Genomic DNA, 72,089 nt, shown 5'->3' on the forward strand with positions numbered 1-72,089 from the left:
AAAAAGTTCAACATTCGGACAAACACTCAATTCACCCCCCTCTTGAGTGTCTCTTGCACTTACAATTGGTATCAGAGCCTAACTTCTTGAAAGGGTAACACCTAGAGAAGGAGGACATAATGACTACTCAAGAAATGACCAGTGGACCCGGAGGATCAAGATTGCCAAAGTTCAATGGAACCAACTATCCTTGGTGGAAAATTGCATGAGAAATCTGATCATTGGCACAGACTATGAGTGCTGGATGATCATCAAGAATGGACCAAAGAAGGTGGCTAACAATTCAGATGGAACAGAGAAGAAGGAGAGTGAGTACACTACTACAGATCTGAAGACTCTTGAGAAGAATGCAAAGGCCATGTCTCTACTTCAACAAGGTATTGCTGATAATGAGGTAAGTCGTATCTTAGCATGCTCTACTACTAAGGAAATATGGGAAACCTAGAATTAGCCTATGAAGGCACTGTGAAGTCAGGAGATCTAAAGTTGATATGCTTATGTCTAAATATGAAACTTTTGATATGAACCGAGATGAAAATATAAGAGATATGTTTACTCGTTTCATGACAATTATCAATGAACTTAAATCTCTTGGAAAGAACTTTACTAATGAAGATTTGGTGAGAAAGATCTTGAGAAGTTTGACAGGTAAATGGCTGCCCAAGGTGACTGCTATTCAGGAGGCTAAGGATCTAACGACCTTGTCCATAGAACAACTTATTGGGTCATTAATGACTCATGAGATGTTGGTGGATTCAAAGGAGGAAAGCACAACCAAAAGTCGTGGGTTAGCTTTGAAGGGTGAGGAAAATGATGAAGATCTCGATGAGATTGGCTCATGGCTAAGAGGTTTGAGAGGAGTCTCAGAACGCAGTTCAAGGGGAAGTCTTGGAAGAACAAGGGCAACTTGAAGAAGACCAGTTCAGCACTGGTTGCTTCAAATGTGGAGAAACTGGACACATGATCAAGGATTGTCCAGCATGGAAGAATGATAAAGGAGGACAGAGAGAGAAGAAAATGACTAAGAGGGCTATGCTAGCCGTTTGGGGTGATTCTGATTCAGGTGGTGAAAGCGAGGAAGATGAAGCCCTAATCTGTGTGACTGCCTGATTGGAGACATAGACCAGAAGCAGACCAGTTTAGGAAAGAAAGGACACATGTGTCTCATGGCAGGAAGCAGCTCTTCCGACGAAGAACAGGTAACTATTTCTAATATGCAAGAACAAATGAGATATTGTGATAGAGATGAGTTACTAGATTTTATTGATTCTGCTATTGAACAAAATGTTAAAGGTAATGCTGCTTATAAAGCTAACAAAAAGAAGTTGAGAGAGTAACTCGAAACTTAGACCTAAGTGAAAGCCGTTCTGCTGAACTTGAACTTATTTGTACAGAACTGAAAGAAAAAATTTCAGAGCTTGAAATAAGTTTGGATCAGAAGAACATTGAGCTTGAGATGCTAAGACCTCAATCAGATTTTTCAAAAACTGATTTTTATCAAAATAATGATAGAGGATTTAGTAAACTCAAGGAGGCTGAAGTTGAAGGTATAAATTTCGAGTTACTCAAAAGAAAAGCCTTACTTTAGAACATTCTGATTTAATTTTGGCTCATAATTATCTGATTGATGATGTGGAAGAATTGTTCAATGAGTATGTGGATTTGAAAGCTTCTTTTGCTAGCACAAGTGGTCCTAGTGTTAATGTGAAGACTTATGTTTGGAATATGAGGGTAAGATCTGTGATCTTCAATCCGAATTATACGAACTAAGAAAAGGCAAGAACATTGCGACCACTTCTGAAACAGATCCAGAACTGGTTTCAAAACTTAAGGATGAGCTTCATAAGGCAAAGTTGGATCTTGCCATTGCTGCAGAATTTAATGAAGCTCAACTTAAGAAACTTGAAACCAAGGAACAGGATTTGAGTGACTGCTTGAGACAGATGAAAGGTTGCTCGATGCTCAGAGTACTTTAAACATTCTGACCTCACAACCTGGTAATCCTCAGAGGTTTGGATTAGGGTATTCTGGAACCAGTTCCCAACAGCCACCAAAGTTGGGAAGAGATGAGACTTGGATTTCTGAATTCAAGAGAGGTAAGTACGTGTTTGCAAAGGACATGCACGTATGTACCTACTGTGGTAAGAATGGTCATGTTATTAATACTTGTTGGACTAAGCAAAAACATGATAAAAGAAATCAGTCTCATGTTCACAATGCCTTTATCAGAAGGGTCACACACACAATTGGTCTAACAATGGAAAACATGATAAAACAAAGAAGACCAATGTAAAACAAATCTGGGTTAGAAAGGACAGAGTCAAACCAGTTTCCAAGGACAAGGAACCCAAGAAATCTGGGTTCCTAAAACTAAACCTTGATTTGTTTGTGCAGGTTAGAGTGAGAGCAAAACCATACTGGTATTTGGACAGTGGTTGCTCAAGACACATGTCAGGAGATAAAAGTCAATTTCTCTCACTCGTAGCCTATGAAGGAGGAAGTGTCACCTTTGGAGACAATAGCAAAGGTTTGATTAAAGGTATAGGTAAAGTTGGTAAGACACTTTCTCAAGCTATTAATGATGTTTACTTTGTAGAAGGTTTGAAACATAACCTCTTGAGCATTTCTCAACTATGTGACAAAGGAAACCATGTTGAATTTGAAACCAATCTTTGTCATATAGTCAACACTGAAACAAGGGAACTGGTCTGCAAGGGATTTCGACATAACAATGTTTACATAACATTTTTAAGTCAGATTCCAAAGACCAGTGCCACTTGTCTTAGTGTTATAAAGGATGATCATTGGCTGTGGCATAAGAGACTTGGACATGTAAGTTTTTCTTTGCTAAATAAACTGAGATCTCAAGACTTGGTGACAGGTTTACCTAACATCAAGTTTGCTGCAGATCATATTTGTCATGAATGTGCTAAATGTAAACATGTCAAGTCCTCTTTTCAGCCAAAGAAGTTTGTAAGCACAACTAGACCTTTCGAACTTGTACACATGGACTTGTGTGGGCCCATGCGTGTGCAAAGTCGAAATGGTCATAGTTATGTGTTTGTGTTAGTTGATGATTATTCTCGTTTCACTTGGACAATATTTTTGAAGTTCAAAATGAAACTTTTGAAGAATTTGAAATTCTGGTAAAACAAGTCCAAAACAAGATTAGTCATCAACTGGTCTCTATCCGGTCTGATCATGGTTCTGAATTTGACAATGTCAGCTTCGTAACCTACTGTAATGATCATGGTGTATCTCACAATTTTTCAGCTCCCAGAACTCCACAACAAAATGGAGTGGTTGAAAGGAAAAATCGCACTCTAGAAGAAATGGCAAGAACAATGCTTCTAGAGAGTGGTCTTCCTCGAAACTTCTGGGCTGAGGCTGTGAGTACTGCGTGTTATATTTTGAATAGAGTAATGTTGAGACCTTTACTGAAGAAAACACCTTATGAGCTCCTTAGGGGAAGAAAACCAAACATTATACATTTACGTATTTTTGGGTGCAAATGTTTTGTACACAACAATGGTAAATCAAGTTTGGACAAGTTTGATCCTAGGAGTGATGAGGCTGTTTTCGTTGGATACTCTTCACACAGCAAGGCATACAAAGTTTTCAATAAAAGAACCTTGTGTGTTGAAGAAAGTATCCATGTCTTGTTTGATGAGACTAACATGTTCAGCAAGCATGTGCAGGTTGAAGATGCTGATGAGTTCGAAATTGGTATGCTGAACTTTACAGGAGCTAAGGATGAAGAAGGTGCTAACCAGGCTCACCACACAACTCTCATAGAGAGGAAGAGTCTGGTCCAGCACAGAATCAGGTAGCTCAAGAGGTAAGGGAAGGAGATAGTGACTCAGATGCTCATCCACATGAAGATGATGCAGATGAGACCACTATGGAAACTGGTTCACCTGCTCAAAACAACAATGAGACAGGGGGAACCAGTACAGGAACAGGTTCAACATTAGAAGGCACAAATGCAAACTTTGATATGAACAAATCTTTTAAGTACAAGTCCTCTCACCCCACTGATCTAATCATTAGTGATATTAACAAGGGGGTGCAGACAAGGAACTCTGCAAAACTTTTGTGCATTCTATTCCTTCTTATCAAATGTTGAACCTACTGACTATAAGGTTGCTTTAACGGATCCAGATTGGGTTCTAGCCATGCAAGATGAACTCAATCAGTTTGAGAGAAATCAAGTATGGCATCTTGAACCCAGGACGGAGAACATGTCTGTTATTGGAACTAAATGGGTATTCAGGAATTATAGTCAGAAACAAAGCTAGGCTAGTGGTTCAAGGGTTTAATCAACAAGAAGGAATTGATTATATGAAACCTTTGCTCCAGTAGCCAGGCTTGAAGCTATCAGGATATTAATTGCATTTGCTGCTCAAATGAACTTTAAACTCTTTCAAATGGACGTTAAGACAGCCTTTCTTAATGGTTATTTGAAAGATGTTTATGTAAAGCAACCCCCTGGTTTTGAGGATAGTGACTTGCCAAATCATGTTTTTAAACTCGACAAAGCTCTTTATGGTCTCAAACAAGCTCCTAGAGCTTGGTATGAGAGACTTTCCAGTTTTCTTTTAGAAAATGGCTATAAGAGAGGATCAGTTGACAAGACACTATTCTTGAAAGAAAGGGGAACTGATCTGTAGTGGTCCAAATATATGTTGATGATATTTTGTTTGGAGCTACTAATCCTGATTTGTGTAATGAGTTTGCAGATTTGATGAAGAGCGAATTTGAGATGAGTATGATGGGAGAACTTGGATTCTTCCTTGGCTTCAAATCAAGCAAACCAAAGATGGAATCATGATCCATCAACAGAAATACCTCAAGGAGCTGTGAAGAGGTATGGTCTGCAGATAGCAAGTCCTATGAAACACCTATTCCAACTTCTACAAAATTGAGCCTTGATGAGAAGGGAAAGGATGTTGAGGGAACGCTATACAGAGGTATGATTGGCTCACTGCTTTACTTAACAGCCAGTAGGCCAGATATAGTGTTTTCAGTAGGGTTGTGTGCGAGATTTCAAAGCAACCCTAAAGAATCTCACCTAAAGGCTGTTAAAAGGATTCTTAGATATCTCAATGGTACTGATGATTTGTGTTTGTGGTATCCAAAGGGCAGCAGCATGAGCCTCATTGGATACACAGATGCTGACTTTGCGTGTTTTATTGTGGACAGAAAAAGTACTTCTGGAATGGCCCACTTCTTAGGTTCTTGTCTCATTTCATGGGGATCTAAGAAACAAAATTTGTAGCATTTATCCACAGCTGAGTCTGAGTACATTGCTGCTGCTTGTGTTGTGCTCAACTCTTGTGGATAAAGTCACAACTAAAGGATTTTGGGGTCTGTTTCGGAAGTGTTCCTATTTTATGTGATAACACAAGTGCAATCAATATTTCGAAAAATCCTGTCCAGCATTCTAAAACCAAGCATATTGAGATTAGGCATCATTTTCTAAGGGACAATGTTGAAAAAGGTAATGTTGAGTTGGAGTTTTCAGGTCAGAAGATCAACTAGCTGACATATTTACAAAACCTTTGAGCAGAGAAGTGTTCATCAAGCTTCGTACCTTGTTGGGTATGATTAAGATTAGACAATGAGCTCTTAGGTCTTGACTTGTCCCTTTGGCTAGTCAAATGATGTCAATTTGTGTATATATTTTTTTTCTTTGTACATTTTTTCTTTTTTGCTTTTTAGGGCTTACAAAGTTCTTATGCGATGCTGAACTGATCATCTTAGTACTTGGGTACTTAAGCATAAGTCTTAAAAAGGTAAGTTGGCACAGACCAGTTGCAGACCACTTGGGAACCAGATTCTTGAGGCGGTTATTCTTCTGAATATTTTTCAAATTTCAAATTGGAAAATAAATGAAGTGACGGTTGTAATTAAGGCAACTGCAGTTTGCGAGAGGTTAATTCATTACTTTGCATCTTATATATATTCTTGCATGTGATCATACTTTCCTTATTTCCTTCTTATTCTCTTGATCACATATTTCCTGATTTTTTTTTCTTTTTGTTTATATTTCTCGATCAAACCCTAATTTCTTTCTACTTCTTCTTTCTCGAATTCTTGAAACACAAATTGTTCAAGTTTTCTTTCTGTTCTCAAGTGCTCAAAACAGAGGAATTCAGTCTCATCATGTCAAAAAGAAGAGTACTAGGTTGGTCGAAAAGGAGGTTGAAGAATCTCCGAAATTGAACTAAGAAAGCAAAGGAAGTGGCTGAACCAGTGGAGGATCCGATTGTGAGGAAGAGGTTGAAGATGAGGAAGAAGAACCTTTAATACGAGGAATTCCAAGAAGCCAGTAACCACAAAATCCACCACTACAAAAACAACTGTACCCAAATCCACCACAAAAGCGGTTATTCCAAAATCAACCGCCAAAATCACCAAAACCGCCACTCCCAAAGTTACAAAAACCACCACTCCCAAAAAGCCTGTCACACCAAAATCAAAGGCTCCCTCACCAAAACCGGTTGAGGAGTCTAAGCCAGAGGAGTCGGAGAAGATGGAGGAGTCAGAATCTGAAAAGGAGTCGGAGCCGGTGGGTGAGTCTGAACCGGAAAATCAGGAGATGGAGGAAGAAGAAGTTGAGAAGGAGGATGTTGTAATTGAAAAGGCAAAGAAGGTTGCTGCCAAGAAACCGCCATCAAAAGCGGTTAAGTCTGTTGAGAAGACGGTTACCAAACCCTTATCCCCACAAAACAGCAAATTAAAACCACCAAGCCCAAAATCTCTACCCCTAAATCACACCAAACCAGTGGAGAAATTAAAGAAAAGGAAGGTGCTGATGTTGAGGGGGAAGTTCTAAGAAGGAGGATGTTAAGGCTGTTACTAGCAAGGGCACAAGGATAAAGACGATTGCTAGCAAGGGTGCTGAATCTTCCAAAGGCAAGGAGATTGTGCAGGAACCAGAACCAGAACTGTTCCCAGCCGACAAAAAGAGGAAGTTGCCTGCTATTGCTTGCTGCAGAGGGCTCTAAACCCAAGAAAAGTAAGTCTATCACTCCTAGCCTTTGTATGATTTGAGGGATAGGTCTATTCTGGTTGGTTTTTCGTTGCAAAGAGTTGGGTTAATCAGAAATTCTTGCATGAGGTTAAGGAAGCTTTAGATTTCAGAAATGGTCTGTGTTGTTTGCCAAAGAATTGATGTGTTTATGCCTTTGGTTGAGGAATTTTATGAACACCTGCATACTAAGGACGATGGGTCCTACTTTGCTTTTGTTAAGGGCACTCCCATTAATTTATCTGAGAAGATTTTGGCTGAATTCTCAAAGTCCCAAACAAGGGACTTGATGAGTACTCAAGGGAGAACTGGCCCACAGTTAAAGGCCTCACAGCAGAACAGATCCAGACCAGGTTGTTCACTGGTCCACCTGACCCTAAGCAGGGGTACACCATTGGCCACTTAAGGGAGCCCATCATGAGGATCTTTCATACCATAGCCTCAAAGATTGTGTTTCCCAGAGCACAAGGGCGCATGAGTGTCCGGTTGATGGATAGTGTTCTCATATACTGTCTCATGGAACATATTCCAGTCAACCTCCCTGCTATGATATTGGGTCACATGATCTGCTGTGTGGAGAAGGCTAAGCATGCACTGCCCTATGGAGGATGGCTGACCTTAGTATTCACTCATTGGAAAATTCGTATGGTGGGAGACTATGGCACCATGTCTCACCTTACGAATCAGATTATAGGTCAGAAGGGTATGTCATATGCAAGTGGTGTTCTACAAATGAAAAGTGAAGCAAAGGGTCCTGCTATTGGTGAAGGGACCAGTACGGAATCAGTTCAGGCTACTTATGCCATGGTGAAACAGTTGAGTGACCAGAATCAGATGATGAGAATATGCTGAATAGTGTTACTCAACTTTGCACTGCTCTTCAAGAATCCTACAGGAGAGTTAGGTTCGCCTGACAAAGCTGGTATTCAGGGTAGAGAGGATTCTGAGGCAAAGGAAGAGTCATCCATGCTGCTGGTGATGATGAACTGGTTTCCGAGGAGAAAGAAGAAGAGGAGGAGGAAGAGCAAGAAGAAGAGGAGGAAGAAAACGAAAGAAATGTTTCAAAGAATCTTGAGGAGGAACAAGATGATGGGACTGAAAATGACTCTGGAGCTAATTGATTTCCTCTCTTTTTTTTCTTAGTCTATTTTGCTGCTAACCCCTCTCTTTTATTGAACTTTATATCTGGTTACCCCCTCCCCTTCCCAAATTACAAAAACATTTGATCTTCTGTAATTTGGTCTACTACTGGTCTGTAATAACTATTATTTAGGATTTGTAGCTTTTGGTACTCTGCAGGAACATGGTAGCATCAGCATCCCTAGAATGCTGTTTGAGCTGCCTATTTAGCATGAACTTCATAATTGGTAGTTTTTCTACTGGTTGTGTTTTGTTTTTTGTTCATTTGTTTAGTTCCTTGATCTATTTTGATGATGCCAAAAGGGGGAAGCAGGTGTGAAGTTCACCAACTCTTAAGGGGAAATGTTACAACCTGTGTGTGTTGCAGCAACTAGAACAAGGCTGAGTGCCTTGTTAGAGGTGACAGACCAGAAGTGGTCTCGAAGTGAGTGTATTCAAAGCACTTTACTTCTTTTCACCCTAATGACTTAGAAATAAGTCTGAACAACTACTGATGTTCTTCTTGCGAATGCATGTTTAAGTCTAAGAGCTCTGAGTCTAATTAGTATTTACCTATGGTACTTAGAAACTCTTGGTTAAACTGTTGTCAGTTAGTTGTGAACTGGTGTACTTGTAAATGATGCTTAATCTGCAGGAACAGTACGAGACCAGTGCCTTACATTTTTAATCAAATGCAATACTCTAATGCAACGGTTGACCATAATGCAACACTCTAGTGCAACGACATATGCTAAAGTTACGGGTCTTTGCAACGGTCAAGCCTAACGCAATGCTTATTTGCAACGGTTCTACAACATCGTTGCATTAGTGTGTTAATTACAATGACTCTTAAATCTATTGCAGCAGTTTTGGTAAATCGTTGCAATAGTGTATAGTCCATTTCATTAATTCAATCCAACGGTGGTTTATTTTGCCATAAAGTCATATGCTTGGATAGTTTATTTTCCCCAAAGGCTACAAACCCTAAAAGTTTTTTCTCTGTGATTCTCTCTCATCCCCTACCTCCCTCACCTATCTTTCCCCTGCCAGTTACCCACCTCCTTCGTCGCCTCTTATGCTCGACTAAGTTTCTTCTTACAGCCGCCACTAGTAGAATAAATGCTAATTGCTGCGGTCAAAAAGTGGCTTGTTGTTGCGGTTTTGGCCGCGCAGCAATTAAGGGGGGCAGAAATAGGTAATAATCATATTGCGCGAGCGAGCGACATTGCTGTCTTCTTTATTCCTCTCCTCGAAGTGCAGCGGGCTGTTTATGGATGAATTGTGTTGTTGCGCCCGCACTGCTTTTGGGTGGTGCTGCAACCGCAATCCTGTGTCGTTGTTCCCTACGCTTCTCTTCAGCCATTAGTTGTGATGTTGTGCCGGTGTCAATATTGCTACCGTCGTGGTTTTGAATCTGGTGAAGCTCCTCCTTGTGCTGGTATAACCCCTTTCTAATCTCCCTCACAATTGGATTTTATTTCATTCTTGCTAAGTTTGGAACATAATTAGCAAGTTGATTATAGATGATGGGTTTAATTGAGAGGAGTTGTGTTAGTTGATTGTGAGAATGGGTATTGTTATATTATATTGGGACTTGTTGGTTGAAAGTCTAATGGAGTTTGTTTTTTTGAACTGTGAGTGTGTAGGCTTGGTACATAGTGTAATTGAATGGCGCTGTGTGTTTTGATTCTGTTAATATAGTGCTGTCATTTGTGCTAATTGTTGGTTTGTAAACTCTAATTGAAGTAGCCTTTAAGTGACAATCTTCGTTGTTTTTTTAAAAAAAAAAAACAATTGTGATTCTAAGTTCTTTAATTCGTTTGAAAAAATTATTTCTTTAGTGTGATTTAGTTTCCTTATTAGTAAATATCATTAAGGTATAAAAAATAGTCTAATGACTCATAAATTATATTATTATTATTATTATATTTGAAGTTACATTCCAAATTGAGGTGTTATAATATTTCACTGGATTTAGAATTATGATCAGGAAGTTAAAGTGAAGTTGTGTATAAGCTTTCCTAGTTGTAAACTTGTAACCATAATATTTTAAGAATTTGACTAGATGATGAGATGATATAGGAACAATTTTTTAAGGTCGAGGTGCATTACACAGAACGCTAAGTAAAATCTTAGTACTTTATGGTGTAAGTAATATGGGTTGGCATTTAAACATGACTTTACTATCAAACACAGTAATGTAGGAATGAAATCAAGTTCCTAGTTTTGTTTTTCAATCGGTGGAATAAAGTTATCCATCTTAGGTGGTGAGTTTACATTTAGTAAGGAGTAAGGATCATTAGAATTATGATTTCTTTGTCTGTAAAAGGTATAATAATAGTCTGTCTAAAAAAAATTATAATAATAGTCTAAGTGATAATGTTAATTTGATATCTTATGATAATTTCTAATTTTGACTAGAATGATTTTTTAAAATTGGTGAGGTATAATTCTGAAAAGATGTCTAATTAGATGAAAGTTTATGATATAACATGTAATCCTGAACTAATGGCAATAGTCTATTAAATGTCATTATTATGTTGTTGTGGCATAAGGATAATGTAGATGGAGATGATATTTCGGTATATATACAAAGGACATCAAATATCTCTTGAAGTGTTGTTGGAGTGAATAAGTCCTTAGTATTATGAGAATATGGCAGATTGAATTGTTATGAATGCCTTCATTTATAGAAATTGGATAGAATTATTTAGTGACAATAATCTAATTTCTTTTATGTAGGTACATGAAGAACTGAATAAATTAGGCGATTAGGCATCATAATGCTAACTTTTTCGTTATAGATTTCACTTATAAGTGTAATGTAGTTTTAGAATTACTTGACTAGCTACTTAGTGATTTTATATCGGTCATAATGTTATAGAATTACATGACAAGCTTAATTTTAGTCATGTTCCAGCAAAATATCACGCTAATGAGAAACTAATCAAAATTATTAAAATAAAATAGTCCCCTTTCCTTGAAATTAAAAAAAGAATCATGTTTAGTCTCCCAAAAATAACCATCAGGTTGCATCACTTCTTGATTATGAAATGTATTCTAAAAGAAGGTGATACAAGCTATTAAATTGTTCCAAAAACATAGTGTTATAAATTTATACTTAATTTCATTTTTAGGTGAATACATAACTTTATGCAGCCTTTTGAGAACAACCCTCTCATCTTTCATATATTTTGCCTATATTAGTGAATTATATGCTTTAGGTTTCTAGCATGATTACAATATAACAAACAAACGATTAGATAGAAATTCTTGTTATACTTAAATTTTGCACCTTTATTCTTAAAGAACGATTTATGTGAGATAATCTCCATCTGATTTGGCCCCTTTATGTTGCTTGAAGATTTGATTTTGGTTCTATAATAGGACAACTATGTTTAAAGAAACTTAATCACAAGCGTTTGGTTTTTACTAATTAATTTTATTAAATTTAAATTTGCAGGTCGACATATAAATGAACAAATGGAACGCCACATTCAAGAAAACTAGTTACTTGTAGGAAGGCAGTGAAGCACTTTAGATGGAGAGTGATTTATTGGAGCATTTTACATGTAGAAGTTCTCTTGAAGCGAATTGAGAAACCATAAATTTTATATAGTTTTTTAGTTAATAAACTTTTGTAACAATGTATTTCGTAAATTTGTTCATGGGCTCATGATTATTCTATACACATTTCCTCTTCAGTGTATAAAATTTCAAATTAAATTTATGAATATATAATTTTATGTAGATATCAATGTAAAACTACTAGTCTATTATGGTGTTGGAGTTGCATTAGCTACGGAGGCGTCGCAATAGGTGTCACAATGAGGCATATTATTAGTATTAGAGGTGTTGCAATAGCTATATGATGATGTCGTAATATATATGGAGGCGTTGCATTAGTTGCCAAAATGGGACACACTATGAGTAATAGGGCGTTGCAATACCTATTGGAGGGCGTTGCCATAGGCATAGAGGCGTTGCAATAGGCTCTATAGCTAATGCAACAGATATTTACACCTATTGCAACAGGTTTGTGCTAGCCGTTGCAATAGGCCTAAAAACCGTTGCAATAGGTCTAATGCAACGGCAACAACAGCAACGGTTGTTCAACCGTTGCAATAGCTCTATTGCAACGGTTTTGGACTCTATTGCAACGTTTTTCATGGGTTGTATTAGGTCATTTATGTAGTAGTGTTCTTATAATATCTTAAGAATTCAGTTTGTTTGAAAAAGTTCCTAAAACTAATGATATTATTTGCAGGGGAACTTCAGGGTTTGTCGTCATCAAAAAGGAGGAATTTGTTAAGTTCTCTGTTTTGAGTTTTGAATGATGACAAACCACATTGAACTATTATATTGTATGCATATTTCTGTTTACATGTGTAGGTGCCAAAGTACGAGTTCAATGGATAGAAAGACGAAGCTAGTGAAGCCAAGTCTTGAAGAATTGCATGAAGACCAAGATCAAGTTGTAGCATTTAAGGCTTAAGATGCAATGTAAGTGGTATAAAGGTTTGGATGCACTATAAAGGTTTGAAATAAACTAGAGAGATGAGCTAGTTGTGGATGACAAGAAACCTCGGTTACTTGTCATACATAACTACAAGTAAAACTTGGTCGATTGAAACAGTCTGGGAACAGATTGGAACCAGTCCTCAAGGTTTTACTTCATGCATTCGTATTTTAGGAAAGTTTACTTTCCGCGCAAAATTGATTTTCAAAATACACGGATGCATGGTTTGTTGTGTAAGCAAGATTTCTTAATTATGGTAAGTGTGTTATATGATATTATATTGAGTATATTTTCCTTGGAATAATTTCCATATTTCCGAGGAAAATATACTCTCATAATACCATGTAAACATTTACTTACCAAAGGCTTATTTAAGGAGTTTTGCTAGCACACAAACCTCAAGCTTTTGCACGCATATTTTTCAGAATACTCAAAGCAAAAGCACTTCATCTTTTGAACTCTCAAATCTAAGCATAAACCCGAATACCACATAGATCTTAAATTACTCTCATTCTAAGCGTGTAAGGCTGTTTGTTTTTTGAGAGAAAAACTGGTTGTATTTGAGTATTCTGTGAGTTCGGTTTGCTGGGGAAGTTGATCAGGGATCAACTTTATTTGGACCATCATAGTTGGTGGTTGAGTTGAACTTCCATAGGTGGAAGTTGGGGAATCATCTTGTGCATAGGTGCATAAGTGATTGAGTGTAATTCTTTTGTTATTCTAAGTTGATTAATAAAATAGTGAGTGAGTGGAGGACGTAGACTTATTAGAAGTCGAACCTCGTCAAATTCATTCTTAAAGTGTCCCTTTTACCTCCTCCTCATATAACCTTAAGGCTGTCATCACAAAAACTTTTCAATTCATGGCGTCCACAATAACTAATCATGTGTTGTCAACCCCCTACAAATATTACCATGGGGTCATAAAGTTTTTGTGGATGCTTCCTCTGTAAATATTAAGGTTCCGTCGAGTCTTGCCGGTATTATGATGGATCATGAAGACAACTGAATTGTGGGGCAACAAAAACTTGTGCATGTAGTTGATAGCTTGCATGTAGAAGTCATGACAATTCAATATGGGCTTCAATTGGCTTTAGAGAATGGGGCTACTTGGGTCGGTCTATACTAAGACTGCCAGATTGGACTTAAGTGTTTCCAAGGTAAAAAAAAACGTCGTGGACTTGATGTCTAAACCTATTAATATGTGTAGGGATTTAGGCCATTGTTTCCAGGATCGGCAGCTCGAGTTAATCAGGCAACCACAAATTGAGATGGCGGATCTGCTAGCCAAGAAGGAAAGGAGCTAAGATAGTAGTCGGATGTAACTAAGATTTTTAAATTCCCCCTAGTTATATCAAGAACTTACCCTCTTGTAAGGCATAACACCATTAACACTAATATGTAGGAGTATTCATGGGTGGCTAACCATGCTGAAACAACATTTTGGTTAGGTAAAGGAAAGTTTCGGGTCATTTTTTTGCGAATCGTAACCGTTTAAACCGGTTTTAGAATTGCGGTTTGGGTTATGATTTCAAGCAAATCGCGGTTTGGGTTGGGTTTTAATTTTTGTAAACCAAAACCGCACCGTAAGCCGCAATTTTATATGTTTTTTTTAAAAAATAAACAATAAATACACTTGACAAGGTGGCATACAAGTATAAAATTAAAAAAAGAAGTTTGAGGTAAAGAATTTTAACACTTGATAAATCATTATTTATGTTTAATTATGAAGTCAATTTCATATCTATTTGGACTCTTATTAACAATTCTTTTTAACTCTGAGATTACAAAATTAATATGGCGGAGAATAAAATGGTTAAACCGCAAACCAAATCGAACCAAACCGTTTTGCACGGTTCGGGTTGGGTTGGTTTGGGCAAAAATACGATGCAGTTTGGATTGGAAAAATATCAAACAATATATTTACAGTTTGAGTTTGGTTACATCCCAAACTGCGAACGCTCCTACCTAGTGGTGCAGCGGTGTGTAGCATCCTTAACGCTTTATCGTTTTTTCTATCTTAATGGCTAATGCAATGCCTATTCACAAAAAAAAAAAAAAAAAAAAAAAAAAAAAAAAAAATGAAAAGACCCGTCAAAAAGAACCAAAAAGAGAAAAAAAAAAGTCTCTAACCCTAACCCTCGATTACAATTTACATCTCTCACTCTCAATTCATTTCTATCTCAAAGTTGACGAATTATCACACACAATTTCCGATTTTGTACATCCAATTACCTCCTCCTGATTTGAGGAAACAGATATGAAGAGTAAGAGAATAGGATTGCGCGCATATTGAACATTTTTTCCGACAACAACCGCGAATTTGGATCTTCCCGAAATTTTAAGGTTCGTTTACGAGAGAATTTTTAATACAAATGTTATGATTTATCATATCTATATTACACGTATTTGCGCAACAATTCAGAATCTTTTGGGCTTCAGCTGAACCCTCTTGAATACGCTACTGAACAGTGTTGATTTAGTGTCAGAAATGTGAAAATGTAGTCCGTAAAATTGAACCCTCTATTTTTTAATGATCAAGTAGTTAGGGGAATTTCCCGTATTAAGAAATGTTAGGTGAAAGTAAAGATACCGAATTTGAGGCTATTGTATGATTGCAGGGGGGGTTTGAAGAGATGCCTTTATCAAAGCAATATCGTTGCATTCATTCAGCAAGTTGTGCTTGTACTAAAGGGCATTTAACGGAAGATGTGATCCTCCTTGTTTTCCAACAGTTGAATTGGAACCCGAAGTTGATTGCGGCTTTCTCTTGTGCTTGCAAATGGTTTGATGATTTTGCAAAGAGGGTGTTGTGGAAAGAGTTTTGTAGAACGAGAGCGCCAAAGATGATGATTGATCTGGCGTCTAGTGGTAGTCATAGTGTTGATGGGAGCTGGAGGGCACTTGGCAAATTGCTTATCTATTGTTCGGGGTGTACCAAAGGCGGCTTGTTTAATAACATTCATATCTCTGGTCATTTTGTGTACAGAACCCGGTTCTCCAGAACATCGGGGAAAAGTTTTCTTTTGCCACAATGCAGATCGGATGTTTTGTATGTCTCGGATCCTTGTGAGCATCTTGACCAAGGGGAAGATGGGGACGTTGGGTTTTTTCGTGGCATTTTTAAGTCCTTTTCAATGTCCAAGGTTCGTAAGTTGCTGATCAAAAGAAATGCACAACTTCACCCAACAGAGGCATGCCCTTATTGTAAGGCCAAACTGTGGAGTATGCAGGAAGCAAAAATGATACCGCAGAGTGCCAGTTGTAGGCTGGGAGCTTATGAAGATTGCATTGAGTACTATGTTTGCCTTAACGGTCACATGCTTGGGGTCTGCACTCTTTTGCCCTTGTCTGAATCTGAGGAAGCATCTGAATTAGAGTAACGGTTAATGACATACAGGTACGTTTTGTTATGGAGGCAACAAAATTTGGTGCCATGTCTGCCTTAATAGTATGATTAGCCTCCGTTCCTAATATTCTGTCCATGTTAACTTTCTATAAATATGTAGTGTTAATCAGATGTTATCAATGAGTAACATCTGACCAAAAGTTCATTGTGTGGTGGGAAAAAAGTTGATTGAATAGTATTCTGCTATTAACCAACTTACAATAGGTTTAGTAAAAGGAGAAAGGAGGAGAAACAGTTAGGATGGAGAGTGTATCATTACGTGACATCTTTCTCAAAGTGAGGACCTCGTGTTAATTTCTATATTTTTTTAAGGTTGTGGATGCATCATCCATAATTCCAAAGTCTGAACAAACTTAGCGTTAGTTCTTTCATTGCAAACCCCGGATTTCAATGTTTTGGTTACTTGAACTTGTAGTTGTAAAATGAACTTGTTTTAAACCTATCTAGACTATTTTGAACTTATCTAAGCAAATTTTCTTTCAAATAAGATGAAAGACCTAGGTGTGGAGGGATTTGTATGTTTGCCGTTGTTTTTTATGTGAATTGACATCACTATTGGTGCCATAGGCTTTTATTTCCTTGAATGTACTTAAACATGGAAATTCTTTTGATATATGTTGTGAATTTCTATTATTTTTAGCTAACTTGTTGAGAAATACATTGACTAGATTTTTCCTTTTTCATGCAATTGGGGGGGGGGGGGGTTTGGTCAGTGTCTATCTGAAAACCTATGGCACCAAAATTTGAAGTCTAGAGTGCATGGAATTGGATATCTATACATGTACAAACACAATATGAAGTCTGGAAACGCCTATATAAAATGATGCACATCGATTTGCCAAAATTAATTTTAATTTCTTATACAGAAAGGTAGCTTTTGAAAATTGCACATTCCCACTAAAATTTCACATGTTGGTATTCATTGTTATTTTGATCACTTTTTCTTGAGCGAGGAAGAAATTGAAGAGAGAAAAAGTTTATGCAGTTTATTGGAGATACTAAGCTAGATATTGAGATATGTCAGTGTCTTTTGGCTCTTTTTTTTTATTCAAACATGTCATAGATGATAGTGAATATTTTGAAAATCATAACATTGTCATGCATTAGTGTTGGGCTTATTGAACAAGTATTTGCGAATTATGTCTACATTTTTTTGATAAATTAGAAAATTATGTAAACATGAATTTTAGTGTCTTAGACATCATAAAATGTGTCCTCCATGTGTTGTGTGTGTCAGATACATGGATCCATGTTTGCTCTCTCACTTGTAAACTTTGTGATATTCGGGGTCAGATGGGCTTGAGATTTTGACGTGGAAAAGTTTTCAAATTTCACAAATGCATGCACTCTGTTATGAGTGTCCAAAGATTGGTCCGGACACATGGACAAGGATGCTTTAGTTTGTTATGCATAAGTATATTTAAGTATAAGAAAAAATATGAATATTCACTTTCGCATATAATCAATATTGAAGTGTTCAAAGGTCCTTACATAATTGAAGTTTCAAAGTTTTTGACACTCAAACATGCTTGAATACATTATCTTTCTACCGAAACTTCTCTACCTTATCTATAGTAGTCAATTGAACATACTGCCTCTTGCTAAAGTTACTTTTGCTTGTGAGTTGAACTTATTAGCCTTTATCTAAACTTGGTATGGTACTACACTTATATATCTTTGATTAGTCCATATAAACTTATTATTAGTTGCCATTTCAACATAATTTTCTAACTAATTTTTGCTTTTGAGTTGAACATATTAGCCTATATCAAAATTACATATGGTAATTGGCATTTGGCAAAGTCATTGGGTTCTTTGTACCTAAGCTTTGGAGATATGTGAACTATGTCACTTGTGACCTTTGTGTGCTGCAAAGGACATGCTTGGTGGATAAAGGATAATGCATTAAAGAGTTATGATATTAAAATAATAAAATGAAAATAATTAAAAAGATTTATTTTAAGATAGATTGAAATGAAGAAAATGAACGATGAATTTAGGTCGTAGTAATAAAAATGATGTAGATAATGCAAGGACAGAGATGGAAAAGGGAATATATACCCTTATTTTAGGGGTAGTACATTACCCTAGGGGGTGTGTAACTATTATTATTATCCCAAAGTGAGGTTGATGACCCCTTTCCCCATTAACACAATCAATAGCTCTTGTCATCTACCACAACCTCTAATCACCTTAACAAATTACCCTAATTCAAGCTTGCCATAGATGTAGCATTTATACCTTCTTTTTTTTATATTATTTTTATTAATACTTCCTCATTTGTCTCATAAACAACTTTTTACTGCTATTCTTGTTAGCTAACCCTAAATCATTCTAGGACTAAGGCTTAGGCTTTGTTGCTTGTTTTAGTAATACTCCCTTTCTGTCCTTTTAGTTGCACCAATTTCCCTTATGATATCCCAAAAAGATAGTCTCGTACTAAAATAACTATTGGGGGGGGGGGGGCACCACTTGATCCTCACATGCATGTGTTCCTTTTTATTTATTTAGGTAGGTAAGAGAAAGGGCCTTATGGGGCGGTAACCTCTTACGTGTTAACTCGGCCATGGTTAGCAAGCTAGACACTTCGGGAGTGAAAGGGAAGGGTAAGGGGATCCTCTCTCCCTATGTTCCCCGATTGGAGATTGAATCCGCAACTTCCAACCTTGTGGTTGGAAGGTTCTCTCCGTAGTCCTTTCTACTAGATCAAGTTTAGCTTGGTATGCATGCACTCTTTTTGGTCTCATTTTTTTGTCTTTCATTCAAATGTCGACGACAAATCTTTGCCAGAATATCAACCACAAACAAAGGATGGCCACCCCTGGTTTATTGTTTTTCAAATATATTCCTTTCCATGTTTCTAATATGCTTGAGAATTGCATTTTTGCACTCCGCCCTTTCTTCATCTTGTTTTTTAATTTTTATGCAACAGACACTTGATACGAAGATCTTGGTAAGTTGATCAACTAGAAAAGGAAGACAAAAGTAATAACTTTGCCAGAGTATTGAGTTTGGCAGTTGTGTGTCTTCTCTAGGACTATCCTGGTCGCTGGAGTATAGCAAATACCCCTCCCCCCCCCCCCCCCCCCCAACTGTGAATCTTGAACCCCTTACATTGGCTACAGTCGAATATGGGTTTCCTGCTGATTTGCTTCTCTGCCCTTCTTATTTTATCTTGGCTATTGCTTTGGAGATCCCTTATTGGTTGAGATGAGACATTGTGTAATTACATTGTTCGAATTTGCCCATTCCGTTGTTTCGGTGACATTATTATCTTTTTTTTTTCCTGTTGAATCTCTAGATTTAATCGAATGCATAATGACTGATATTAAGCTCTGTTTTACTGGGAAAGATGCCTGGATTTAGCTATATATTGCTTATGACATGAATGTGTGCATGCAGGCACATGACATTGCTCGAATCCTGAGTTTGTTGGAGACTTGGAAGGAGCTGCTATGCTCATTCTAGGTTGCAAAACCGAGGAATGCTTTAAGACATCTTGGATCTGCGTATCACGGCAATAACTTTGGGGACAGACACAGGAAAGGAGATCCTCCTGCCAATTTACCGGTTCATTTATAACTGACAGAAAGAAAAGCCTTCCATCATAAGAATAGTGTATGAAATTTGTTTGTACATTGTATGGCCCATAATGTATCTCAGATGCCGCAGATATTACCATCTGCATCACTTCTAATTCAGTATTTTTCTTTGTATTCATAGCTGTGTGAATCTTATTTGAAGAATCATTGACGTCGTCATTACATCATAAAATTGCCTCCTGTTGTAAGCAATTCAGTTTACATTTGTACTTTCAGCTTGTGTGTTGCTACTTCTTTCCTCTTGAGCTCCTGCTAGCAACTCCAAATTTAACGAGCAAATACGATTGTTGGTGGTGTTAGCTATTACCACATAATGGGGTAGATGTGGCCCGTTTGGTTAGCAATACTAAATGGTGATAATGTTAATGGTTTCCGGTGTAAATTTGTGAAGGCATTCTCATGTCAATCTTCATGGTAATGTTTTTTTAATCTTTATCTACAAACACTTATTTTCTCCCTAAAATTTCATTACGACTTGGTAAGGTTGCATTGAGTGGAATGGAAATTTGTAAAGGAAAACACATGTTTTGACATCAAGTTCCATTACCATGGATATTAGTATTGGAATGTCTTTACAAACTTACACTTTAAGTATTACCACAACAATTTAGTACAACTAACCAAACATGTTAATGCAGTAATACTACATTAATATAGACAAATAATTAGCATATATGTCACCAATAACTTAGGTCAGGCGTGAAGCGGAATCTAATATTAGGAATAGATGGCAACAACTTTAAGGTGGTGCGTCAAATTATATATCTTTTTTTTTACGGGGAAAACGGAAGTCATTATTATTCCATTAAAGTTCTGTCCGCAACTACAGTTATAAGAATTTCCAAGGAGCAATACTCCATCCAAACTAATTCCTCTCCAAGAGAGAGGGAATACCTAGCCAAAACATGGGCTACTTTATTACAAGACCTCCTACTAAAACCAAAGCAACAAACATCAAAACTACTAACTATAACTCTAATATCATTAACTAAGACTTGGATATAGGAAAGTTGTCTCGATTTAGCCATGACGAGTTCAACAAGATGCAAGTAATCAACTTGTGGTGCCCAACTCTTCTAAAACCCGCATCGAAAGCGAAGCCCAAACAACAGTTTCATTGCTTCAGCTTGACAAGCATTTGTGGTGTCCAACCCATTTCGTCCTGCAGACATAAGAATTTCTCCCATATTATCACACACGGCCATCCCCCAGCCCACCTTCCCTTCCTTTGTGACCGCGACATTTGTGTTGATTTTTGTTAGTTCTTCTGTAGGAGTTTTCCAGCTCACATCCTCGATATAACGCGCAGGAGCATCAAGGGCCTCCTTTTCTCTACCACATGGAGCTTCAAATTTGTTCAGAAGGTGATTGGTCTTTGCACATGCAATGAACAAGTCCATCTTCTTTCTTTCAAGCACCCAAATATTGCAGCATTCCATATTATAATCAACTCCCAAGAGCGTTCAACAGTGCATCTCTTTGTATAACCTTCACACCATTCCACAAAACTCAACTGTCATTCCTCAATATCAACTCTTAAGGGGGAAACACTCCATAGGTGCTTGCTTTATCGACATAGGAGCATCACGTGAGTCATAGTTTCCAAAGCTTCCCCACATCTGGGGCAAGTGCGGTCCACATCCAAATTTCGTCAAACCAAGTTATCTATAGAGGGAAGTCCATTACGAATCGCCCTCCACATGAGATTCATGACTTTTAGAGGCACCTTAGCCTTCCATATCTTCCTTCACAACCACATATTTATGTTTCTAGAGGAGGATCCTACACCCCCTTGCGACGCTGCATCTTAAGATAATAGGCACTTCGGACCGTGAACTCCCCTTTTGAGGAAGGAGCCTAAGATAAGAAGCCTTCTTGGTCACTTAACGCTATCACTCGCTTTTACAGCCTCCATTTCCACTTTAATTAGAACCCCAGCAAGGCCTTGAAGGTTCTAATGGTCACCTTCCATAATACGCTTATCCGCCACCGTACCACCCAATTCTTCTTCATTCGGAGGAGCTAACATAATATGGCCCCCAAGGATCCCTTGAACCCACACATCTTTCCAAAATTGAACCCCCTGCCATTACCAACCACCCATCTAGACCCCTCTTTCAATGAAACTCTTGTCAATAGAATGGATCTCCAAGTATAGCTCGCATTATATGGTATCATAGCCTCCCAAACGTTGAACCATGGGAAGTACTATTTTTCATAACAGTGGCAACAAATAAATCGGGGTTCATTGCTAATCTCTAGCAGCACTGCTTTGATATGCACATCTTCTCCCAACTGATCATTGCTAACTTTCTCTCGTTATCCTTCTGTCTCCACCAAAAGTTTCTGCACATGGATACCATATTGTTTATAATTGCTTCAGGAAGCTTGAAACGCTGCATCGCATACGAGGAAATGGCTTGAACTACTTATTTAATTAGCACTTTTCTTCCCACCCAAGATAGACATCGTTCCTTCCATCCTTTTATCTTCTTCCACACTCGATCAAGAATAGTTTGGGAAACTATTTTCTTTGATCTTCTAACATAAGTTGGAAGTCCAAGATATTTTTCGTGCTGAAGTACAATCGTAAAGTCCAACTTCTATTGATGTCTGTTCTACAAACATTCCGACTAAACGAGACTTGGGATTTCTATTTCCATATTTATTTTTTTAACCTGAAGCTGCTTCATAAGATATGAGAATATCCCGATTAACATCCGCCTCCGTTGTACAAGCTCTAGTGAATAATAATGTGTCATCTGCAAAAAAGAAGGTGAAAAATCGGAGGGACATTTCTTCCAATCTTGACCCCGTGAATCTGCCTCCGAGGTTCAACATATCGAATAAGAGCAGATAATCCCTAAGCACAAATAAGAAACAAAAAAGAATGATATAGGTTCACCCTGTCTGAGGACTCGACCTGGTGTGAACTTGCTAGTAGGAAAACCGTTAAAGAGAATTGAATAAGAAACCGATGAGATGCATTTCATAACTAACTCCACAAAGTTTGCATTGAACCCCAACTTCATCATCATGTTTTGAATAAAAGACCACTCCACTCTGTCATACACCTTACTCATATCTAATTTCACTGCCATGAAGCCCTTCACCCCTTTTTTTTTTTTTCTTCCTGAGGTAATGAAACAACTCATATGCTATTAAAATATTTTCAAAAATCAATCTTCCTGATACAAAGGCACTATGTGACTCACTAATTACATTCGAAAGGATTGATTTTAATCTATTTATACAAATTTAGCAATAAGTTTATATATCTCATAGGGCTTGCACTCGTTGTTGATATCACTAGGCATAAGCATGTGACGATCGAAATGCCACAGTTGTGACTCTAGAACATGTTCTTTGTTTTTCCAATGATGAAATTGCAAAAAGAAAATATTTTTCTTGATACCGTTTGCCTCCATTCCATGTCTAGGGTTCCAGATGCGTTTCATGGTGGTAATTGTGGCATTCAAGTTAACGTGACGCTCAATCCAAATTTTTCCTACCACACCCAAAGAGACTCTATCTTCCTCCCCTCCGCCAACTAGCCAATCGACTTCCTGATCATTATTTTTATCATTTGATCCTTGATGACTCTACTTTGAGATTAAGTTTTGTTGATCCATGGTTAATGCCTATACAAAAAAGAACCAAAGCTTAAATAAATCGAGCAAAACCTTCGAGATCGAAGGAAAAACCCTAGTAGAACACTAGGCGAAAACATCCCCCTCCCAAGAGAAAAAACTGTAGAGGAAAAGTTACAAGTTACAATTTTTCCAATGATATATCATTAAATACTTCATCACACTATCAAATCCTTCCCTTCTACTTATGAGGATTGTTAAACATCGCCCATAAAGTACTTAAAATCGCCTAAACTCTCACATGAATATCCATAATACCCTTATATTTTATGATTTTTTACCCTCTTCTCTCTCATCTCCTCTCTCACTCATTCACTCTCTCATCTTCTTTTTCCCTAAACCACCACCCTTCACATCCTGCCACCACCACCCTTCACATCTACCACCACCACCCTTCACCTCCTGCCACCACCACCCTTCACATCTACCACCACCACCCACCCACTTCATTCCACCACTTCCTTCGTCGCACTCAGCCTCCCAGCCACCACCAACACCTCCACTTCCTTCATCGCACTTAGCTTCCCCAACCACCATACTTCGCGTCACCCCCACCTTCGAAGAGGTGAATTTTTTTTAGAAAAGGCGAACGTCCGGCCAGGACGATCGCCCCATGGCACGAACATCCGGTCAGGACGTTCCGGTCATGGGTGGAACGTCCTGGCCGGACGATCGCCCCATGGCCGGAACGTCTTGGCCAGACGTTCGTGCCATGGGGCCATCGTCCTGGCCGGACGTTCGCCCTTTATATATCAGCTGGAAATAGATTATATCACTCTGACATACTTCTCTTGCATACATTTCAGGGGATCAGGAAGCCATAAAAGGATAGGAGGATTGAGTGATTAAGTATACGCGTTCTGATGCATCAAAGGTTTATATCATTTTTTAGGAGTATTAGTAATGACAACATCAGAAGGGAACCTAAATTGACAAGACTCCCAGTTCACTAACCATGATATTGGGTGCTTACTTCCCCATGTATGTCAATCTTAAAATTAAAAAAAATTTGTTGGTGGTGGGGTGACGCGAAGGTGGTGGTGTTGGGGAGGTAGGGGATGGCAAGGATGGCAGGGGCTAGCCGGGGGTCGCAGGTGGTGGTGGGGATGATGGGTGGTGTGAAGAAAAAAGAAGGGTAAAATTGTCTAAAAAATGATTTTTGAGCGATTTTAAGTAGTTTTGAGGGCGATAAATAGAAGTTGAGCTACTTATCCCCTACCTTATCATTACCAAAAAAGGCAAAAAAGAAAATAGATTTTCCAATAATTGGTGGAATCTATGGTTAGTATTATTGGACTCGGGGTTACCTTATACACCTTAAGTTGGTGGTGCTCCCATACCAAATTAATCAAGTTACTATTTTTCACCTAGACAAAAGTCAAGTAAGTTTTCCATCTTAAAACGCTCATACACGAACAAAGTAAGAATTCTCTGTCTAATGAATGTTGTTGAAAGTCAGTCGAGAATCTCATAATCTGTTCAGTGGACTAACTTACCGACCGAGTTAGGCTAAGTAACTATATCAGAAAACCACTCACTAGCTAAAAATCCCAGTTACCAGGCGTCAACATATAAATCGTCAACGCTTACGCTAATTTAGCAAGGCGAACACGATGCTAATTTAGCAAGGCGAACACGATGCTGATCTAGCAAGGCAATTATCGCTCAGCGTTTACCAATTATTAATAATTCTCAAGGGAGTTGTACGGGCAGATTTTCTCTTGAAGATCTTATATAAGGGGCTTATTGTCTAACATTGATCTCTACAGTCACAAAAAGTTGTTCATTCGAGTTCTGCTGATACAAGTCGGTACCATCACAGAGAACATATAAAACCACTGTTAATCAAACAATTTTGCCATCATAGGGTTTAATGAATTCGCAAATACGAGCAAAACCTTGAATGCGTGCTCCGCGGTATATGAAATAACTAAAGTAGCTTGCATATTCAAAAGGCAGCAACTTCTGTGACTGTCACTTGATATCTGCAGCAGCTAGAAACTGCAGAAAAAGAAAAGATTGCTCTTTATTTACACAAGTTATTCATCTAAGAAACAATAAAGGGGTCTTAGAAAAACAAAAGGACTAGGTTTCTGCTGGACTGGACCGTTCATATCTTCATAGAAGAATTCTGTGGGAGTCCAGATAAGTTAAGTATCCTGCTCATCATCAGTTTCGTCATCATGTTCATGGAAGTTCAGACCCTTGATGGTCATCTTCCCAGTGTTAACTGAAAACAAATAAAACAAGATGAGATAAAGATGACAAAGATATAAATGAGAAACATAAATAGAATTGGATTCAAAAGGACGAGATTAAGCAGTCAGCATACAACAAGAATCAACACAAAATCAGCCACAAGTACACATTGCAAACAGATCATTCAGATAGTATACCATTTGGTTTAATTTAGTATGGGTCTTTTTGGTCTATGTTCAAATTGGTTTTAGTTTAATTTAGTTTTTCTTTTTCCATTTTAGGATGTGCAGAGCTATTATTGATTAGCACATTATGCAAATTCAATCATTACTAATAAATTTAATTCTGCTGAGTTCATCAGGTCAATTTTGGGATTTTCTGTCAAGATACGGTTACATCTGTTGGACATAGTTCAAGTCTACTATCAGGTTATTCAGATAGAGTAATTGGGCATGGGTACATCTTGCTAGGTTAAGCATGGCAAAGGTGTATAGCAAATAGGAGTAATATTGAGCGAGTCAGTTCAAAAAGGTTGACATTAGAAGTCACCATAGAGTACACAGGACAATATTCATTGAAATAGGGTTCTGTTGGGATTTACTCTGTACATATCATATTTGGTTGATAATAACTTTAAGTGACATTTGGGTGTATTGTGAATATGCTAGTTAGCAAATTCAACGATTGTTATCATTATGATAAAAGTCACCTTCAAGTCTCCAGGTTGGGTCTAATTTTGGGTTAACAGAACAAATAATCACATCTTGCCAGGTCTAACCAAAGAGCAGATCTTTACCATTCACCAACAAAACATTCAAGCATTTCCACCAAAATTTAGGGATCAGAGGCATCAAATATATATAAAGACACCAAATCTAACAGTTTGGAGTTTTGACATGCCTGAAACTTAAGTACAACTTACCAACAGCATCCATGCCAGCCAATTTGGGCATGAACTGCCTAATGTGTTCTTCCGCTGCTGCACCAGCCTTAAGTGTCTCACACTCGAAGGAGATTATGATCTTGCTTTTTTTTTGCTTCTGTTCAACTTCATTGGTGACATCATTCCCCCAGCTGTCTACAATGTAAAATACAGAAACACTTGTTAGTAGTTGACTTACAACTAAGGGCATGGAAATTAGCCAGTAGGAAAAGGGAATATCAAACTCCAAATTGTTTCAAAGAGATTTATGACATATACATCATGAAGCTTTATCATTTTCAGATGAACAAGCCAAGATTCGCAACGCAAATCGATGATAGAAGTATAGCAAGAAAAATACAGTAACTTCCTCATCGTCATTAAGAGTGCGTTTGGTTTAACGGGAAAACATTTTCCATGGAAAAATGGTTTTCCATGAAAAATGGTTTTCCTTTGGAGAACACAAATGAATATTAGTTCTCCTTTGTTCGGTTTGATGGAAAACTATAAGCTAAGAAGGGGAAAATGGAGATATTTTGAATGAGAGAGGAGGAAAATGGTTTTCCTTCAAATTTTGGAGCAAAATGTTTACAAAGGGATGGAAAACTCTTTTCCACCTTAGTTTTCCTTTTTAAATCCCTTGCCGAACCAAACAACGGAAAATGGAGAAAATCATTTTCCTCCTAAACAAATAGGGCCCAAGAGACACTTGCATTTGGAGTAATAGCTAAAAGAACATATGGGCAAAAGTTATAAAAGCTAGAAATCATATGTCAGCTGTGAACCTGTGCTACCACAATTAAACACACAGCCACCAAGGTTTTCTTGGGAAAACTTACCCATGAGCATGCTCAACGTTGGTAAATCTGGCAGCATCATGTCCTTTGCATTCCACAACGACAGTTGCTTCTTTTTTAGTCTGTTATGTATGAAGTCATCAAAGGAGATGGACAAGAGAATGCAACTTCATGGTGAGAGAATCACATGAAATAAAAAGTGAAATTCTAGCAATTATTACACTGAAATCAACGATGTTGAGTTTGATCAAACGGTAGTCATCACCCCTGCTGCACTCCCTTTCACATGCCAGTTCTTGACCACATCATAGCAACAACATACATTCAGTGTAGGGAGAGATATAAAGAGAACTCAAAAATCTAGACTATTGTCCAAGATAACCACCAAGGAGAAAGGATAGGGTGAAACTTGATAGACACCACAAACGATATATAAGTAACACCCACAACAATTAATAAGCAACTATCAAGACACTATGAAGCATGGACACCTATGAGGTTTGCCCGCTTCCGGAACATTTGCGTCCCTGAAACCCCAACTGCTTTCTTGCTGATGAAACCAGGAAATGACTGAGGTTTGCCATTTCAGAAACATTTCTGATCCCGAAACTCCATAGTCAACAAGTATATCCTAAATTTGACCCTTCAACTATTCCATAATATCAATATATACAAATATGAGGAGAAGAGGCAGGTTAAAAAAACAAAGTCATCTTGTTGCTCTCTTGTTGTAGGACTTCCATTTTGAGAGTACTTTTACGAGCTCATGGATAGCATGTACATTTCATGCGGGTGTGCAATGGTGTTGGCATAGTTTCATCTCAAAAATATACATGAATGATAGATGGATTGTCATTACATCAGCTTTGAACCACAAGCGGGATTTGCAAGTAGAGTGGCGCAAGCAAGAGTGTCATAAATAATCAAAATACGAAAAAGAATTAGCATGAAGTATAGAAATACTGTACATTGGGAAAGCAAAAAAGTAACAGCTCTAACCATGCTTCTTGGGACTTGGATTCAGTGATCTACTGAACCAACCCTACGAGGCTACTAGTGGGTAGAAAACACACTACATGATCCAAATAGTTGACAACTAGTACTCGTGCAAGTAGTATCAACAAGCACATCAAGTAATAATTGTCTAAACAAGATACCGGGGGTAAACAAAATCAAATCCTCAACATGACAGAATAACTCTTGTTAGTAATCTTTACATAAAACGAAAACCTAACATTGCATTATACTTCTTCTTGCAATGTTTTCAATCCCTCGTGTAATTGGAACCATTAATGTGACAACTTATTTTAGACAAATGCAGTAATGAAACTAATTATTACCGTATTATAAACGAAGGTATCTAATAACCATATGTACCACTCTTTTTCCAGAAAATAAAAAGACATCTAAGGAGGTAAACCCTTCGGCTTGGAATCGATGAACCGTCATACATAAGTAGCAGAGCAAGCTCAGCACATAATAGAATTACAAAATCTCATATACGACCACCTTAGCTTGATTTATGGTAAGACGAGGGTAACTTATTGTCCTAAAGAGGTTACTTATAGTAGAAGTGACTCTAAAGAGAAATATAGGAAATATTAAGCTACTTTTATTCTCATGATTACCTAATTAATAGTTTGTCCTTATCTGTGCATCACCATATGTACTATGCTGAGGTCACTAGTCCTTTTATTCCTTTCTATGAATATTGTACACTGCCATGACAGTGAGTAGCCGTTATTCCTTTTTTGTCTCCTAGTACTACTATAGTTATATCTAGTGTAAGGATGGATTGTAAGGGTCAGATCAAATCAATCACAGTCTCTCTTCACCTCTCTTTCCCTACTTTCTTTCTCAATGCTTTCTTGATTCTGCTGTGCACCAAGAATTTTGCTCTTCATGGTATCAGAGCTGGACACAGCCACTGAATCACTAAAGAAGAAAACCTTAAAATCTCAGCCAAGTAGCTGAAGCTGAAAAATCAGCAGGTTCCATCCTTAGTCTCTCCCCTCTATTCCTTCTTCATTCTCTCCTCTTTTCTCTCATTTTCTTAACTATGGCAAAACTTACGTTTGCTGATATGCAAAACCCTTTATTTCTTCATCCATCTGATGGAACCACATCCATTCAAAAACTGCAGGGACCAGAGGATTACAGATCCTGGCACAGGCAAATGGAAATCATTCTCACATCCAAGAAAAAACTTGGCTTTGTGACTGGAACAGTTGAAAGATCCACTGAAGATGCAACCTTGGGAGAACAATGGGACTCATGCAACAATATGGTAATTGCTTGGCTTCATGCAAACTTGAGTACTAGCATAAAAAAATCTGTTCTGTTTTTTACTACTGCTGCTGATGTGTGGAAACACCTAGAAACTAGATTTGCCTTGAGCAATGGATCTAGGAAATATAAACTGAACAAAGACTTATTTAGTGTTAAACAAAACTCATCATCTGTTTATGATTATTTCACCACCTTGAATGTGATATGGGAAGAGTTGGACTCTATGAACTTGCTGCCAACCATAGTCTCTGTGACAGATGAAGTGAAAGCCTTCTTGACTGCTGTTGAAAAACAAAAGGGAGAATCCAAGCTTTTTCAATTCTTGAATGGATTGGATGAAGCCTATGGACCCATGAGAAGCCAGCTACTCATGATGAATCCGTTGCCCTCTGTTGAAACTGCAAGTTCAGTCATTCAACAGGAAGAATCTCAGAGACAATTGCTGAGTACACCTAAACATGAGTTTGAGGTGTCTGCTATGTTTAGCAAAGGAAACTCAGGCTATGACAGAACAGAACTGTGGTGTGTAAGGAGTGTGGAGGAAAAGGTCACTATAGTGACAAGTACTGGTATGTAGTAGGGTCTCCTAAGGGTCATCCTAACTTTGGGAAACCTAACATCAAACCTGGTGTTGTGAACCAACCTTGGTCAAAGTGGAACAAAAGCAAACCTGGTGGAAGACCTAGATCCACAGGAAGCTCACAGAGCAGCTCATCTAATGCTGTTGTATTCTCTCCACAGCAACAACTGGAGCAGCTGATGAAAATGATACCAAGCTTGTCAAATCAATCAAGCAAGGCATCTGAGACTGATGATGAACTAGACAGTCACTTCTCTGGAATGATTGCTTGCCACAATGCCCTGGGCAATGAACAGGAGTGGATTATAGACTCTGGAGCTTCAGATCATATGACTCCACACCTTGACAAACTGATCAAAGCATAAAAAGTGATTGGCCTTGCTCCCATCAAACTTCCAACTGGTGATACTGCTGTTATCACACATGTGGGAGATGTGCAAGTCACACAAGCCCTGACTTTGCAAAAAGTCTTGTGTGAGAGATTGTCACTGTGAGGTGCAATTCTTTCCTAAATATTGTGTGATCATTGATGCTGAGTCTAAGCAACTCAAAGGAGTTGGCAATGCAAGAAAAGGCTTGTACTATCTAGTCAACACCACTTGTGATCCCAGAGTGAATTGTGAAAAACCTGGTATCCTACAAAACCCCTCATCAAGTTGCTTCCACTCTACTGGTATTGAAAACTCACCAAAACCCAAACCAGACCCATTCACCATATGGCATTACAGACTAGGCCATGCTTCTCTGCCTAGGTTGCAACTAATTGACTGTGTTAAACCTCACATAAAAGCAAACACACCTCTCTACATAACATGCCCTTTATCCAAATTTACCAAACTCCCTTTTCAAACCAGTAACTCTCATGCAGCCTCACCCTTTGATCTCATCCACATTGACATTTGGGGCCCCTACAAAGAATGCACAAGAGGAAAGTACAGGTACTTCCTAACCATAGTTGATGATTTCAGTAGATCAACTTGGGTGTATCTCCTAGAATACAAATCTGAATCCCTGGAAACTTTGGTTGTTTTTAAACAATATGTTGAAACTCATTTTCAGAAGAAAATTAAGTTCCTAAGGTCTGACAATGCCTTGGAATTTGATGATGAACCTTGCAAAAAGTTCTTTGCCACACATGGCATGATACATCAAACATCTTGTGTAAAAAGACCCCAACAAAATGCCAGAGTAGAACCAAAGCATAGGCATATTCTGGAGATTGCAAGAGCTATAAGATTTCAGGCAGGCTTGTCTCTCAAGTACTGGGGAGATTGTGTGATGAGTGCTGCACATGTCATTAATAAGCTCCCTACACCCATTCTGAACAATAAAACCCCCTCTGAATGCTTACACAACAAACCTCCTACCTACAACCACCTAAGAGTGTTGGGCTGCTTGGCCTTTGCAAGCAATCCTAGTAACACACTTGACAAATTCCAAGCCAGGGGTATCCCTTGTGTGTTCCTAAGGTACCCACCTACCCAAAAAGGCTAGAAACTTTTAAACTTGTTAACTATGTTGCAGTTTGTCTCTCGAGATGTGACATTTCATGAACACATCTTTCCTTTCACACCTCACTCCACCACCTCATACATGCAGCCTCTTCCAAATCCTAACCCTCAAAACCCTACAGGCTCTCACATAGATGATATGTTCTTGCAATATCCTAGTGATAATGATGATGTTGTCACCAATAGCCCCCCTCCTGCCACTTCTGAAACCTCTGATCAACAATCATCTCCTCAAAAGCATCCTGTCTCAACCTCACCACATGCCTCACCTACTGCTCAACCCTCCCCTGCCTCCTAGGAGGTCTACCAGAACACATAGTCCAACTACTCAACTGAGAGACTATGTTACTCAAATACCCAACCTAGACCCCACTAAAACACACCCTATATCTAACCTAGCCTGTGCTGCTGTAACACATGATTTTCACTGCTTCACGACTACCATTTCTCACACTGATGAACCCAAAACATTCAAGGAGGCTGTACAACATTCTGACTGGGTAGCTTCAATGAATGTTGAACTAGAAGCTTTGGAGTTAAATGATACATGGGAAGTGGTTCCTTTACCTGCTGGTAAAACAGCCATAGGTAACAAATGGTTGTACAAAACAAAATATCACCCTAGTGGTGCTGTGGACAGGTTGAAATCCAGGCTAGTGATCCTAGGCTGCAAGCAAAAGTATGGGGAGGATTACTCTGAGACCTTTGCCCCTGTGGCAAAGATGACAACTGTAAGAGCCTTGTTGGTTGTGGCAGCAATGAAGGATTGGCTTACATACCAAATGGATGTAACCAATGCCTTCTTGCGTGGTGACTTGTTTGAGAATGTGTATATGAAACCTCCCCAAGGTTATACACACTTGGGAAGTAGGATTACACTTGGTACTCAATCTTCCAGTGACACTAAGACAGTTTGCAAGTCAAAAAAGTCCTTGTATGGACTGAAACAAGCCCCTAGACAGTGGTTCTCCAAGCTGTCATGCACTCTCACTTCTTTTGGCTTTGTGCAATCCAAGGCTGATTATAGTCTGTTTACCAAACATCAGAACAGCAGCATCACGTTGGTACTCATTTATGTCGATGATTTGCTCATTTGTGGAAACAATGAACACAGCATTCAACTCTTAAAAGATATGCTGAGCACTAGCTTTCACATGAAAGACTTGGGCATTCTCAGGTATTTTTTGGGGTTGGAAATTAACAGAAACTCGGATGGGTTCTTCATTTCTCAAAAAAAGTATGTAGCTGATTTACTCAAAGAATTAAACATGCTCAATATGAAGCCATTACAGCTGCCTATGGATAGCCACTTGAAACTTCAGGCTGATGAGGGTGATGTGCTACCTAATCCTAGTATCTACCAAAGGTTGATAGGAAAGCTCATTTACTTAACAATAACACGACCTGATATCTCTTTCACTGTTCAGTTGCTCAACCAATATATGCACCAACCACATACCCCTCATATGCAAGCAGCAAAAAGACTCCTTAGGTACTTAGCTGGTACCACATCTCAAGGCATACTTCTAGCCTCATCTTCAGCAGCCCAGCTCACAGCATATTGTGATAGTGACTAGGCTAGCTGTCCCACCTCTAGAAGGTCAACCTCTGGCTTCTGTGTGCTACTAGCTCTCTCTCCTATTTCATGGAAAGCTAAGAAACAAAGTGTAGTTGCTAGATCCACAGCTGAGGCAGAATACAGAGCCATAGCTCTCACATGCTGTGAAAAGTCACATGGTTATCTACACTGCTAAAAGACCTTGGTCTCTCTCACCTTCCACCTACTATCATCAAATGTGATAATCAGGCAGCACTTTCCATTGCAGCCAACCCAGTCCTACATGAACGAACTAAACATGTGGAAGTTGATAAACACTTCATCAAGGACAAAATTCATGCAGGCACTATGAGCATGTCAATTCAGGAGATCAAGTTGCTGATGTTCTAACCAAAATCCTACCAATCAAACAACATCAACACTTGTTGTCCAAGCTTGGAGTTGCACACCAGTTTCACCCACAAGCTTGAGGGGGAGTAAAGAGAAATATAGGAAATATTAAGCTACTTTTATTCTCATGATTACCTAATTAATAGTTTGTCCTTATCTGTGCATCACCATATGTACTATGCTGAGGTCACTAGTCCTTTTATTCCTTTCTCTGAATATTGTACACTGCCATGACAGTGAGTAGCCGTTATTCCTTTTTTGTCTCCTAGTACTACTATAGTTATATCTAGTGTAAGGATGGATTGTAAGGGTCAGATCAAATCAATCACAGTCTCTCTTCACCTCTCTTTCCCTACTTTCTTTCTCAATGCTTTCTTGATTCATGCTGTGCACCAAGAATTTTGCTCTTCAGACTCATCATGTAAAAATCATAGAGTAACCCTTTTAACTTACATAGTCTCTTTAGGAAGCAAAGTAAGGTGGTCTTACCATAATTTTATCAAAGTGACCTCTCTAAGTTAGAAGTTGACTAATTATGTAATGTCATCGCATTAAATTATAGAGTGATAATTTTAACTTACAAAGTGACTCGGAACAAAGTGAGGTGGTATTACCATAATCTTGTCCTGAGGCAGAAGACTTACTATAATAGAATATCTTAGGTAAACTGACCCTTATGAATTCTCCGACATACATGAATCTGTATAATAATGATACACAATTGTGAACTGAAATCAACAGTACTAAAATACAACTCAGTCGAAAACAAAAAGGTGCATCTAAACTGTAGAAGCAAGTCAGAGGAGAGAGACACACACATACCAGTGCCATGAAGGCCATAGCAAGTAGAGTGAGAAAGGCGGATGAAATGACCAGAGATGGACCCACATGGAAGTAATGCTATTGATGCAATTCCTTCCATTTCCTTCATCTTAATACTCTTCTTTGAATCTCCTTCTTCTATTATGAAGGGGAAAAAACATATGAATTCAGTCACCCAGAAAGTTATACTACTATAAAGTACTTCATAATTCATAAAGAACGGATTTTGTACAATTATCTTATCAAATTGGGTAGATGGGGGCTTAAAGAGTGATGTTGGAAAATTACCCATAATAGTATAATCGAATTCTGAGGAATGAGTAGAATTGTGGACGAAGTCTGTAGTTCGTGCGTCTCAAGGGTTCAATTTGTGCTTCGGAGGGAACAAAAATAACGGAAATATACTTCCAAATTCCAATTGTCTCGAGAGGAGTAGAAATGTTGTGCTTATTATTTTTTTATCAATTTGTTTGGATTAAATTATCCTCGCTTTCTCCACAAAGTTTTAAAAGCATCCCTACTTTTCTCTCAAAACATGTGATCCCATTTATTGTTTTACACAATTTTAAAAACATTTATTATCTTTTGATTTTGTTTAAAGGAAAAAGAAAATAAATACCTAATTTCAATACAAAAGTATCAAAAAAGTACTTCATTAAATACATTTTTTTGGAAATCCTACTGCTCATTCTATTTTTCTTAATTTCCGTAAAAGATGAGAAGTGAACACTATATCATGAGATGGAGGAAGTATATAGGAAAAATTGACACAACGATCTCATGTATGTCTGTTTGATTTAGGAGGTTGCAACTTTTAATTTTCTCATAACAATTCTAATTTAGGGTTTTCATTTTAGAATGGCTCTTCAACTTAATTAATTGATTAAATTATTTAATCAAAATACATGACACTCATTTAATAATCTTTTATATAAAATAATTAAAGCCAATAAAATACTTTAATATGTTATAATTAATTGATTTAGTTAATTAGTTTCACTAAAATATTGTTATGGAACAAACTCTCAAAGTTTAGACTATCGTGAGATAATTAAAATTTGGAACCCTTTTAAGTTGGGAAAAATTAACAATAGAGGTCTGAATTTTGGGCGATAATTTAAAAAGGTTTGAACTATTGATTAACCTGTGTAGGTCTCAACTTTAGGAGATCTTAACTTTTAGTGGGCATAGGTGACTTAAAACTGACAATTTTTTTAAATAAATGTCACCTAGAATCTACTTCTCTCCCTCAATTAACCTTTCTGGTGTGACCCAAGATTTACAGGTTATCACCTAATTATGTCAGTTTCAAGTAACTAAAGCCTGCTAAAAGTTAAGACTCCTAAAGTTGGGACCTAAACATGTTAATCAATAGCTCAGACATTTTAACAATTGTCACATGAAGTTGAGACCTCTATTGTCAATTTTTCCTTTAAGTTGAAATGACATAGTTAGAATTGGGAGTGCCAATTTTTCTTTTTTTTTTTTTTTATAACGGGTCTTTCTAGGCTGGTAATGGATCAAGTTGGGTCAAGATCGAGTTGGGTCAAGATCAGGTTGGGTTGGCGGGTTATTCCCTTAACCCAACCCGACCTATTAACTTAAAGGGGTTGAGAATTACAACCCAACCCGTTTAATTTTTTTCGTCTTTTTTCCACAAAAAAGTAAAACAACAAAAATTATGTTACAAAGCAACAGTACAAGCCCGACCCTTGGGGGTGACAAGAGAGGCAACCGCTCAGGGTCCAGACTCTTAAGGGGCCCAAAATCGAAAATATTACTTTCATCTCTCCGAAGGGGTCTGAATCGAAGTATTACAAGTGAAAACACCAAAAGCATAAAAAGATAAAAAAAAAATTAACATACTCTAGGCCCTAGCTGTCATGCACAATGAGGAACTAAGGGCTAGGCGTCCTAGCATTACTATTCTAGTTTGACTTTCCTAGGCAACTTTACTTCTACCCATATATTGAGAAAACTATGTATCGTAACTAACTTACCACCAAGCATTTAATTTATTTCAATCACCCAACATGGCATTTTGATTTTCTAAAATGGAGTCCTGATTTTTATATTCTTCTATTACTACTTTCTTATAGCTTCATAAAAAAAAATGAATAAATAGCAATTTTATTTCTCTCTATTGGCTAACTTATTAAATCGGAATTTTTAGGTAGTTTTTGAACTTCAAAATTAGGACTTGAATCTGAGACCTTTTTCGAGCTAAGTTAGTTGATATTTAAATTACTGACTCCAATTGAGTTTTATGAGATATACATATTACTCCTTTTATATCCTCTTTACAAAATCCCTACATTTCTAAAAAAATCGTATAAATTGTGAGCTTCAATCACAAAACATTTTCTATATCCTCTTTATAAAATTCCCTATATTCCCATAGTTTTTTTATAACTTCGTAGATTGTTTCTTCAAAAGTTGACCAAAAAAATAAAAATTGATATTATATTGTCAAGTTATTTTATTCGTAATACTATGTACAATGCGAAAATAAAAATTTACTAATGAATTTATTAGAATTAAAGGGCCTCTATGTCTCATCTCCGCCTGGCCCATATATCGTCATGACCGGGCCTGCAACAGTGGGCAACAACTTAGCATTAAACAATTACATAACCATATGCTAGATATTGTTCAAAATCAAACCAATCCAACGCACTATTTTTCAAAATTAACACCATTACAACTCCATAATCAATTGATTAACATTAATTGTAACGAGTTAGGATTTTTTACTTTTTAACTTTCTATGTGGGCTAGTCCAATTTTTTTAGCTGTGAAATGAGATAGGGTATTTAGGTTGTTTCCCTAAATGGGTTAAAATCAGGTCGAATTTTCAACTTGCACCAATCTATTTAATTAAATGGGTTGAAAATTTCGACCTAACTCATTATTAATGGATTGGGTTCGAGTTGGGTTGGCGGGTTGGATAATATTTTGCCAGCTCCGTCTTTCTGTAGGGTACCTATATATATATTTCAACATTTTTTATATTGGATTCCTAATATTTTCTTTTTCCAAGTTGTACACTTAAATATTTATTTGTTATATATCCTACCCCAATGTTGTAACGCCCCGACAAATTACACAACCTTAATCGTCAGCGAAAACATACTTTAAGCCCGTGGGTTATGGCCCACTAATAAAATAATAGCCTAAAATTGAAAAGTTCACTATACAATTACTCATCGTAAAATAATACTTGTTTATCCATCATACAAAATATCCTAAAACCTCATAAAATCATATATAATCTCCATAACGCAGTCTATTAGTGATCCTCAATTGTTCTTCCATACCTAAAACATAAAACAAAAACGTCATGAGCCGAGGCTCAGTAACATACTACTATAACAACGTAAATTCATTTCACATCATTTTATTTAGAAACAGTGAGGAGAGAATAAGTAAAACTATTTTGCAAACATATCATAACATGTTACATTGTCTTCTTTATCATGTTCATCTTCATACATCTTTTACTTTGGTAACTTAGCTCGTACAACAGAAGGGACGTCTCCCCAGAACATAGTAACATCGTAAACGGAAGGCAACCACCCGAGGACAAAAGTCCTCACTAAACGGGAGGTGGCGTCAATGCCCATAATATAGAATGCGCGGGCCACCCGAGGACAATATCCCTCACTAAACGGGAGGTGGTTAACCGGTCGGGAGGTACGTGCACGACCCAGGATAACGGGATATTTGCCAAGAACCGTCTTTCACTTGGATTTATCATGTTTCATTTCTTTTAAGCATATCGTAATCATCATGAATAATTATATTCTTTTCATTTCATCATAACATCATCATCATCACCACCATCATCATTTCATAGCATCATATCATCATATCATCATAACCATCATAAAACATTTCATTTCCCGCAATCCGATCCATATATAAAACATAATATTAATCATGATCATAAAACATACTTCGAAGAGAAATGCTGGTATTAGCAGTAGACGTTACCTGAATTCTTGCTTACCAACCTTGATAGCTGGGGGAGGCTTGTAATATCCTTTATCATATTTAATCTATTCAAGAATAATTTTATTAATGAACGTTTCGTTATTTAGCTTTTAAGCCTAATATTAGTTAGCGCTTATTAAGGTCATAGCGTTCATTATAACGTCGTAAAGGTCTCATTAAAAGTCATTATTTCTTAGTCGTTAATAACTTCTTAAGGTGACTCTTAAACAACTAATTAGGTGAAATAACTCCTTTAGTTATACCTTTAGAATTACCGAAACATTAAAGTTATATTATTACATATTATATAACCATTCGAGAATATAAACTTATAGGAGTTCATAGTTAATCATTAATTAGTCGTCCATTAATAAACTAATTAAGTTTAAAGCTATAATAGAACCATAACATTATTATAATATTATTTAATTACATAAACTAGCAAGTCAAGCTAGCTAGTTATTATAAGTGAACTTGAGGGTTAGTGGAATAATAACTTAATCTCATAATATAATTAAAAAGCTTATTGAATTAGTTTTAAGCAACTCAATAGTTTAGAAATCATGAAATATAGTCCAAAAATAGTTTTTAGGAGTCAAGTTAAGTGGTCTAATTAAATCAGTCCATGAAACAAGTCTAAAACATCTTTTAGCCCAACATAATACAAGGCAATTAAATCACACACACACAAATATGCACAAATGGCATGGTATGCAAAGTTATCAACCTAAAGTCCAGTTTTATATTTAACTATGGTCAGGTTTAGGTTAAGGTTGAACAGGGTCCATGACTAAGAGATTGATCCTACACTTCGTACCCCTTCTTAAAGAGGTGGTGACGTGTAAGACGCACTCAAGCTCTCAAGTCAAGAACAAGATAACAATGTCAAGGTTGGGTAGGTTTGCTTATAACTAAGATCCACACTATCACTCAGGAAGCTTTTTGGAAGGACAAAGCGCAAACCCCTCGAGGGTGGCCTCACACAGAGAACATGTGCTAATGAGACAAGGTAGATTGTCCTTATGGTGGCTGAACAATAGCCATGCATATTATTCTAAGGCATAAATAAGAATGAATCGTAGATGGTGGTCATTGGTCAAAGTTAACCAAAGATTGAGTTCGGGGGTGAGGATACAATATAGTCAGGAACTATATTGCTCATTATTGCTGGCTTATACTAAATATCGATTCATGACAGATTTTATGCATAAGAATAATCAAATAACGTTTTAAGCACCCTACAGATAATTAATCTAAGTTGGTTCAGAAAACACATAAAAGACTATATTTTTTAGTGACAAGTTATTAGACAATCAAATTACAAGGTTCCTAGCAGATTGTCCATATTATTTGAATTAGTTAGAATATTTATACAAGTCTTGATTAACAATAAATACAAAGTGATAAATATTGCAATCGGACAGGAAAAGATCGCAGGGAGTTAGTATAATATATACAGTACTTACAATTACATAAATACGTTAACAATCTACATCACGAATAGAATATGAGTAACTTCAAGAAAATAATAAAAATAAATATAAAAATAAAATAAAGATAGTTAATTTAGTTGAGCCTCATAAATTATACCACCGCCTGGAATGGTTGATTTGTACGGATCTTGAATCAAATATTGAACAAACCTTAAATAGTAACTATCTTTTTGTAAAATCACCCTTGTAATATTATACCAATTGCTTAGTATGAATTGTCGTTTTTTGTAAGGTGAATTGTTGCAGTATTGGGTGATGATGCTCTTGGTATTTTGTGTTTAACGAGGATTGACGTGTGTTAGGCGCGAGGGCTTGTGTAGTAGTAAACTAGCAATGTAGTATTAGGAGGACTGGTGTGAGATATTAGTGGATGAATGCTGATCTTGCTATGTTGACTTGGAAAGATGAGCTACGTACTAGGATGAAGATTAAAGGGGGTAGGCGATGTAGGCTGTTGTAGGTGATAGACGGTGGTTCTTGTGAGATGTAGATGAATGTGTATGAGATGAAATCAGGTTTTAGGTGGTGAGTTAAGGAGTTATGCGAGAGAATTAGCCGGAGTGTAGAGAATTTGTGCCGTGGAAGGTGAGTTGTTCCCTGAGATCGGGAAGAGACAAGTGTTATATAACGTCCTGGTTTTCCACCCGTGCAAAAAATGCACGGAAGTTTATTTTTTTGATTAAATTTGTACTTCCTCCGTTTTTTATTAGATGTTACACTTTTTAAATCACGGACTCCTATGTAATTTTTGGAGATGAGAGAGATAGGGAGAATGAAAAACAAAAGGGTCCCATATGAACATGTGATAGGAGAGAGATAGAGAGAATTTATTATCCAAAATAAAAGTGTAACATCTAATTTAAAACTTCCTAAAATAGAAAGTGTAACATCTAAAAAAACGGAGGAAGTATATCAAATATGATATGTGTATACTAGATTTTTTTTGCACGCGATGCGTGCTTGAGTTTTTTTCGAAACATAAACTTGATTTTCTTCGGCATAAGAGTCAAAATTTGAACATTAAACATACGAAGTATAATTGTTTTTAGTTGCAAAATTTGATTGGTTTAGTTTCTGTCACTTAAGTCTCTCACACCATTCTTTTTTTTTTTTTTTTACTTTTCAAAGTTAAATTTTATGAACAAAATAGAAATTTTATTGAATTTATGATTTCTAATATTATATTTTTTAAGTTGATATTTGAATTAAGTACAGTACTTCATATATTGTAAAGAAAGTGAACACTTTGATTTCAAGTCAATTTTTTCATAGGTTTTAGTTTGTAAGTGAATTTTTAAGTTTTTTTAATGTTCCTCATTTTAGTGATTTGCATAACGTAAATTATGCAATTTTATGATTTTAGTTGCCTTGTGAGTGAGTGTTGCAATTATATTTTTGATATTTTTATTTGAAGCCCCTTTGATTAGTAAGTGAATTTGTAATTTAGAAAGGGAAGAGGGGCAAAATAGGCATTTCAAAAGAGGACACCATTGCTCCCCCCTTCCCTTATATAATAGAGATATTATGTTATATATGGTAAAACACTGCAAGTTTGCATGTAATATTTGTTGAAGAGGAAACACGAAAAAACCCTGTATCTCAATGAAGTGGATGAATCACACAAATGAATTATTAAATAACAGTAATCATATATAATATTAAAGCAAGAAAAAATTGTCCTACGTGGCAAGACCTCAACCTTCCTCTGTTCTCCTTCACCCTCAACTTTTTGACCTAATGCTTGTTTATGCCATGTGGCATTGCTAAAAATAATTTTAACAATAATCAATTAATTTAACAATGAAGGAAATAATATCAACTACAATAACTAAAGGAATCAATCAACCAATTATCAATTAAGGAAACAAATCAAATATTATCTTTTTTTTTAAACGAAAATCATATATTATCTTAGCGGTCATTCTTATTATTTTCACAAAAACCAGTTATGGAATTATTTTCAAGCTAAATACCAATTTAGAGGAGAGAGAAAATATACAATGAAAAAGATGAATTGATATAACAACTTTAAGTTTTTCACTAATACAAGATACTCAAAAAGTCAAAATATGAAATTTAAATATAAAACAAATATTAGCTAAGTACAAGCCAATGGGTGCGTTGGTATAACAACTTTAAGTTTTTCATCACACCTATCAAACTTATATAATATAATTAATTTAAAAATTACCTAATTTCAAGCCAATGGGTACATTGGTCTAATAAGTTTTTTTTTTAATATTATTCACTTTTGGTAATGAATACCACACCATTATCATGAGATGCTAGCCCCTTCAAGAAAATATGCAAATGTAATAATAATAGTAATGCAAGTTTATTTTATTACCAAACAAGAAATAAAAAGATGATTTTGTTGAAAAAAATATAACACACCATGATTATGACTAGAGATTACATATAACAAAAACAATAACAACTCAAATATTCAATTTTTAGTCCCAAAGTGGTTTAGGTAAGCTAATATGATAATCATAAAAAAATCATATCCATGACCAATACATACTAAAAGTATTTTTTTAAAAAAAACAAAGTTAAAGTGAGAGAGGTAAAATAAGAGTTCATCTATATATATGTTCAAGAAATTGAATTAGGTAAAAAAAAATGAAAACCAATATATAAGCATCTGTCTACTTTAACTAATTTTGACATAACTATGATAATATAAGTTTGGAAAATTTAGATAAGATTAAACAAATTTAGATATAATAATTAAGTGTTTTTCAGACAACTTAAGGGAGAATTAAGAAAATGTCAGACAAGATAAGTTGTTTAAAGATAAAAATGGATATTCTTCTCACTACTAAAAAGTTAAGGTCAAGAGTACATTAAAACATTAATCTATGGCAATTCTCTCTCCAATTTATTGGATATATATTAATATATTATTCTATTATTGCGACTAAGAAGGTTGACAACCTTAGGCTTAGGGACTAGGGTCACTCAAATATTTTCCCACATTCTTACATTCAAATGAAACAAACGATATAAGTACATACACTTATGAACTTACGCTTGATACTAATATCATTTTTAAAGAAAATTCACACACTTTGAATTTGGCCCATTCTATAAAAATTATAAAATAAAAGAGTAGGAGAGAGAGTGAAAACATGACACATGTGCTTAAATTATAAAATAAAGCTTTCTTTAATTTTTATAATAGTTTGCGAATTATTTTGCAAGTTTTATGAAATATCCCAAAAAGAAATATGTTGCGTGTATTAAGAAACTAAGAATAGTAATTATTTTTCTTCAATATAATCCAATATTCTTTAACTAATTATTCTTGCAAAAAAAAAACTAATATAACTGTTCATAAATTTAACATCCTAAACTCAAATTATATATGAAAGTATGAGTGAATCATGAAGTAGTTGACATTATAGGATATCAATAATTATTTCTTATATGCATGATTAAATATAGTTTCCTTGCTAAAATAGATATTTCTCACTTATTCATCATTAAAGTTAAGCAGCAGCGCATGATTTTCTTATATAATTAATATTGTATAATACTCATTCAGTTAGATGAAATGGGGAATGATGTAAGATAAAATATATCATCAAAATTGTGGTCATTTTAGGGAACTACAAGTAAAATAATTATCTTATAATTTTATATAAAAGTAATGTTACAATTTTTAAACCATAAATCGTGTGGACGATATTAGACTGGAAAGAGAGATATCTAATGAGCATTGCGACACTAATTTAGAAGGTGAATCAACAAGATGATTAATTGTCAAGCTTATATGTAAAAAAAAAGGGGGATTTATAAGTATTCAAGTTTAATTGGTTTATAATAGAGTGAAACTGTTTTGAAAAGATCAAATAAAGTTATTGAATTGGAAAAGTTGTTAATTTATTTAACTTTGTTTTGGTTTTTTTTTTCTTTGATGTAGAAGATAATATTGAAATGTACATCTTATAAAGAACCTATAAAACACACATATATTATACAAGTAGTGCGTATTTATATTTGTTTACATTTTCTAAATTAGTCTTAATGAATATTAAAACTTTAGTTCGCTTAATATATTCGAAAATTGGTTTTAGGAAGAAATTAATGAATAAGGGTTAATTGTGGACCATTGAAGTCACTTGAGGTAGTCTTTGGGAGGTGAAAAGTAAATTGAGAAACCCTGTATTATACTCATTCCGTCAGATGGAATGGGAAATAAGGTATGATACAATATATCATCGAAATTGTGATCATTTCAAGTAGCAACGGGGAATAAGGTATTTAGGAAAAAAGTAGAGTGGGGAAACCCTGTATGATACTCATTCCACCAGATGAAATGGGGAATAAAGTATGATACAATATATCACGAAATTGTGGTCATTTTAGGTAGCAACGTGGAATAAGGTATTTATACCCCGTATGGTACTCATTCCGTCAGATGGAACAAATTTCCTCTGAGGTTTCAAAAAAGGCAATTTTAGTTGGTCGTGTGTCAAAAGTCAAGGACAATCCCTATCGCATGGTGGGTTTGTATCTCCCGAGACCAGTTCTCAGTCATGGCCAATTTTATGTAGCCATTTCTCAGTCATTGGTAAAAATTGCCTAATAGTACTCCTATATCAGAAAGATAATGGGAAGTCTAATACTTTAAGGCCATTTCGAGGAAAAAATGAAGATGTAATGTAGAGAGAGTTTATGAGACGATTGACCCCCCCCCCCCCCACTGGTTACTGGGATGAAAACCAAGTTCGTGCAAATTTTCTCCCTGTTGAGGCGGTTGAGATCCGTAACCTTTACCATCTCAACCCTTAGATGATGGCTTTCTATGGGGCTACACCAAAATTGGTATGTTCTACTAAATAAGACCATCACTTTATTAAATTTTTTAAGAATTCCCATACAATTGTTGGCGATTCTATTGTATCGGAAGTGTGGAAGAAAATCTGGAATTCCAATCTTCCTCCTAAGGTGTTGTTGGCTTTACTTATGATGATATAATTGCTTCTGACTATATTATACTTCATCCGTTCTTTTTCTACTGCAGCAATTGGGTTTTCACGCTTGCCAATGCTCAATTTTTACTATTAATATCTTTATTTACTATTTAGTAAAATTATACACATTTGATATTTTAAAAGTATATATGAAGACGAATCTAACAATAACCCACATGAATATATTTGTCTTTACATAAAAATAACAATATATAGTGAAAGGGTATGATAGTGAATGAATAGTGTAAAAATCTCATTGTTATATTAGACTACGAACGGATGAAGTAGCTTCTTAAAACATTTTGTTTTGCTCTAATTAAAAATAACTCTTCCAAAACATATGAATATCATGTATCTGTTAAACAACTTTATAATTAATATAAATGTGTATTTCTCTTAAACACAAAGTTTTTGATCAAGTAGACGTAAATAATCGTTTATATGTTTTCAATGTAGCGGATATATAAACAATTTTATTGTATTAAAGTTCCCGTGCATTATGCACGGGTCCAAAACCTAGTTATAACAGTATTGTAAAAACATTTTGAACCACGTCTTTGTACTATATATTTGTGGTAACATTTGAGTTTTCACGTTCTTTATCAACTATTAATGTTTTTCAAACCCTTTTTGCTAATAACTCTTGATAAGACCCAATATGATAACCCAATTTCAATCTAACCTAAAATTTTTTGGGTTTGTGTTAAAATTTTCGACCTGAAATAAAAAATGGGTCGGCCTAATCCGACTAGAAAAAAATAATGGGCTAGGTTCAGGTTGAATTTTTGAACCTCAAAACAACCCGAATAATCTGATTTAAAAGTGGGATTGAATTCAAGTCAGGTCAACCTGAAATAAACCTTACTTTTGTAATTTTTATAACCTATTTTATGTTTATCTAACTTGTATTAGACCAAACCCGTTTCTTGAATCTTCTAAATTTGATTAAGTTGACATTTGAATTCAAGACTCAGTAAATGTGTAGAATTATTGCAATAATTAAATTTAAAGTCAAGTCATTTTGGGTTGGTTTCGGGTCAACCTGAAATCGAAAAGGTTTGGGTCTAAAATCAGAATCAAGTCAGGTTTGGGTTAGGAATAAGTGACCCGAAATAGAAATCAGGTGAACTCGAAATTAACCCAACTCGAACTGATTGCTACCCCTACATTATTAATGTGTAACACGTAAAGATAATTATTGTATACTACTATAATATCTAATAATAATATACTCTACTGGAGTAATAATTAAGCAATATAAAAAGTTGTGAAAATTATCTATCCTGCAACTCCAAAATAAATTGTCTACATTATAATCAAAATCTACGACTAAGGTTGTGTTCTCTTCCGTATAAAACAACTAAATTGAACTAAAATGAATTGAACTGAATTGATTGCAACTAAATGTAACTGAATTGAACTGAACTGACTGCAACTAAATTGAACTGAACTGAATTAAATTAACTTGACTAATAGTAATGATAATAAATAAATTAGGAACTGAAGTGAACTAAATTGAATTAATTATAACTGAACTGAACTAATTGGAATTGAATTGAACTGAACTGAAAATAAGTTGGGAAGAACAGGCCTAAGTCTTAATTAATATCGATGTTAAAAGCCTTCAATTTTAATATTGATGCAAGTGTTTTTTTTTTCTGAGGAATAATATTTGACGCAACTAAAAAGACTCTCAAAGTTGAAAATAACGACAATGAAAAATTGCCAAAAGAAAACGGGGAAATTAAAATATAGTATGAAGATTGAAGACCATATGTCAAGGGCTATCAATTTTCTATCCCCTAGTCGCCCTCTGTCTTCTGCCTTCTTCCTCCTTTCCTCTGCCTCCATGGCTCATGAGTATGATTATTGTTGCAAAATTCCAGATCGCCAATCTCTCGCTTTAAACTTATCCTTCCCTCTCGGTTCAAAATCGCCAGTTTCTCTCTTCTTTTTTGTTCTAATTTCTCTTATGAACCCAAATATGTCTAACCTTCTCTCTTCAATTCTCTCGAATCATCTCAACTTTTTACTTGATCTTAGCTCAAAAGATTTAAACAACAAACCTATTGCATTATCTCAATTTTGTGAGTTTATTTTTTTAAATTCCGTGTTTGGTTTCAATCTTGCTAGTTGCTTTCTCTTTACTCATTATGAGTATATGACATGGAGAAGAGTTTGCTTTCAAATTTTTTTAACAACAAAACTTATTGCTTTCTCTCTCTTCAATTTTTGCGAGTTCTAGAGGTTTGAAAGAAAGTACTAAATGTAAATCATTGACAGATGTTTGAATTTATCTAATGGTTATGATCAGTAATATAGGAGGTGGGTGAAATCTTTATAAATGTAAATCATGCATCGATCGATCCTATAAAATAATTAGAATTTTATGTTTGACACTCTCCTCAAAAATTATTAGGATTTTATGTTTGACACTCTCCTTAAAAAAATAGGATTTTATTATAGACTATGTAGTGGTGATTATATTTGCATACATCAAGTAATTTAATGGGTAGATTAAATTATAAATTTACCGAATTTAGGAGATTTTAATTGATGCATTAAAAAAATAGCATTTAAAAAATATCTAGATTAAAGTGGCAATAAAAAATAGCATTAAAAATTTACCAAACTTGGCAATGATCATGAAACTGATTAGGCATGATTTGGTGAGATTTGCACGACAATTATATGGTGAGTTCAATGTCCATAGCAACCATGTTGCCACTTGTCCAAGAAATAGGTTGTGCTGACGTGGCAGAAAATTCATTTACACTTGACACATGGACGGAAGAGATGTGTACATGACGTGTAGACAAATTTTTCTAGGTTTATATATATATATATATATGTTTAGGTACTTTAGTTGTAATAGGTTTTCGAAAGATAATAAGTTTTTAAGAGATTTTAGAAAATAGTTAGTAGGTTTTTTTAAAAAAAATATTTTGAAAGATTTTAGAAAAGAGTTAGATAAAAGATATTTAAAAACACTTTGGAAAAAGATTATTTTTATAAAAGATATTTTTATTAATAAAACTAATCCATAAAATTAATTAATTCTATTAATGGAATTGGGCTTAGAAAATGTTTTTTTAAAAAATGGGCTTTCATAAAATTATTGTTCAAAGGTTTTTTCAAAGGTGGGATTTCTAAAAAAGTTATTTTAAAACGTTTTAGGAAGTGGGCATAGTAAAACTAGTTATTAAAAGGGTTTTTGGAATGAGTTAATAAAAAGAGTTAGAAAATGAATTTGGGCTCAAAATATTTTATTTTAGACTCGTTCTTTATTCTTTCCTTGATCCGGACCAATTGGAGAAGTTGTATTAGTCATCATAGGGTACTAAATGGGAATACACGATTATGTGTGTACATGTGTCGTTGTGTAGGGCCCCTGAATCTGGCACCATTATTATAGGTTGATTGTTTCTCCTATGTTAGGAAAGAAAGGCGGAGGAGAGAGAAAAAGTATAGAGGGAGTGTAGAAGGTAGTGAGGGGAAGAGAGAATGGACATGTTGCGGTCGAATGAACGTGACAATGGTGGTGTTGGGTGGTTGGAGTTAATGGATGAAGAAGAGAGGAAGAAGTAAGGAGTGAAGGAGGAAGAAATGGGGGAAATCTGGAAAAAAAGGGTGAAAAGAAGGTTTAATGACTTCACGTGCGTTGCACATAATGGTGAATGCCGGAATATTAAAGTCAACCATCGGATTCCGATAAGTGGTGGCTTCCCAAAAAAATCCGAAAAGGTGGCATACACACCCACTTATTTTTTTAAAAGGTGGTTTAAGACAAAAAAAAAACTTTTATAAGATGGTTTCTGATGAATTTTCCTTTATCTTAATGTTATCTTTTTTAAAAAAAATCAGAAGGAAACTAGCTTATATTAACAAGAGACCAAGCCTCCCAAAAAGGAACAGAAACCAGTAGTACAAATCATGCTACAAGTTCAGAGCCTAACCCAAAATAAAACAAGTCAACCTAAGCCAACAGATTCTGGACAACCAAAAGTTACAACTTTTACTACGAGAACAAGACAAACTCCATCGCAAAACATCACGATGAGCTAGCCACATATTCTAAATCCCTAAGATAGACCCCCTTGACATGTTCTGGGATGAGAACATACACCACTATGATGTCCTTTTGATCTACCGCTGTCACTGTAAGCCCATGAGCCACCACATTCGTCTCTCTTCTGGAATGGATGAATTCCACACACCAATCTCTCGCAACCAGAATGCTGATATATATCACTGATCACAATCTCAAAGGATGATTCACAACATCCATCGGCTTAGCCAGAAGTTGAACCACTCACAACGCATCACACTCCACTTCCACCTTTGGGTAACAATAGTCCCACGTAACCTGCAACCCTTCTCTAATCGCCAATAACTCTGCCGCTTCATCTTAATGTTATCACTAATACATAATTGATAAAAAAAACTTGAATGGTTGTTTTAGGTCCAATTCCATCAATAAATGAACGATATGTGAGCAGCATTAGACCCTGATAAATCAGGCTTTGTCTCAAACCTGCTTTACTAGTGTCAGAAATGATAAAGTATAAAACTATTCCAGTGCTTCAACCATTAGCTTAAACTTTTGATTGAATTGGTCCTAGGGGTATTAACTAGCCGAATTGAGATCGAGCCTGGGCAGGCTCGACTCTATAATAGGCAAAACCCAGCTCGAGCTCGAGAAATTAGAATACGAGCTCGGTTCGGCTTGACTTGAACTCGAGATCGCCGAATACAAGCCCAAGCTCGAGCAGCTCCATATACCTTGAGTTAGGTATTTGGAGTAGTATTTTGTAGAGAACAAAAACTTGATGTTTCATTTTCCCACCAATGTAGGACTTCATCCTGCGATCGATAGTCAGGCTGAAAGGACCAATCAGACTATGGAAGTATGCTAAGAGCGTATGCAATTGACTTCCAAGGTAGTTGGGAAGATCAGTTAGACTTGATTGAGTTTTCATATATATGACAATAGTTACTATGCGAGTATTAAGATGACTCCTTTTGATGCGTTGTATATGAAAGAGAATGAAGAAGTCCCATTTGCTGGAATGATTTTAGTGAGAATATAGTATGGACATTGAGGAAATTGTTAAGAATGTAAAGTTGATCCAGTCTAGAATTCAAGCTACAAAGGATAGGCACAAGAGTTATGCTAATTTGAAACGAAGAGAAGATGAATTCGCAGTTGGTGATAAAGTGTTTTTGAAAGTGTTACCGACTAAATTAAAGGAGTGATGTGATTTGGTAAGAAGGACAAATTAAGTGCTAAGTATGTTGGCCCATATGAGATTTTGCAAAGAATTGAAAAGGTAGCTTATAAGATGGCTTTGCCTATGAAATTTGAGAATATGCACGATGTGTTTCATCTTTCCCAACTGAAGAGATATACCCAGAATCATGTCTTGGAGCCCGAAAGAATTTAAATTGATAGTAGTTTCACATATGAGGAAAGACCTGTGAAAATCTTGGATAGAAAGGTGCATAATACACGCAATAAGGATGTGAATATCGTGAAAGTACTTTGGTCTAACCATGAGTCTGAAGAGGCAACGTGGGAAGTCGAAGATGAAATGAAGAAAAAATATCCTGAGTTATTTATTGAGGTGAATTACTAGGGTGTAACAACAAAAAAGGCCAAGGAGACCATCTATAGGACACATGTTAAGGTTACTAACACATTTCTGAAACATAGCAAACCATTGATTATCCAAACCTAGTCTCTTAACAATAACTATTTGACTTATTAAAAAAGTTGTTGCGGGATAGGAAAATACTTAGCTTCTAAGTAAAATCGATTTTCTTGAAATATTTTATTTTTTCAATTCAACTTCTTAACAAAACACTAAGGTACTATATCTATACCTATACGTGCTATTCTACTTTTTATTTTTAGGATTTTTCCTTTCTAAAGCAACAAATAAGGAGCAACCCTTTTAAAAAAAACATTAGCACGTAGCAGACTTCTGTACAACATGCTTTTAGAAGTTCAGAATTTTTTTTCTCAATCCCACCACTTGCTGTGAAACCACCATCACCAAAATCTCAAACTAGTAAACCACCACTCCCGATAATCCAAATTCTCCGAACTCCATTAATTGCTCCTTCTTTTACTTATTTGCTAAACGACGTCCTACAATTTCCTACTAATGCCCTAAATACAGTATTTTTATACTGTATTTATATACTTCCTTAAACCCTCCTCCAATTTCAAAAGTTCAATTCCCGCTACACCACCAGCACCACCAACACCACCGTACCCTGCCACACCACCATCACCACCACCACCACCACCACCATCTTCTTATCCACGGCACCACCACCACAACTTCTTCTACACGTCACTACCACCACCACACCTTCTTCTACACGGCACCACCACCACCACCACCTTCTTCTCCATGGCACCACCACCACCACCATCTTCTTCTCCATGGCACCACCACAACCACCGTACCCTGACACACCCCCCCTTGTTTTCTTCTTTGTTTTTTTCGTTTATAAAAATTTCAGAAAAAAGGGGGCACCCACCAAGGACGCCCCACCACCGGTAATGGCGTCCTTGGCAGGCGCTCCACCACATGGTGAGGCACCTACCAAGGACGCCTCCACCAGTGGTGGGGCGTCCTCGGTGGGCGCCCCCTTATTTTCTGAATTTTTTTTTAAAAAAGGAAGGCGTCCACCAAGGATCTTCAGAAAAAAAAGAGAAAAATTTTTGAAATTGGAGGGGTTAGGAAAGTGAGTTAAGGGAAAGAGAGAGAAAATAAATGCAAAATATACTGTATTTAGGGCGTTAATAGAAAATTCTAAGACGTCGTTTAGCAAAACCCTTCTTTTACGAAGTGAATTTTTGTTTTGCCGAATTATAAGGTTTTTCGGAGCTTCGAAAATTCTTGGGAAATTCTCACCGGTAACCCCCTTTTTTTTTCCTTTTTCTCAATGGTAACCCCCTTTATTTTTTTTATTGCCAATGGTAACCCCCAATTATAAGTAATTCTCAACCATGACCTTAATTAGTGTATTTTGGTATTAATTGACATTAAATTAGATAATTAGCACCCACACTTTGACACTCTCTCTCTCCTCACCCAACATACCCACCCCACCCACCTAGCCACCCCACCCACCTAGCCACCCCACCCTGACTTCCCCCACCCCCGATTTCCCCCACCCCAGAAAACCCCACCACTGAACCCAGCCACCTCGAAACCCCCCCACGACTCAGCCAACCACTGAACCCCTCCCCACGAAACCCACCACCACCGAACCCCCACCCTCGAAACCCCCCACCCTCGAAACCACCCCCCACCTCAGCCACCCCAACGAGCCTCCCCACCCCCACATCGGCCTCCCCCACCTCGATCCGACCACTCCTAGCAACCCCCACCCCTTTTCGACCCACCTCAACCACCCCCACCCCATCACCACCGCAACCGCCTAACCCTTCACCCCAAACCGCCCCAGCTGCCCGACCCCCTTTCCTTGATCAATTTCTGTTTTTTTTCTTCTTTTTTTTCCCGTTTTTCTTTTTTTTGGTTGTAGTTTTGGGATGGTAGCAGGGCTAAATTTCGAGGTGGTATAAGGCTGGAATTGTGGTCGTTGTGCAGTGCTGCAGGTGGCTGAGATGGCGGTTTCAGTGGTTAAAGAGGCTACAATTTATGGCTTGAAAGGTGCGTGAAGGGTCATTAAAGGTGGGGCGGTTGATTGGGCAGGTTGTGAGGTTGTGATTTGGTTGGGTTGTTGGGTGGGGGTGGTCGATTGGTTTGCTGGGGTCGTGGGTGGGGGGTTGTCCATGGTGGCTGGGGTCGTGGGTGGGGGGTTGTCCATGGTGGCTGGGGTTTTTTTCGGGAAAATAATTAATAAAAGGTTTTCTTTTGTAATTAATATTAAGAATATTGAAATTAATATTAAAAATATATGTTAATAAGTTATTAAAGGTGTTAATTAGTGATTTAAGGTCATGGTTGAGAATTACTCATAATTGGGGTTACCATTGACAATAAAAAATTAAAGGGGGTTACCATTGAGAAATTGGTAAAAAGAGGGGTTACCGATTAGAATTTCCCAAAATTCTTTCATTGTGCCAAAGCGTAAACTTAAGAAACTGAAGGATCTTCAGAAAGATCATCCGACTCCATGCTGTGCTGGTAATTTCTCTACTTCTCCTCCATTTTTCATCTTTCATTATCTTTAGAGTTTTTCGCTTTTATAGATTCTAACTCGAAATCGATGAAATTCGTTCCCAATTTGAGGGGAATCTAGTTAGAGTGAATCTTATTTCTGTTTGATTGTGTTATTCTTTTTGAAATTTCATCCCATTTAAACTCTATTTGCGCTGCATTGATTAGTGAAATTGATAACCTTTTCACAGTTTGTCGTATTTCTTATACGAATTTCGTTCGACATTTCACAGCGAATCTATATCAAAAGGAGCCCAACACCATTTGCTTCTTCTACCTCCTTTTATCTCTCTCTTGTAGATTTCGTTCAAAGTATCAGGTTAGCTGCTCATGCAACAATCCTTTTTTTTAGTTCATTTTGCCTGATTTTTTCTTCTTATTTTTGTTGGATTTGATGTTTGGACTGCGTGCCTTGATCTATATTGTGATTATTTTACAGATTGAGAGTGTTCTCCTTTTTTTTTTTTTATCATAGCATTTGCCATCTGGTGGGTTTTTCATCTTAGTTTTTATATGAAAGTTGTACAGAAAAAGGTTCCTTTGGCAATGCTCTGTGGCCTGTGCTAATGGATGAGAATGTTTTGTGTGCAATTTGCATAAGTTAATGGTCGTGCCGCATTTGAGCTTTAATATTTTGTTATAAGCTTGCTGTTTCTATCCCACCTTATCGTTTTGGAGCTTTCAAGTCTACTTATCTTAAACTATTTTCACTTCCATCGAGTATGCTGTCATTGTGAGTAAATTGATGAAGAAGTTTGTTACTTCCATCTTCCACAGTTAATGGGGCATACAAGCAGATAGCTTGATCCTCCTTCCTTAAGCATTTCGATTTCTTATATTGCATTATCTGCAACTAAGTGCTCAAATTATGCACAGACAAGAGCGACAATCTGGCAGCATTTTATACCAACAGACATACGATGTTTGAAGAGAGATATCAGTTTCTTGGCTCACAGAACAGATATATCCCCTTCTCGTAAAGGGTTGTTCAGCATTGGTCATACCAGCTGATACAGGGCCTGATATAAAGAGACCGATATGGCCAATGTAATTGATATTAAAATTATGATGTGTACTGTCAGTCACAATCTTTTAAGAGGCATAACAATATTCTTCCTCCTTATGGCATTGGATCATTGCTACAACCCACAATTTGATTTCCTACATCCTGTATGGCCAAGCTTAGGGAGGTTTACAAGGATGAAACACAAACAATGGAAATATCCGCTTAGATGGTTTCAGAAAGGCTGATGAAAAAGCCTAACTGTAGGAACTAGGAAGTATAAAGTATCTTCTAAGATACATAGTAATAAAAGTAATCTGGTGTTAGTACTTAACTACTCACCACCTCATGGGAGATTTAAGGGGGAAAAAGAAGGATTTTTGTAATCAGGTACCTTTTTAAATTCGCACTTTTTACATTGGTACCAATGTAAAAAGGTACCGATGTTATGGCTCCGTTTGGCAGGGTGTAAAACATTTTCTCGTAAAACCGTTTTTTTTCTGTTTTTAGTTTTACATTGTTTGGTTGACAAAAAAGTGTAAAACCATTTTCCCTTGAGGTAAAATTACTATCCAAATGATGGAAAACCATTTTCCTTTCAAAATGAAGGGAAAATTGTTTTCCTTATCTCTCTTGTACACTTTTCTCACTACTTCATTACTTTTCCTTTCATTTCATCATTTTCATTACATAAAAGCAAACAACGGAAAACTAATTTTGGAATTGTATTTTCCATCGTAAATTGTTTTCCAAACGGAGCCTATATGGCTAACATGTTTTGCATGTAGAACTATCGAATACAAAAATTATAATTTTTTTTTGGTTGCATTTTTTAAATTTTTGCTAAGTGGTTGAATGCGTGGGTGAATGCTTTTATTATCTATTATCATTATATTGCCGTGTTTTCTTGAAGAGAAAACATTTTGTTCTATGATTTTGTTGGTTCAGTAAAAAAATGTTTAGTTATCCATTGATATGAATGCAGGATGGAATTTAGCAATCTTCTTTTGTTGATTACATGTTACGATAGTATATTTTACACTTCCCAACTTAACAATATCAATTTTTTATTGGGCTGATCAACCAGTATGATTTATGAAAGGAATTTGTTTTGTTCCATTAAAGTTTAGCAAACTATAACTGCAATTCTGCATTTATAGTTGGTTGTTGTCTCTTATTGAGCTCTTGCTTTATTAATTGACAAACACTCTAACTATAATAATTTGAAAATATTTTGTAGGACTTTTCTGTTATTCACAAAAGATGATTGACGAGGTAAGAGATATGTGGGCAGCATATTTGGAAAACCAAACAAAGTGGATGGATATTGAAGACAACGACGGTCAAATTTGAATTGTACATATTATTTGATTTTTTTTAGAATTTTAGTTTTAGTAGGTAGCATTAGATTATAAAAACTTTATTTTTATGATATTATTGGAAGAAATTGATGCTTTAAGAGAAATTATTAAATGTAGCAAATATTTTTTTGACAAGATGAATAGATCAATCAAAGAAAACCTGTTTAATAATATTGTTGTAGTTATTTATATATTGTTTTATAGAAAAAAAGCATATCTACAAGGAGCTGTAAATACAAGAGCAGATACATTATGATTTATGTATACCGTATTCTATCCTAATTTCTTTTTGAAAAATGTAATAAGCCTAAGAAACTGGTTGTAGTCAATAATTGGTTTCAAAAGTTAAGGTAAGGAGACGGGTTTTAAATGTTAACTGGTCTCCTAACTTAAGATACTGATTTTAGCTGTCAACTGGTCTCACAAATAATATAAGAAACCAGTTATCATAGCCGGTCTCCTAATCTAGGACACCTGTGAGATAGACACCAGTTGTAGTACGGTTTCCTAGGCCGTTTTCAACTGATTTCCCAGTTTTTTTTTTTTTTTTTGTAATAGTGATTCAATGGTATTTTAATGCATTTTTATGCTTATTTTGGCGATTTGCACATGTTGGTGCAAAATAAAATCAAATCTCAACAATATACCCTACCCAGTAGGCTAGGAGTACCCTTCAAATACACACGCAAAGCGACATTTCATGAGGATTCTTTAATTCAGTCTATAAACGTACTCATGAAAACTCATGTTTGAAATCACTTTGTCCAAAATCATCAAATGGTAAGAGGACCATTTGCAGCAAGGATGCGACATGGTTTCACATGCTAAGTAGCATATTTGGATAAAACTATAAGACAATAGTATACACGAAGTAGAACACATGGTAACAGTAAGTGACTTAACATAGGAATAAAATTTCAACATAATTTTGATAAGCGTAAAGTAGCTTAAGTTTACTGGTTTTTCTGCTCATGCTAAGCTAGATTGTGCACACTTAACCAAATCTAAACAAAGTGGAACTGGAGTATTTTACAAAACAGTTACGACTTACCTCTTTTAAACAAAAACGGATGCTAGAGGGCAAGTAGTAGGGGTATCCCATAGGAACACAACTTTTTTCTATAAACAGTGCAAAAGGTTAGTGTTCCTATAAGAAGGCCACTTAACTTCAAAAGGGATTGAGTCGCATAGTGTGCATTAATAATTCCACTAGATTGCTTTGGGGATCTAGCTTAGGATCTTATTTCTTGCAAACGAAGTTGCTGGAACGATCTGCAAGAGGAAGTAGTTCGTGCTCAGCCCATGTGCAATTGGTTCAAAGTCGAAAGTTCCCCTGAAGTCGAAAGTTCCCTACAATAAGGGGAGTAATCTTGGTTAGATGTATTTGTAACTCGAACATGAACTGCAATAAGGGGAATGAATGTACTTTTACTTAGGGAATTTTGGTGGACTAACATAAATTGTTTTTTTTTTTTCTGCTGATTCTAATGGTGGTATGGTTGGAGGTAAAGTAAGGCAAAGATGCAAACGAATGGTGGCTTAAACCGATTTGTACATTTCGAAATATAGAACTTCACAATGTCTAGTTACTATACGAAAGTAGTTGGTTCTATGTGCTTTTCAAATGTTGGTTTAACCATAAACCATGGGTGAAGCTTAATGGTAGAATAAGTTTTTGAGACTTCATCGCCAATCTGGGCATGTATTGCTGCTGACATCTTAAACAAAGTTTCACATTCTTGCGTAAATGCTGTGAAGGCATCTCATCAATTTCATCGCAAGCATCAAACATGAAGGTAATCCTGGTTCACAAGGAGATGTTAAGTTTGAGAGGGACAATGTGAAATTAACAGTTGCTAGTAGGGGAGGTTTATTTCATTTACTTGGGAGTTGAAACACACTTTTCTTTGAGGAAAAATTTGCAATTATAGGAGGCACCACAGTCCAAGCCAGTACGTTTACCACAGTTGTTGCAGCCAACGTATGGAACAACTTTGGAGTGGTCAGGCTCAGGCATAATCACTTTGATCCAATGATTTTCTTCTTGGAGCGTATTTTCCACCTGCAATTTTTTTAAGGAAAAATGCATATAACTTGCTGATCTTTCAGTGTTAGGCTAAGAGGTTTGAACTACATTCACAACAAACTGATATAAAGTATGTAAAAGTTCTTAATGCGATCTGTGCAGTAGATTAAAGGGGTGTTGTTAAAACCTTTTTTTCTTGATCACTTCTATTGTGAGGATCTCTATTTGAGCAAATGAATTCCTAACTTCATTGATCCGTGCCATAGGATCAACTACACTCCCACGCTTTTCCGCAACACTGTTGCAGTGTAAAGAAGGACATTATTTAGTATTAAATGTTTGCTTGTAAGTAATGATTGGAAGGGTAAGGGTTAGGTTTGAACCATTTGCGAAGGACATCTTCCTTCTCTCCAGGTGGATTGCGATAAAAGACGGTTGCCATGCTTGTTGAAAGTGAAAATCTTGCAAGAAAGACGAATTTTTTCATGGGGAAAAAATTGGTATATCTACTGTAATCATACTAATTCAAGGGAAGTTGGAAAAGTGACATATAATTACACAAGCAGTCCATTTAATGTCTGTAACATTATTCTTTAATGATGATGTTGGATTGTATTTGAGCTATATTAGGTTGTATTTCTATTGTTAATATGCTTTGGGCCCTTGTAGTTACTTTGTATTGGCCCATGTGTTAGTGTACTTTCTAGGTTTGTATATGTTTATTGTAAGAGGCATTCTCAAGACACAAGAAACACGAAACCTTCAACCAATCTCGACCTGCTGTCGTGGCATGGTATCGGAGCCGGATAACTGATCCTGCTCGCCAGACCTGCTCGTCATCTTGTCGGAACCCTAGCCTCACCCGAGTGAATCGCGAGGGACCTAAACTCTGCCATGGGAGACGAGAAAAAGATTGTGAATGCCGAAAAAGGAGAGTGACATGTGATAACCACCTCTCAATACTACCTCGGCTCCGGTGACTAGCCGAGGAACCCGATCACCCACGTGGTCTTTACAGGGGAGAATTATGTGAGTTGGGCGAGGGCTATGAACCTCTCCCTTAAGGCACGACACAAGTTTGGGTTTGTCGATGGAGTGATCCAAAAACCCGAGGACCCTAATATGTTGCTTGATTGGGATACGCTCCATTCAATGATCATATCGTGGATGTTGCGAATCGTGAAACCGAAAATTGCAGCCACGATTCGTCGATTTCTTTGTACGATAATGCTAAGGAGTTGTGGGATTACCTTGAACGTAGATTTTGTGTGGCAAATGGGCCACATATTTAACAAATTAAGGCTTCTAAAATTGATTGCAAATAGGCAAAACCCATGAGCATTGATGAGTATTACACCAAACTCATGGTATGACGAGTTGGCACGCATAAAACCCTTGCCATCGTGCGAATGCAAGAAATGCAATTGTGGGATCGTTTTGAAATTGTCGAAGGACAGAGATGAAGAAATTTCAACCAATTCTTGATCGGCTTGGACACTGACACGTATGGTAGTGTGTGCACCAACTTGCTCTCTCAGAAGCCTTTGGGAGACTTGAACTGCGCTTATCAAGCGCTTGTTTAGGTGGAACAGTCGAAGTAGCATTCATGAGAGTGAGCAAGAAACAGGGAAAAAAGATATGACCGCGTTGATAAGAGCAAACTTTCATGCTCTCACCGCAAGCAACGGGGACACGAGGTAAGAACATGCTTTAAAATTCATGGGAACCTAGCATGGTATGAAGAACGTTTGTGTGCATGTCAATTCGGGCACACTGTAATATCCCAAATTTTTATACTTCTTCCGTTTCAAAATAGATGCTACATTGTTGACTTTTCCACTATTCATGAATGAGGTTTGACCATGCATTATTTACTATTAGGTAAAATCAAATATTATGTAATATGTTGTTGGATTTGTCTTAATGTATATTTTCAGAAAATCAAAATTTTATACTTTACTTTAATACATAATTAAAGATATTAGTAGTCAAAGTAGTGCCTCGACAAACGTTTTAGTCAACAATGTACCATCTATTTTGAAACGGAGGAAGTAACTATTTTATGAAATTTATTTTGTTATAATAAGATTTTATAAATATAACATTCTGAAAATAAAGTAAAATTATAATAAATCAGATTTTTTTTATGAAACTTGTTTTATTTATTAAATCAGATTTTATCTTTTAAGAAAAAAATAAAATTTTCCAAATCAGAATTTTTTTTGTAAATCAGATTTTTCGTTCAAAAAGAAAGATAGAGAGAAAAGAAAATTCTGAAATCGTAACTTGAGTTGGTTGTGGGAAAGGATTAGATTTTTGTAAATACTTATCTTTTGGTGAAAACCCTAAGATTTATACATATATATACCTCAAAAACCAAAAAAATTCTCACGTATTTTACTTTCTTCACCTGTTTGCTAAGTTCCAAATTTCAGATTTAAAATCCACCATTGTTATTTTCTAAGGTTTTAAACAGAAAAATAATGTAAATTTTTAAAACCCAATGTGACTCCGGCGACTTGACCAGAGTCCGGCGACTTGACCGGAGTCCGGCGCGGGTCTTTTTCTTCTTCTTCTTTCTTTTTCTTCGTCTTTCTCTTTCTTCTTTCCTCTCTTTCTTCTGGTTCTCGGTTGTGCAGGTTGCAAAAAGGAGCTTTGCTCCTTGACTTGGTACACTTTTTGATAATTTTTTTTTTTAAAAACAAAAAGGAAAAGTTGTACATACATGTGTAGCAAGTTCACGTGGGTTTGTGACTTGCTGTCACATGAAAATTTTTCACAAAATTTTCTTTCACAATGTGACCATGTCACGTTTTTTTTATTTCCAGTAAAAGTTTTTAATTTTTTTTTCTTTTCAACCTTGGTTATTTAGCTTTGTTAGTTACTACTAAATTTGTAACCTTGGTTAATTATTTTTCGGGATATTATATTAAGTGATTAACTTTAGGTAATATTATTTGTTGTAGATGAAAATTTTGTAGAAGACGACTTTTAGTTGATATTGCTATACTTGGGACGCGTTCGAGGTAATTCGCAATGTCCATCAACAACTAGAATCCCTTTAGAAATTGTATGTGCTATGTGTAATACATGTGGTTATGTGATTCTATGTTAATATTAAATGTATATTATGTGGCATAAATAGTAATAGTACTTGTTATGACTAACATTATTATTATTATATTTATAGTACATACTATCCCTGGGTATAATACATATGTATCTACTAGTATTTTGTTATTACCTTCGAATTTATAATGTACATATGTAACCATCATGCTAAAAATTATACTAATGTTGATAATGTAACTTAATGGGTAAAACTAGTGAGTTAATGATGTTACGAAGGATATTATAAGTTGATATCGTGACTCTATGAGGCTCTAATGATGGATGTATTGGTTACTATGAAGTATGGACGTTGATTAATATAATTCTATAAAGTGTTTAAGTTGTGAAAAATATTTATTGAACTGAAGATATTCCTGTTAATGTTAATGTGATGTTTGATGTGTCATAACTATTAAAATATATTAATCACGTAAAGTGGAAATATTATTGGGGAATTATCACTGTGGACTTGATCCTCCATAGGTGATGAACAGTACTTGATTTTATTCTGTTACAACTCTTTATTGTCTTCCTCCTAATACTATTGTGCGCATTGCGGATACCCATTAGATTAGTGAGGGGTATTGCACACTAGGGACGTTCTGCAAAACGATATTGGCCATTACTCTTAATTTATCTGGGTGACGACCCATGTTGAAGTAGGTGGTTACTGGGATTAGTTCCGGCCTACTCACGTTCAATTCCCTTCTAATAATTAAATTTGTTGTGGTATAACTCATATAAATTTGAAATAATTGAAATGGTTAATCATACGTTATACTTGTCTGTATTATGTTATACTTGTATGTACTACGTTATACTTGTCTGTATCAGGCTATAAAAATTATTTTCAAAATATAACTATTTTATTATTTTACGGGATGGAGTTGTAATTACTTAGCTTTCGCTAATTTTTGTGTTTTTGTTTTCTTTGCTCTTTTTCCTATTTATATTATGTAGGTTCGTGAAAGGGACTACGCTGCAGGAAAGAGTAAACCTATAGTTTTTAAGTTCACCTAGTTTAATAAACATTATAGTACTGTTATTTGAGATTGTTTAGTTTTGGTTTGGTTTAAATTAGACAACTTAGTTTGGTTTATTGTGATACTTTGGTTTGTAAGTTAACTTTTATTCTTAATAATTAGCCTTGCATTTATTTTTGACAATAGATGCGGCGATAACACCCTAAAGGTTTGGTAGATATTTTAATGAAAAGTGAATATTTTATAAAGTTTAAGAACCAAAGTTTTGGGGTGTTACACGCACGGACGGGGCTAGGCGTGCTCATGGTGGTAGGACAACCTCGGGACTTCGGGGGCTGTTGTTCCTACCTCGATTGCAACCACATCAGGAGCTGGTGGGAATGCTCGTGGTGAAGAGGGGCTCGTGCGTATGCTGTAAGTGATGGTGTGCTCAATATCGCTCCTGGTGAACATACTGCACCACTCTCTAATCTCACACCAGAGCAGATAGAGATACTTATGAACCTTATTAATAACAAACAATCCAATAGCGAACGTATGATAGGTGAAAATAATGCTTTTGAGTGGATTATCGACACTAGAGCCTCCCGTTATATAACTGAAGTTCTATATGCTTTGCATGATGTGCGTGATATTACAAGATGCCCTGTAGGCCTCCCTAATGGGCATTCATCCCTTGCTACTCAACAAGGCGATTTGTATCTCACTAACAACCTTGTATTGCGAGATGTGCTTTTTGTTCCTCAATTTTCTTGCAATTTGATTTATGTATCTCATTTGGTGTATGATAATGCATGTATTATTCAATTCACTACCTCTTTGTGTGCTATATAGGACCGACCTTCAGGGACTCTGAATGGAGTAGGTGAACGACGAGGAGGCCTCTACTTCTTCCGCAACGTAGCTGTTGTGCAAGCAATTGGTGTTGATGGTTTGAGTGAGTTTGATCTGTGGCATCAAAGGTTAGGTCACCCTTCGGAACGAGTTGTGAAGCTTCTATCTGCTATTCGTTCTAGTGTTCATAGGAAGAAATTGAATAAAATTTATGATGTCTGTCCTTTGGCTAAAGAAACACGTGATATCTTTCTTGTTAGTTCCAATAAAGCGAGTCAATTATTTGAGTTGATAGATTGTAATTTGTGGGGGCCCTATAGTACGCCTTCTTCTTGTGGAGCAGTTTATTTTTTAACAATTGTTGATGACTATTCCCGTGTTGTGTGGGTTTATCTCTTGAATAATAAAACTGAAGTTTACCACTACTTTACATCTTTCTTTGCCATGGTAACCTGCCAATTTGAAAACAATGTTAATACTGTTCGTAGTGATAATGGTACTGAGTTCAATTGTATGCTTGATTTCGTTCAACGTAGTGGTATTTTGTTTCAAACATCCTGTATAGGCACCCCACAACCAAATGGGAGAGTTGAGAGAAAGCACCAACATATCCAGAATGTGGGTAGAGCTTTGATGTTTCTAGCCAACATTATGTGCATTTTTGGGGAGAATGTGTGCTTACTGCTGTTAATTTAATTAATCGTACTCCTTCCGAGAGTCTTGGGGAACAAAACACCATATGAATTGATTTTTTGTCATTTTCTTGTATTTGATCTTTTACGGGTATTTGGTTGCTTGTGCTTTGCTCATAACCAAAAAGGAAAAAGGGATAAATTTGCTCCTAGGAGTCGCAAGTTTGTCTTTCTTGGTTATCCCACGGGGACGAAAGGGTCGAAATTGTATGATTTGGATAGGGAAAACATCTTTGAGTCTAGAGATGTTCAGTTTTTTAGCAATCTTTCCCTTACATTTCCTCTACTACTACTTTACCTCACCAACATGATATCCTCCCTTCTTCTCCTAATTCATTTCCCTTAGCTGAGGACCCTACATATTTTTCCAAGCCCATCCTCCTCTTTGCCATCCGACCCAAATCCCTCTGGCCACTCCTCCGCGCCTTCATCCCCCTTTGAGTCTGACCAGCTACCGTTCTTGCTCCTGGCCCAGTTTCCCTTCCCTTTGCTTCTAAACTCTTGCCTGGCCCAGCTACCTTACTTGATCCCTTGGCCCAGCCCACATCACCACCCCTCCCTCTTTTGCATCATTTGATTTCTTTCCTCGGCCCAAACCGAACCCCTACCTCTCCACCTTGGACCGCGAACATCGTACCAAACAGCCCAACAACCGTTTGTGTGATTATGTGGTTCATATGGTGACAAAGCACCCCCCTTCAGGTTCACTTCATATATCAAGTCCCTCGGGTACTACTCCTTATCGTATATCTCACTTTGTGAATTGTGATAATTTTTCTATGCGACACAATGCTTTTCTTGCAGTAGTTGATGAGGGCATTGAGCCTAAATCTTTTAAGGAGGCTAAGGAGTATTCTAGTTGGCAGTAGGCTATGAAAAAGAAATTAGTGCTCTTGAGGATAATAATACTTGGGTCATGAATTCTCTTCCTCTTAGGAAGAAAACTTTGGGTTGCAAATGGGTGTATAAGATCAAATATGATTTTGATGGCAGTGTTGAATGTCTCAAAGCCCGGAAATTCTTGGCAATCGATCATCAGGTGGAAGAGATTAATTATAATGAGACGTTAGCTCTTGTGGCTAAGATGGTCACTGTTCACACTTTTCTTGCTGTTGTTGCTACTCAAATTTGAAAGGTCCATTAGATGGACGTTCACAACGCCTTTCTCCATGGAGATCTTGACGAAGAAGTATATATGAAGCTTCTCCCTAGCTTCACCCTTGCTACTCCTGGTCAGGTTTGTAAGTTGCAGATATCTCTTTATGGTCTTCGTCAGACACCTCGTTGTTGGTTTGCTAAACTTGCAGCTTCTTTGCGCCAATATGGTTTCTCTCACTCTTACGTTGATTATTCACTCTTCACTTATTGTCGTGGAGCCATTTGTTTGAATCTTCTTGTGTATGTTGATGATATCATTATTTCTAGAAATGATTCTACTGTTCTCTCTGCTTTTAAAGCTTATCTTGGTGATTGTTTTCGAATAAAAAACATGGGTGCTCTAAAATATTTTCTTGGCATTGAAGTTGCGTGCAATTCTGATGGTTTCTTCTTGTCTCAAAGGAAGTATGCTCTTGATATTATCTCTGAAATAGATCTCTTGGGCGCCAAGCCTACTGACGCACCTTTAGAGTAGAATCATAATCTGGCTCGTGTCGATGACCCTTTGTATTCTAACACTTCTTAGCATAGGCGCCTTGTGGGGCGTCTCATCAACCTTAATTTCACTCGTCCTGATCTGACTTATGTTGTTCATGTCCTTTCTCAGTTTATGCATGAACCTCGCGTGGAGCATTAGGAGGCTGCTCTTCGTGTCGTTCGCATCTTAAAGGTTTCCTAGGGTAAGGCATTGTTCTCTCTTCTACTTGCGATCTTCATTTGACTGCTTGGTGTGACTCAGATTGGGCTAGCTGCCCTCTTATCGTCGTTCTATTACCAGTTGGATGGTGTTTCTTGGGTCTTCTCCAATTTCTTGGAAGACTAACAAGCAGCACACTATTTCTCGCTCCTCTGCCGAAGCAGAATATTACTCCATGGCCGATGTGACAGCCGAATTGAAGTGGCTTTGTTCTCTTCTTGGTAGCCTTGGTGTCTCTTATTAGGGCGCTTGTTCTCTTTTCGGTGATAGTAAATCTTCTCTTTATATTGCTCAAAATCCCATTTTTCACGAGCATACGAAGCATATAGAGGTCGATTGTCACTACATTCATGATGCCATCCAAGCCGGTCTTATGACTACCGCACATGTCACCACTGCGGAACAACTTGCAGATTGCTTTACTAAAGCCTTTGACACTCATCAATTTCAGTATTTACTTGGCAAGTTGGGCATTTATGACATGCTCCAACTTGAGGGGGGGGGGTTGGATTGTATATGAGCTATATTAGGTTGTATTTCTATTGTTAATATGTTTTGGGCCCTTGTAGTTACTTTGCCTTGGCCCATGTGTTAGCCTAACTTTTTCGGGTTGTATATGTTTACTACAAAATGAATTCTCAAGACACAAGAAACACAAAACCTTCAACTAATCTCGACCTACTGTTGTGGCAGATGATGATAGCAATGAGTATGGAAATGATAATCATAATGATTTTAAGTTCATTTCTTTTCAAAATGCAAATGATTTTGGATTTTATGTTTGGTTGTTTCGTGCATGCTGCTTGTGATAAAGAGGTAAGAAAGATGGAAGTCGGAGGAAGAGCTCAATTGTTTTTAAAACATAATAAGGGATGGTTGCTTGCGAAATGAGTTAGACTGTAAAGAACAGAAGTGGCAATGATTTGGGATGTAGTTTGGTTAAAAAAAGAACCAGGGAATAGACCTATAATTAGCAAAATAGTTGTAATTGTTAGGGGCTAATAATAATTAAGGGTGTAAACAATGAACATGTATGAGTGTTTGAGGTGCCTAGTTTTACATGGGGATAATTTGTAACTAATCTTTACCTTTGTGAGTAGATGGTTTCAACGCTGTGAATCCAACAATGAGGGAAATACCAAACCCATGATTTCACCAGATTGCTTTCTATTTCGATAAGATCATTCCATGCTAATATAGTCAATGGTTGTTTAGTGCTGGGAAAAATGATGAACTTCAGTGGCAAGTTCAACGGTTCAAGTTATTTAAGAGTTATGTAGTGAATATAAATCCGTCGCCAATGACAACAATCTCGTGGAGTTGATGCTCAATGCCACGTGCTGTTGTTATTGTTCATGTGTCTTTAACGAACAGGACAATGCCTAAGACATATTTTGTTCATGAGTCATTAGTACGTGGGATAGTTGCAATGGGGATTTAGTCAGGCTCTGATATTTTGTCTTCAGGATCTACAACTTGGATTGTGGTTTGGCCGCCGAGACTCATCTGATAGTCATCAAGCTTAGTAGCATAACGCCCTAACACTGGGTTGAGGGGGCCATTTGCAATCACATATTCATGGTTATGCTTAAACACTGCTTCAAGTTCTTCGATTTGATTCTCAAAGAGGGCTCTACACATTGTATTGCCCTGCTATTCATGTGACATGAATACGGTGACTATTAAAATGTTGTTAGAAGCATTTAGTGGTGGCCATAGGCTCATAGTTGTGTTAATAGAGAGCAACAGATGTTTTGAGAGTATCAAGGGCATTAGGCAAGATTAGTTGGATGCACACTTGTTAATAAGTAATTAGAATGTTGTATCGATGTTAGGGAAAAAGTAAGGGCTTTTAAATTCTAATAAGCACTCAAGAAACTGTAAATTAGATTTAGGGAGCTTAGAAGTCACAATCATAACACCTTATTAGCGAACGAAGCGATCAAATACATGTATAAGAGTACTATTATTTGTAATGCGCATTTGTAGTTGAAGTGTAAATGTAAGGTAACTAGTATTGTAATAAGAAATGTACGTTTTCATCTTCAAAGAGGAGTTGTTGGTATCGGTTTTTTTTTCGGGCAAAATCAAAGGTGTGCAATGGCACAACTAGCAACTTATTCAAGTGGATTCAAGTCAATCAATACTAACTCTTACATAAACATAGACAAAATCATTTAAACAAGTTTATAATACTTTTTTGGCCATTAAAACATTAAGTTTGAAGCATAACACTACAAATTCATTTCATAAGTTTATAAATTAGCAATTGAATATCTAAAACTTTAAATTTTGACACATATATTGTACATATATTGTACGTATATTGCACATATATTTTTTTGGCAAATGAAAAATTATATTACCAAAAGAATTGTGATTACAGAAGAACCCCACCATTGCACAACAAGATTAAATCAATCAACTTCATGGTGGAATGGTGGACATGTTGATCAGTTGGATGCACTAGCCAATTAAGGTTCTTATTTCCAACAAGATTACTTAGAGGGAGTTGGTGAAATAGAAGGGTGTTGGGCACTTCGCCAAAGAAATTATTAAACGAGACATTTAATAGGACAAGGCTTGCTAGACTTGTAAAGACATCCAACTTACCACTAAGTTGGTTATGAGAAAGATCTATTGCTGTTAGCTTTCCTAAGCCAGATAATTGAAATGGAACCTCACATGACAATAGGTTGAAGCTAAGGTTCAAAGAGATTTCCAAAGAAGAGAGTTGACCGAGTTCCTTTGGAATCTCCCCTGTGAAGCAATTGTTTCCCAAATCCAACAACAACATTTTATTACAATATTTTATTTCATGAGGAATTCCACCAGAAATTTTGTTGTTCCTCAGAATAAGTTTTGTCAGATTATTCAAAGAACAAATAAATGCTGGTAGCATACCTCTAACTTGATTGTTCGATATGTCTACAAATTGTAGACTCCTCGGTAAATCATTAGGCACAGAACCTGTGATTGCATTTTCATGGGCGTCGAAGTAATTCAAGCTTGAGCAACCAGATAACAAAGGCGAGATTCTACCTTTAAAGTGATCCTCACTCAAATCAAGGAAATATAAGTTCTTCAACTTCCCAAGTTCGCCTGGAATACGACCTCCCAACCTATTACTACCTACTGAAAACCAAGTCAGAGTTTCTAGGTTGCCCACTTCAGGATGCAAAATACCCGTTAAATTGTTTGACACTAAATCTAGCACGGTGAGATTATTTAATGCATATAACTTCCTAGGTATAGGACCAGAAAAGCTATTGAAAGAGAAATCTATGAATTGTAAAAACTCACACTCAGTAAGGCTTTCAGGTAAGAACCCAGATAGCTTGTTGTTCGTACAAAAGAGAAGCGTCAAACTCTTTAAGTTGCCAATGCTTTTTGGTACCTCGCCTGAGAGATGATTGCTGTCTATATGAATTGCAGTGAGAGCTGTACAATAAGTGAGCTCGTGAGGTATACATCCTGATAAATGATTTTCCTCTACTTGAAAGTCTTTCAAACTTGAGAGATTTCCCAAACTTTTAGGTATGCTTCCTGAGAGGAAATTTTCCGACAAGTCCCAAAATTCGAGGTTTGAGCAGCTTCCAGGTTCATGAGGAATAGTACCCACGAGATTATTATGCCACAAGACCAGATGTAGAAGATTTTTAAGCCAGATGCTAATCACACAAGCTAGCATAGCTACATAACACCCTAGACCAAGCAAAACTTACATAATCATACTATGTATAATAATATATTGCACATATATTATTATACATATATCATACATATATTGTAGTAGTATAAGTATGTGTATCTTAATTTAAAGTATCTATATCTTAAATTAGGTCAATAAACATCACTGCCATATATATATATATATATATATATATATATAGAAAGACAGAGAGAGAGAGAGGGGGGGGGGAAGAGGAGAGAGTTGAGACATATATTACATAAATTCATTTATCAAGTATATATATATATATATATATATATATAGACACGTATATTGTATATATATTATACGTATTTAAACGCTTTATCGATTCAAAGCCTGCTCTATATGTGCAACCTTATACAATTAATTTAGGACCTGCAAAAAATTTTCGACAGTAAAGAGACCTATATAATTAATCGTCAATCAATTGCCGATCCTATAGACTAATTAATCATGTCTACAATCATGCTCTTTAAATGTACAGCTCAACCAAGGAGGCTACGAGATTGTCTTTCATTACGAACAATTGCACTTGCAGAAGGTATAGAAAGATCTGGCGTAAGGCCCTCAGCTTCCGCACTAGTGTCATTAGCACGCCGAATGAGCATTAACTTAGCCACGACATCCTTCATGGTAGGACGGTCCTCAACTCGTATGAAAACACAACACAATGAGACATTTTAGGTTTTTTGCATCTCAAGAAGTATACGAGGATCATCAAACATTTCTATGAGCTTTTCGTCAAGAATGTGTGTAGGATGAACGTTTCTTCGTATCTGATCTTGTACCCATTGCACAAGGCTTGACCCCTCAGGAAAATTGTCTAATGGATGTTTTACCGTCAAACTCTCAATAGCAAGCACACCAAAACTATACACGTCTCTTTTCTCCGTAATTTTTGGCGTTAAAGCAAGTTCTGCACCACCAAAAAATGCACAATTAACAATCGCATAAAACTTTATTATATCTAAGCATACAAAAATTGTTGTGAATAAACTAATAAAGATTGCGTACCAGGTGACATGTATCCATAAGAGCCACGCAAGTTGGGTCTTTGATCCATCTCCAAATCAGAAGTAGCAACAGCCAGTCCAAAATCAGTCAGATAAGGCTCATAATCAGGTCCCAATAATACATTCAAGCTTTTGACATCCCTATGTATTATTGGAGGCTCGCAGGCATGGTACAAATAAGCAAATGCATGAGCCACCCCAACAAGAATGTTATATCGGATTTCCCATTTTTCCCCTACATTTGTCGTCTCAGCACCATGAAGGAGCGAGCTTAAGCTTCCATTTGATATATAATTAAAGAACAAGAGCTTGATTCTCCTATTACATGCCCACCCTAGAAGGGTAACTATATTCATATGGCGGATATAACTTTGAATTTGGATTTCTAAGCTAGACACCTCTCTTTCTTCTGTTTCTATCATTTTCTTTATAGCTATTGTCTCCCCGTTAGGCAAACGTACCCTATATACAACTCCAGATCTTCCAAAATCCAATCACATTTTCCGAGTTCAAGTTATTTCATATTCAATTGAGAGGTGAGTATTTTGGTAAAGCGTCAGATTCCAAGCATACTCCTCAGTCAAATGTCGATCAAACATTTTTCTTCTAGCATAAAACTTTTGTACATTATGACTGCCAATATTATTAGATATTATATATATTATATTATAGAGAGACACATATATTGTACATATATTGTACGTATATATTGTACATATATTGTACGTATATTGCAAATATAATTTTTTGGCAAATGAAGAATTATATTACCAAAAGAATGGTGATTACAGATGCTAATCACACAAGCTAGCATAGCTACATAACACCCTAGACCAGGCAAACTTACATAATCATACTATGTATAATAATATATTGCACATATATTATTATACATATATCATACATATATTGTAGTAGTATAAGTATGTGTATCTTAATTTAAAGTATCTATATCTTAAATTAGGTCAATAAACATCACTGATATATATATATATATATCGGAGAGAGGGGGGGGGGGGAGAGGAGAAAGTTGAGACATATATTACATAAACTGATTTATCAAGTATATATATATACATATATTGACACGTATATTGTATATATATTATACGTATTTAAACGCTTTATCGATTCAAAGCCTGCTTTATATGTGCAACCTTATAGAATTAATTTAGGACCTACAAAAAATTTTCGACAGTAAAGAGACCTATATAATTAATCGTCAATCAATTGCCGATCCTATAGACTAATTAATCTTGTCTACAATCATGCTCTTTAAATGTACAGCTCAACCAAGGAGGCCACGAAATGGTCTTTCATTACGATCAGTTGCACTTGCAGAAGGTATAGAAAGATCTGGCGTAAGGGCCTCAGCTTCCTCACTAGTGTCATTAGCACGCCGAATGAGCATTAACTTAGCCACGACATCCTTCATGGTAGGGTGGTCCTCAACTCGTATGGAAACACAACACAATGAGACATTTTAGGTTTCTTGCATCTCAAGAAGTATACGAGGATCATCAAACATTTCTATGAGCTTTTCGTCAAGAATGTGTGTAGGATGAACGTTTCTTCGTATCTGATCTTGTACCCATTGCACAAGGCTTGACCCCTCAGGAAAATTGTCTAATGGATGTTTTACCGTAAAACTCTCAATAGCAAGCACACCAAAACTATACACGTCTCTTTTCTCCGTAATTCTTGGCGTTAATGCAAGTTCTGCACCACCACAAAATGCATAATTAACAATCGCATAAAACTTTATTATATCTAAGCACACAAAAATGGTTGTGAATAAACTAATAAAGATTGCGTACCAGGTGACATGTATCCATAAGAGCCACGCAAGTTGGGTCTTTGATCCATCTCCAAATCAGAAGTAGCAACAGCCAGTCCAAAATCAGTCAGATAAGGCTCATAATCAGGTCCCAATAATACATTCAAGCTTTTGACATCCCTATGTATTATTGGAGGCTTGCAGTCATGGTGCAAATAAGCAATTGCATGAGCCACCCCAACAAGAATGTTATATCGGATTTCCCATTTTTCCCCTACATTTGTCGTCTCAGCACCATGAAGGAGCGAGCTTAAGCTTCCATTTGATATATAATTAAAGAACAAGAGCTTGATTCTCCTATTACATGCCCACCTTAGAAGGGTAACTATATTCCTACGGCGGATATAAGTTTGAATTTGTATTTCTAAGCTAGACACCTCTCTTTCTTTTGTTTCTATCATTCTCTTTACAACTACTGTCTCCCCGTTAGGCAAACGTACCCTATATACAACTTCAGAGCTTCCAAATCCAATCACATTTTCTGACTTCAAGTTATTTCATATTCAATTGAGAGTTGAGTATTTTGGTAAAGCGTCAGATTCCAAGCATACTCCTCAGTCAAATGTCGATCAAACATTTTTATTCTAGCATAAAACT

The 72,089-nt window shown here is 36.4% G+C and overlaps 3 protein-coding genes and 2 long non-coding RNA genes across 9 annotated transcripts; 2 read left to right on the forward strand and 3 right to left on the reverse strand.

Moving 5' to 3' along the window:
• Nucleotides 1-14,631: 14,631 nt before the first annotated feature.
• Nucleotides 14,632-19,896, forward strand: LOC104887274 (EID1-like F-box protein 2). Its single transcript, XM_010671888.4, has 3 exons — nucleotides 14,632-15,016; nucleotides 15,292-16,070; nucleotides 19,482-19,896. The coding sequence occupies exon 2, from the start codon at nucleotides 15,307-15,309 to the stop codon at nucleotides 16,051-16,053; it is 747 nt and encodes a 248-aa protein (XP_010670190.1). The 5' UTR covers nucleotides 14,632-15,016; nucleotides 15,292-15,306; the 3' UTR covers nucleotides 16,054-16,070; nucleotides 19,482-19,896.
• A 5,136-nt stretch (nucleotides 19,897-25,032) lies between these two features.
• LOC104887273 (hypothetical protein) lies at nucleotides 25,033-34,835 on the reverse strand. 5 transcript variants are annotated; one of them, XM_010671887.4, is made up of 6 exons: nucleotides 34,688-34,835; nucleotides 34,400-34,537; nucleotides 27,471-27,544; nucleotides 27,292-27,371; nucleotides 26,453-26,604; nucleotides 25,033-25,561 (listed from the first exon to the last, which is right to left on the reverse strand). In XM_010671887.4, the coding sequence occupies exons 1-6, from the start codon at nucleotides 34,689-34,691 to the stop codon at nucleotides 25,482-25,484; spliced, it is 528 nt and encodes a 175-aa protein (XP_010670189.1). In that variant the 5' UTR covers nucleotides 34,692-34,835; the 3' UTR covers nucleotides 25,033-25,481. The 5 variants fall into 5 exon arrangements, with proteins under 5 accessions (XP_010670189.1, XP_019103527.1, XP_057248496.1 ...); XM_019247982.3 differs by having other exon boundaries at nucleotides 34,400-34,534; nucleotides 34,688-34,822; XM_057392513.1 differs by lacking the exon at nucleotides 34,688-34,835 and having other exon boundaries at nucleotides 25,033-25,332; nucleotides 25,439-25,561; nucleotides 34,400-34,676.
• Nucleotides 34,836-52,890: 18,055 nt separating this feature from the next.
• LOC104887272 (uncharacterized) lies at nucleotides 52,891-55,597 on the forward strand. The gene is made up of 3 exons (XR_789329.3): nucleotides 52,891-53,029; nucleotides 53,296-53,381; nucleotides 55,306-55,597. It is a non-coding gene; the product is annotated as an uncharacterized LOC104887272 (long non-coding RNA).
• A 701-nt stretch (nucleotides 55,598-56,298) lies between these two features.
• Nucleotides 56,299-58,157, reverse strand: LOC125494730 (uncharacterized). The gene is made up of 3 exons (XR_007270997.2): nucleotides 57,836-58,157; nucleotides 57,640-57,750; nucleotides 56,299-57,488 (listed from the first exon to the last, which is right to left on the reverse strand). It is a non-coding gene; the product is annotated as an uncharacterized LOC125494730 (long non-coding RNA).
• A 9,150-nt stretch (nucleotides 58,158-67,307) lies between these two features.
• Nucleotides 67,308-69,274, reverse strand: LOC104887370 (leucine-rich repeat receptor-like serine/threonine-protein kinase RGI4). The gene is made up of 2 exons (XM_010671986.1): nucleotides 69,163-69,274; nucleotides 67,308-68,632 (listed from the first exon to the last, which is right to left on the reverse strand). The coding sequence occupies exons 1-2, from the start codon at nucleotides 69,272-69,274 to the stop codon at nucleotides 67,308-67,310; spliced, it is 1,437 nt and encodes a 478-aa protein (XP_010670288.1).
• Nucleotides 69,275-72,089: the final 2,815 nt, after the last annotated feature.

The sequence above is a fragment of the Beta vulgaris genome, chromosome 2, assembly GCF_026745355.1.
Source record: "Beta vulgaris subsp. vulgaris cultivar EL10 chromosome 2, EL10.2, whole genome shotgun sequence".
Classification (NCBI taxonomy): Eukaryota; Viridiplantae; Streptophyta; class Magnoliopsida; order Caryophyllales; family Amaranthaceae; genus Beta; species Beta vulgaris.

Bases quoted from the DNA above. Each gene is read 5' to 3' on its own strand.
- LOC104887274 (XM_010671888.4), top strand. From the start codon at position 15,307: ATGCCTTTATCAAAGCAATATCGTTGCATTCATTCAGCAAGTTGTGCT.
- LOC104887273 (XM_057392513.1), bottom strand. From the start codon at position 34,613: ATGAATTATGAAGTACTTTATAGTAGTATAACTTTCTGGGTGACTGAA. The intron at 27,372-27,470 runs GTAATAATTGCT...CATACATAACAG, and splicing joins TCAACATCGTTGATTTCAGT to ACTAAAAAAGAAGCAACTGT. The intron at 26,605-27,291 runs GTAAGTTTTCCC...CATTGTAGACAG, and splicing joins AACGTTGAGCATGCTCATGG to CTGGGGGAATGATGTCACCA.
- LOC104887370 (XM_010671986.1), bottom strand. From the start codon at position 69,274: ATGAAGGATGTCGTGGCTAAGTTAATGCTCATTCGGCGTGCTAATGAC. The intron at 68,633-69,162 runs GTAATGAAAGAC...TGCTTGGTCTAG, and splicing joins TTCTGCAAGTGCAATTGTTC to GGTGTTATGTAGCTATGCTA.